The sequence below is a fragment of the Mauremys reevesii genome, linkage group 14 (genome assembly GCF_016161935.1).
Source record: "Mauremys reevesii isolate NIE-2019 linkage group 14, ASM1616193v1, whole genome shotgun sequence".
Taxonomy (NCBI): Eukaryota; Metazoa; Chordata; order Testudines; family Geoemydidae; genus Mauremys; species Mauremys reevesii.
In genome coordinates, this window is record NC_052636.1 from 32,201,805 (window position 1) to 32,273,030 (window position 71,226).

General features: G+C 51.2%; 1 protein-coding gene, 1 long non-coding RNA gene, 1 other non-coding gene and 1 pseudogene across 3 annotated transcripts; 2 read left to right on the top strand and 2 right to left on the bottom strand.

The window, feature by feature from the left end:
* Positions 1–19,140: 19,140 nt before the first annotated feature.
* On the top strand, positions 19,141–19,222 carry TRNAS-GCU. The gene has a single exon. It is a non-coding gene; the product is annotated as a tRNA-Ser (tRNA).
* Positions 19,223–32,011: 12,789 nt separating this feature from the next.
* Positions 32,012–32,962, bottom strand: LOC120381967 (zinc finger protein 420-like; the record flags this gene model as incomplete). Its single annotated transcript, XM_039500141.1, has 1 exon — positions 32,012–32,962. A coding segment is annotated over one exon (951 nt), but the record flags the coding sequence as incomplete, so codon positions are not given.
* Positions 32,963–33,222: 260 nt separating this feature from the next.
* LOC120381969 lies at positions 33,223–44,678 on the bottom strand. Its single transcript, XR_005588193.1, has 3 exons — positions 44,637–44,678; positions 33,644–33,757; positions 33,223–33,282 (listed from the first exon to the last, which is right to left on the bottom strand). It is a non-coding gene; the product is annotated as an uncharacterized LOC120381969 (long non-coding RNA).
* Positions 44,679–69,469: 24,791 nt separating this feature from the next.
* Positions 69,470–71,226, top strand: part of LOC120381592 — a 153,435-nt pseudogene continuing 151,678 nt past the window's right edge.

A 71,226-nucleotide genomic window follows, 5' to 3' on the forward strand; every position in this document is an offset into this window, starting at 1 on the left:
GCCCCTGCCCACAGCCGCCCCCTGCCCCGCCCCTGCCCACAGCCGCCCGCAGCCAGCCCCTGCCCACAGCCAGCCCCTGCCCACAGCCGCCCCTGCCCCGCCCCTGCCCACAGCCACCCGCAGCCCCCCCCTGCCCACAGCCGCCCCCTGCCCCGCCCCCCGCCCACAGCCACCCGCAGCCAGCCCCCCACAGCCGCCCTCTGCCCGCAGCCAGCCCCTGCCCACAGCCGCCTCTGCCCGCAGCCAGCCCCTGCCCTCAGCCTGCCTCTGCCCACAGCCAGCCCTTGCCACAGCCACCCTCTGCCTGCAGCCCCTGCCACAGCCACCCCCTGCCTGCAGCCACCCCCTGTCCACAGCCGCCCGCAGCCACCCCCTGCCCACAGCCACCCGCAGCCCGCCCGTCTGCATCACCTGCCCACAGCCAGCCCGTGTCACTCCCTGCCTCCAGCTAGCCCTGCCCCACGCCCCTATCTGCAGCCAGCCCCACATCCACTGGTGCCCTGCAGTTCCCAGGGCAGTAACCCTGCACACCTGCTTCAATGAGGGGGGGGCAGGGAGCAGCTGGGACCCACACATGTGCACACCCTAGAGTGACCAGACAGCAAGTGTGAAAAATCGGGATGGGGGTGAGGGGTAATAGGAGCCTATATAAGAAAAAGACCCAAAAATTGAGACTGTCCCTGATCACCACCCACACATGTGAAACGGAACTCATTTCTAGTTCAGCCCCATCTTTTTAAAAAAGACTCCATCCCAGAGCGCAACCTCTCAACCATCCTACACTCCCTGTGAGGAGGGGCTCTCGTTAGCTGCTCTCCCCAGAGAGATAAGGAGGGAAGCTGCTCAAACGCTCTGTCCCTCTCTGCTCAGGAGATTGGGGTTCAGCTTCCTGGGTCAGAGGCTGCAGCCTCCATTGTGATCTGGGAGACCAGGCTTAGCAGCTGCTGCTCCCCCAGTGGGGTTCTGTGCTGGGAAGTGACCTTAATTAAAGCTGCTTCTCTGCCTGGCCCAGGGGATGACTTTCTCCAGCTGGTCCTAGCCCCCTAGGGCAGCCCTGGGCCCTGTTAATACTAAATTCTGAGCCAGAGTCTCCAGGTAACTGACAGACCTCAGGGAAAGTGCTGGGGTCTGGCAAGAAAGTGACTCTGCACAAACAGCCCCTCCTCATTTCTCCTCCCAGTAGCAATTGCCAGGAGAAAATCCAGCCCTGGGAGAGCAAAGCCCCTAGGAATGGGACTGTCCCGGCCAGAGGAGCAGGGAGAGAGGATGGGAAGGAGAGAGTGAAATGGGCAGTGGGAGAAATGAGCGGGGAGAGATTTCCAGCTCTCTAGTCCACCCAGACACATGTATTGCTGCATCCCTGGGCAGAACCACTTTCCAGTGAATAAAACAAGGATCAGAGAGAGGAAAAGCCAGTTCCTGACTCCATATTCCCTTGCTGGGGTGTGGCTGCCATGGGTCAGTGTCCCTGGGAATCCCCACAGTGACTCCTTTGGTTCTGCTCTTTTCTAGCCTTGTGTTCAGAGACTTTGTTACAGGATGGGGGGAGGAGAAGGGAGGTTAAAATGTCTCTGTGCTCTTAGCCTGGCAGGAGGGGCCAGGTCTACACTGTAATAACATGCTTGATCTCTTTCCCAGGATGGCAGAATCTAGGATGTCTGCCTGCAGGGAAAGGGCCTGGGGGAATTCTGATGTGAAATTAACTAAAGCCTGTTCTGAAACCCCCACAATTGCCCTTCTCCCCCAGACAGGCTGCAGAATGGCTTCCATGTTTTGCTCCAGCTCATCCCAGCCTGGCGTGGGACAGGGAAGAGAAATGGGTGCAGAGGAGCCTCTTCAGGTAGGGATTATCGGGAGGTTGCTGGTGGGTTCCTGCACCGGGGAGAGGGACAGCAAATACACCAGAGATGGGAAGATTTGCACAGTCTGGTTTGGAGGTTGGAGCTGGGCAGGAAATGCACAGGGTGGGGAAGGGAGGAGGCCAGGGTGTGGCAAACCTGCTGGGAGTTGTTTAATAAGTGGCTTAGATTCTAGGAACAGATCCAGGAGATTAGGTGGTGGAAATACCCTAATTTGTGAAACCGAAAATAGCCCACCTACATGGAGCTAGTCAAACTGACCAGACTGCTGGTGCTGGAGCCTGACCTGACTGACCAGCGGCTGCTGTGAGATATGAAGTGGGCACCCATCAGTGAGGTTTAGGGGAGCTGCCCCGCCCTTCATATCCAGCTCCTGACAATGAGGAGGTTATTGGGCTTCCTACCAGGAGCTCTCCTGGACCCTGCTAGGGGCTCCATCTCCTGTATCAGTTGGTGGCTAGTAGGTGTGTGATGGATCTGCTGGGAGAGACAAGGGGCTCTCTTGGTCCCCTTAACCTGATGTTTCCAGGATGCTCTGTGCAGGGGGGGGGTGGGACTCTGTGGACTGCGATCCACCCAGAGCTTCCATTTGATTGGCTCCTTTCCCCATGAATAGTGGGGCATTGGGTACAGAGTGTTGGACTCTTGTTCTTTCAGGGGCCGGTGACCTTCGAGGAGGTGGCTGTGTATTTCACCAGGGGAGAGGGGGCTCTGCTGGACCCCACTCAGAGAGCCCTCTACTGGGATGTCATGCAGCAGAACTATGAGAATGTGACCTCACTGGGTAAGGATTCCCGTCCTCTTGGTTCAAGGAATAAGAAATGAAGAGATAAGGTTCACGCCAGCCCCACAATGCCACCTCTACTCTGTCCTGTTTCAGCATCACCCCAATATGCCAGTGACACACACACACTACCAGAGACCCTCCCCTGCTGCAGAACACTTTGGGAACAGAGCACAGGAGCAGTATCGCAGTGTCAAATAGCTCCTGTTTGCTCAAGTAAACTTCTTTGAGATGGGGCGACCACATCTGCACGGAGTATTCGAGATGTGGGCGTCCCAAGGATTTGTGTAGAGGCAATATGATATTTTATGTCTTATTATCTATCCCTTTCTTAATGATTCCCAACATTCTGTTCATTTTTTTCACTGCTGCTGCACACTGAGTGGATGTTTTCAGAGAACTATCCACAGTGACTTCAAGATCTCTCTCTTGAGTGGAAACAGCTAATTTAGACCTCATCATTTTGTATGTATAGCTGGGATTATGTTTTCCAATGGGCTGCAATATGTGTTATCCTGACATCGAGTACTGCTGAGATCCTGCATTCAATAATATCCCTGCCCTTCCTGTTCCCGTTCTCCACTGAACCCCACCAGCCCATGCTTCCTGTTCCCAGCTTCCCCAGGACTCTCTTATTGTCTCTGGACCTCTCTGTCAGCCAGAAGCAGTGCCAGGGAGACTTGCCCTCTCTCTGGAGTCTTTGATTTCTGGGACAGAGATGTACTTTGTGTTTTAGGAGACTCTTTGAAATTGAGTGTCTGTGATATTAACTACAGAGCAACCTGGACTGTTGAACAGCTGTGTGACTCAGTTCCCCAGGCTGGGGTGCCTTTTACACTGCTTTACTGTGAGAGCAGCCACTCCTGGGCAGGTAACACACAGTCTCCAGCGTGTAACTCGCTCCCAGCTACACAGTATTGAGTGCTGCTAGTCAGTGACTCACAAGTTACAGTGCAGCACAGGAGAACCCCAGAAAATCCTCTGCTCCCAGACTTCCCCCAGAAATGTACATCTTGCCCTGTCCAGCACACTCCTGAACAACGCAAGCTCATATGAAATCTGTTGTTTCATCAGTGGAAAATGACATGTGCCAGCCTTGTTATCCCAGATGGAGTTTCCAATACACTTTAATCCAACCACACTGGTTAGATAAAGAATAAAACAAGATAGTTAACAATCAAAAAAAATATTTTAAGATACAGATAATGAGGCATAAAGCTCAGAATTGTTTACAAAAGAAATGCAAAGATAAAACACAAACTAATGTCTAAGTTAACAAGCTGAAACAAGGCAAATGTTTCTCTCGCCATGTGCTGAGACAGGCTGGTTTTCCTTTCAGCCAGGACTCGACCTAACCCAACCCTTCCTCCCACGTTCAGCTCTTCAGGAGTTGTCATGAGCAGAGGGAAAGGAGAGCGAGAGAGAGAGTCTGAAGCATTTTCCTCACCTCTTTTTATAATTCAGTCCTTTGTACTAGAAACAACTTCATTTCTCAGCTGAGTCATGGTGCCAGGCTGTCTGTCGGAGATATGAGAATTGGGAGGGAAAGTCTACAGAAAGAGCTTTGGAGCTTTGGTCAAGCTAGTAGGCCTAAAGTATTAGCTGAGCTTGCTTCTCTGTGTAAAGGGCATAGAAAGGCAGAGTGGAATGGAAAATCCCCCAGACTGGGGAACAAGTGAAGCCAGGGGGCTGGACTCGATGATCTTTCAAGGTCCCTTCCAGTTCTAGGAGATTGGTATATCTCCAATTATTTATTTTAATTTAAATCCCCCAACTTGGGGAACAATGGCTTTGTGTGCAGAAGGGGCCTAAGTAGGTGAAGTGGAAAGTCCCCAAACACACTGATTTGCAGTAACTGAGCTTGTGAAACATAACCACAGTGGAAGTGTTAGAAAAGTCAAACCACAAACTAGACTAGGAATAACAATAACAGGAAAGGCTGAATATGGAAAACTGATTGATTGTTCAGCTTGCTTTTGACCTGCATCATATTTTGCAATATATTCCAAATAAGGAAATTAACGTGCAATGTATGTGCCATTGATTGTGGTTTTAAGCTTTAAAAGGCTTGTGTGATTTTTAGCTCAGGGGGACAGTATTCCAATAGCTGTCGCCCCCTGCGCACTTTTAACCAAGAAAAGAGCCTCAGGCTGAGCTGGTTCAAAATCAATCGTGTGGTCGTTTTCCACAACAACTTCAAGAGGTCCCTGTGATGGAATGTAAATGTCTTCTTCACACCTTCCCCCTGCAGGAGAATGGCTGTTTGACCAGCTGTTTGCCTTGCTGTCTCTAAGGAACTGCTCTGTGGGTGTTCCCCAGAATTGTAACTTTTTCCGTAATCTCATACTGTAAAATCTCATAACTTTACATACAGTGTTACTACACATTTTAACAGGAGGATAATATTCAGTAGATTATGCATTTTCAAATGATACCTCACAAGCCATATTGTGTACAAAATTGATCATAATTTTCTAGAAGAGTGAACATAGGGGTGTAGACTGACACAGTGTCTGTGTGTGTGTTCCCAGCAGATATGTGGGTATTTCAATCCCTCATAAGCATAGTGTTCGGCATCTTCATGGTCCTGGGGAACTGGTCCTGGGAATTCACTGGTTTACCAAGTGTGACACTGTATGGAATTGTGAGACACTTTGGTATTAATAATGAAATAATATAATCTGATAAGATTGCAATGAATCATGCTAGATATGCCATGTAAGGTGTCAGGGGAAATGTTATGATTTTCCAAGTATGATCATTTTGTTTCTATGTTTGTATCACCTTTGTATTGTGAGTTATAGATATGTAGGGTATATCTGTATTTCCAGACTTGGGCAGTGTTTCTGGGTGACACCCCTAGACATATTGGCATCAACACTGCCTAGCCTGTTTGATGGCCCATTGAGGGTCATCAGCTGTACAATGAGCCCATGGAAAGGACCAAGAGGATACACCTATTGCGTCAGCAAGACATGCCAGGGTATGCCTGTGTAATGAGAACTCCAAGGCTTTTCCATGCCACGTCCTGTGACAACAGGAAGTACAAGCCACATAGCAAAAGGAATATAAAGGGCAGCTGCATCATCTCCATTTTGTCTTCAATCCCCTTGCCTGCCTCTGGAGCAACTTCTCTACAAACTGAACCCTGGAACAAAGGACTGAATGACCCATCCAAGCTATGGATGTGTTCCAGACGGACTTCCAAGCCAGCAACTCACCAATACTGCTAAGAACCTGATATATCCATTTTGGAATGTATCTGACTGCTTTTCCATTTAACTTCTTTCTGCTTTTCTTTTGTTTAAACCTTTAGTTTAGATGCTAAGGATTGGCTGGCAGTGTGGTATTTTGGGTAAGATCCAAACCTATACTGGCCTGGTGATGTGGCTGACCTTTGGGGTCAGAAGATCATTTTGTTTATGTCAGCAGAGTTTTGAAATAACCTCTCACTGTACTGGGCCTAAGTGCTGATTAGGAGTCAGAGAACTGGGATGCAATAAAGGGGGCTGTGTGATTTCTTTTTTCAGCTTCTCGATAACCCGAGTGGGTGATCCCTTTTTCAGCCTGCCCTGATCTTGACATTTTCAGTGAGAACTGCCTCTGGCCCACCAGGTCACACTAAGCACTGAAGTTAAATTAATAGAATGTTTTTTATGACAGTCTTATGAAATCAACTGAATTCCTTTGTTTTCTTTCATCTGAGCAGGGTTTCCTGTTACCCAGCCTGATGTGATCTCCCAGCTGGAACAAGGGGAAGACCCATGGGTCCCAGACCTCCAGGGTTCAGAGGAAAGAGAGATCCTGAGAGCTCCCTGCACAGGTGAGGAAACATTAAACCACCCAGAATCTGTAAGTGCCTGAAGGAAACATCTGGGATGCCCAACAAAGCCCTTGGGGAGGTCTCTCAGTTCATTGTTGTCCCTAGCAGGGGTCGTATCCTCAGGGTAAATATAGCTCATGGCTTCCTATAGATCCTGGCAGACACCAGGCAGTAGCTTCCTCCCTTCCCTCTGCGTATTTGGATGGGATGTGAAGGCTGAATTCATCCCCCTCCTCTCTCCTATTTGGGGGAAGAGGTTGGGGGAGTTCAGCTCCTGATTTTTATTTGACCTGTCTTCAGCACTTGTTTTTGTTTGGTCTTCCCCTTTCCATCCCTGTTTGAGGTTTCTGTCTCTGTCACAGCAGGTGATGCAATGGCATGTGAGAAAGAGGAGCAGAATTTTCAGCCTGAAAATGTTGAGCCAGTGGGTAAAAACAGAGCATTATCGCAAAGATCGAAAAGGAATGTGTCCAGGAGTCATGAGCAGGGAAGATCCTGGGAGATTCAGCACAGACCAGAAACAGATCAAGGAAACCAGCCAGGGAAGAAAGTGGGTAAATTTATTTCCTGTTGGGGAACTCGGAAGGTCCTCATGGAAACCACAACACAACAGGAAATCCTCAGGCGAAAAAGAAAAAATACATGCCCTGAGTGTGGGAAAAACTTCATTCACGGATCAAACCTTTCTGTTCATCTGAGAATCCACACAGGGGAGAGACCCTACAAATGCCGTGAGTGTGGGAAAACCTTCAATCGCAGATCAGGCTTTTCTAGACATCAGAGAATCCACACAGGGGAGAGGCCCTACGAATGCAGTGAGTGTGGGAAAACGCTTCACTAGCAGCTCAAACCTTTCTCAACATCAGAGGATCCACACAGCGGAGAGGCCCTATGAATGCCGTGAGTGTTGTAAAACCTTCAATCGCAGCTCGCACCTTATTAGTCATCAAACAATCCACACAGATGAGAGGCCCTATGTATGCAGTGCGCGTGGGAAAACCTTTAGTCACAGATCAGCCCTTTCTGTTCATCAGAGAAGCCACACAGATGAGAGGCCCTATGAATGCCGTGAGTGTGGGAAAACCTTCACTCACAGATCAGCCCTTTCTGTTCATCAGAGGATCCACAGAGGGGAAAGACCCTACGAATGCAGTGAGTGTGGGAAAACCTTCACTCAAATATCAGCCCTTTCTGTTCATCAGAGAATCCACACAGGGGAGAGGCCCTATGAATGCCGTGAGTGCGGAAAATGCTTCACTAAGAGTTCAGCCCTTTCTGAACATCAGAGAATCCACACAGGGGAGAGGCCCTATGAGTGCCATGAGTGTGGGAAAACCTTCTCGTGGCACTCAGCCCATGTTAGGCATCAGAGAATCTGCAAGAGAGATCAACATTGTAAAAATCTCTAGGGCTATCAATACTTTGTTTTTAAATACTTTTCCTGATTCCCACATAGTAACTTTTAAAGCTCTTTGAACTGTTTGCAGCACCGTTATCCTCAGCTTGTCCAGATGAGTGGCCCATTTTTGCCTTTTGCAGTTCGCCCTCTTTTGAGATGGACCTATTTGTCCTTTCTATTGTCCCACAAGTAATTGGAGTGGCCCTTCCTATGAGGAACCAGGGAGCGTCACGTTTATACCATTCCTCCTATTGCAAAGTTATTGTTAGAGTCACCAGTGATACAGATTGTATCCTTGCCAGTTGTTCTCACGTTGCTCTGGGTTGTGCTGAAGAGCAGTTATGTTGGGAATTTTTCAAATTATATGTAAATGAAGAGGAGCAGGGGCAGGAAAACAGTATAATTTCAGCTTCTGTGGCACTGGAAGGAGATGAGGTGACTCAAAGATTCCCTCCTTCCCCTTCACTGCAGAACTGTTACATTTTGCCTGAGCCAGGCAGAGTTTATCTTCATCACATTCTATCCATCCACTTCATAAGTGTCATGTGATGAAGCATTCTCCGTTGTCTGTGCTTACAGATGATGTTTTGACTTCTTTAATCCTATATCAGAGTCGCTATGACTGGAGATGAAAGTGTCAAAGTCCTGGGAGGGGAATTCAAATGGATCCCAAATACAGTGTTATTACTTGGAGTTTAAATTCCAGTTTCCATCTATCGTAAAGCCACTTCTGGCAAGAGGGCTGTTTTTCCCTCATTATGGGGATGCTACGATACTAAAAAATTTGTAAATAACATAACTGACTATTGAGACAGGGATGAGGGAAGCAGGTTTGAATGGATCAGAGGAGAATGTGATGGGAGACTCTCTTGTCCCGATTCTGAATAATTAGATGTAACGTGCTCTGGAATTTCACTTCACACTTTCTTTGTCATGTATTGTCTCTCTGTGATGTGGGTTTCTATCTTTCCTGAAGGCTGTTTGGTCACCCAATTGGATATTAGTTCAGTTTGATAGGATGTAGCTCAGATTTATTGAAGAATTTAAGACAATGACCCTTTGCTAAACTCCTCAATTATGATTTCAGCTTTGCTTTTTCCCCATCCCTCCATGATGACATGGAGAAAGCTGAAGTGCAGTTCTATCAACAGGAGAGAACTCTCTAATTTACTGGACAGGCTAACAAAGAAACAGCAGTGATTTAAAATCTCCACTGAGAAATGGTGAACAACAGCAGAACCCCAACTAACTGAAGGAAGTGCATCTGATCACAGTGTATTTCAGTTGTTTAAGGCAATATTCTCTCCGATGATCTGGGAAGAGAATTCCATGGTAAGTGATTTTGAACTAGGCAAAATGCCCATGTGTTTGGTTCCCAAAGAATTTGTAACCCAGGCCCTACAGAAGATCTCTCCTAGCTAATCCTATGGTATGGGAAATGCAGCATTTCATGACACAGATGTTGAGGAAATAGAAGTGGAGTTTTGTCAAATTTATCCTTTGTATGTGCTAAAGATGTGTATAAAATGAAACCAGTGTTGAAAATGTTAACACTGCTGAGATTTTAAGTGGTTTTGTAAAGGATTCTACTTCAGAGAACTGTAACTTTACCCTATCCAAGACCAAGGATTTGGAAAGAGCTGAGGTTGAAAGAGTCCACACCCAGTTCTTGGTTTCCACCCCAGTAAAGGAAGCTATGGTGACCCAAGGAAAATGGTTTGTACAACTCCACTTCCTAGTTCAGTGTCACTGATTACACTTCCAAAGTATGCCGGGGTTAGATTGAGAACAGTCATCCTTCACTGTTTGGATGCAAAGAGAGAGTGCTTCATAGGACAGTCCTTCCCTGTGATCCCCAACTGGCTTCCTGATTGGATAACAAGGACTTTCAGGTTGTAGAAATGATGGTAACCAATGAGGCAACAGATGTCAGCCTCCAATTTCAGACTTCCGGATACACTCATGTTGAGTCCTGAGACTATGGTTTTGTGTCTGATGCTGTGGCTACACAATTAAGCTGATGTTGTCACAGCTGCACCAATGTAGCTGCACTGCTGTAGCACTGCTATAACAGATGCTATAAGCCCGTTGGAGAGATCTCCAAGCAGTTGATCTGGGTTTGATTCCCAGCCAATGCAATAATGGCTTTTCTCTTCTGTTGTTTCCTCATCTGGAAGTGGTTTAATTTCAGTCACATTGTGTTACAATCACATTATCTATAGAATGGGACAATAAATGTGTCGAAGTCCAGCAGGTCATACAGGATGGAGGCACACAAGGGGCTGGAATATGTCATCTGAGAAAGACAGAACACTTGGAAACCTGCATCTCCCATCCCCTGGCCTTGCGTGTTATGATTCCAGCTGCGTGAGCTGTTTGTAGGATGTTCCGGCACTGTGGGGAAATGAAGTTTTGAGTCAGTTTTTGCTCCTGCAGGTTCCTTTGCTGTTACAATTATAATGACATGAACAAAAGGGAGGCACAATAAACATAAACCCCAAATTGCAATACAGGTGTGGAAAGGGACGATCACGGTTAAGCCAAACACGTCAAAATAAAAATTAATACTAAAAAGGGGAGGGGGGAAGAGATCAGGTATGTGGAGATCCCCTTGATATTTCAACGCACATTGTTAGAATCAAAGTTCAGACTTGACACTGGAAAACCCGCAACTACCTGTCTCTCTGAACACCTGTGATGAGCAAGATGGAGTTGGGACATCTGTTCTGCTTCAATCATTTATTGTCTCTCTGTTCTCTCCCTCTTCTCCCCCCAATTCCTCGTCTCCAATGTCTCTGCCTTTCTCCTCTTGCTCCCTCTCCCCTGCCCTTTCCAGGAACTCTCAGTCTGCAGCATTTAGGACAAGCCAGAGCTCCCATGTTCTGCACATGAGCCTGTGTCAGAGGATGTGTGACCCAGGTCAGAACCAGTCACCAGATCAATATGACCTTTAATAGCGACTTCTCTGCCTACTCTGCAATTTACATCTCCCCGCCCCCCCACCCCTGCAAACAGGGTGGGGTACAGCTCTGACTGAGAGGCCTAACAGGAGAAATTTCAGCCCAAAGACAAATTTGTGTGAAATGTTGAGAAATGAAGAGCCCCCCAAATCCCCAGAACTCGTGTCACCCCCATTGCACCAGCACAGGGAACCCAGTGAGATGGGGTTACAGAATACAAGGGGGGAGGCAGCAGGGAGAGAGGTGACAGGGAATCTCTCTTTTTCCATCTCTCGTCACTTTCTGTTCTTCTCTTTCCTTCCAGGAACTGCAGTCACAGCAGGGAGGGGTTTGTCTCCGTGTCTGTCATGGAGGTGGTGGAAGTGATGGATTCTCTGACTTCCTGCAACCTCTGTGACTTCTGCAGTGGCCACAGTGGCTGACTCCAGGGCCGCTCAATCAACTGGCTCCGGGGAACGCCTACATTTGACTCCTTCTGCCTATCTTCCTTCGCCCTCAGTGTCTTTCCTTCCCCATTGGGGACATGCAGAGATGAACCCCAGTCAGTCTGTGTCACAGAGAGTCTGTATCTCCTAAGGAATGTGGGTGAAGGATTCCAGCTGAGAACTGAATTAACTCTGCTCACCTGGGTTAGAAACTTGTTTCTTTTGAGCAGATAGTGGGAAATGGGACATTAATTCAGACCCAAGAGGCAAGGCAGAGGCTTCATGATCTTGATCTCCAGGAAGGGAGAGAGGATCCCCAGGAAGGAAGAGCGCTTCCTTTAGTCTCAAGCTGGGTCTCCTGGAAGCTGGAAAAGACCCTTGATCACTGAGGATCTCATGGGATCTTGCTGCTCCAGAGGCTCCAGAGTCCTGGGTGCGGGGAGGGTGTCACTGCACAGTCTGAAATGGAAGGGAGGACCCTGGAAGGGACGGGGAGGAACAGAAAATGGAGAGGAATGAAACAGAGCAAACCCCTCTTCTCTCTCCCCTCCCCGACCCAGGAAGAACTGTTATCAGTGGGGAAACTCCCCACCACGAACGGCAGAGAGCACAGAGCCATTCGCCTCACACTGAGCAGTAGGGTGACCAGACATCAAGTGTGAAAAATCAGGGGGCGGGTGGGGGGTAATTGGTGCCTATAGAAAGAGCCCCAAATATCAGGACTGTGCCTACAAAGTAAGGACATCTGGTCGCTCTACTGAGCAGTGATAGACTTGTTGTCTTCTATCCCAGTGAGAGCAAAGAGCTGCCAGAGCTGGAGCTATGGGCTGCTGCGCTTTCCCTCCCAGAGGCTGGAATAATTTGCAGCCCAGAGACCTGGCTCGGGGCTGATCAGGTGGAAGATCTGCCTACCTCTGTGGGGGGTGGGTTCTCGGGGGAGAGTCCGAGCCAGGGCAGGGCCTGGGGGCAGAGCACAGGCGGGGCCATGGGCTGGGTACTGGTGGCTTCCCCCACTGCTCGGGAGGGTCTGTCGGTGGCACTCTGAAGGCGGCAGGCTGCAGCCCAGCCCCCCCTCCAAAGGGGGGTGCATCACATCCAGCATTTCTTGCCCCCTCAGCCTCGCCGAGCCCCTTATACCCACCACCCACGTGCAGCGTCACTGGGAAATACGGTCAGAGGAGACTCGGGGGGGCTGGGGTGTGAAATACCTGCATGAAACTGGCTGCCTGAGCCCAGCCCTCAGTGAGTAAATCCTCAGACATCTCACCCCTGGGTTTGTCATGTCAGGATCCAGGAAACAAGTCCCTCTGTGTGCGGGGAGGGGCCATGCAATAGACCCGGGAGGGGAGGCAGCTCCGTGCTCTGCCCCTACCCCAGGCAGCGCATGGAGCCCTCTGCTCCCCTCCCCCCACAACGGGTGTGCAGAGATGTGCCAGCAGCACTAAGGTGACTCCCTGCCCACTCTGCCTCCGTCCCTCCGTGCCGCTCCCAGAAGTGGCTGGCATGTCCCAGCGTCCCCTGGGGCGGGGGAGTGTCTCTATGCGCTGCCCCACCCTGAGTACCAACTCTGCAGCTCCCATTGGCCAGGAACTGCAGCCAATGGGAGCTCAGGGGACAGCGCCTGCAGGCAGCGGCACACAGAGACCCCCTGACCTGCCCACCTAGGAGCTACTGCCGGAGGGTTGTGTGTACCGGTCACTTTGGGAGCTGCAGTGCCTGGGGTAAGCACCACCCCTCCTGCACCACAACCCCCTACCCCAGCGCAGAGCCAGCACCCCACACCCAAATCTCCTCCCAGAGCTTTGCTTGTCGTCCTTTCACCATAATCATCCTTCCTCTCCTGGGCTGCAAGTAGCCACCCCTGGGAAGCCAAGAGGCAGGCACAGGATTCTGTCTCCCAGCAGCCAACCGCACCTCCCCAGGCTTTGCAGAATGAATGGTGATGCTCTACTAACCCCATTTAGCCGCAATGATGTGCTTACTTTCTGCCCTGCCTTTCTCAGCTCGACTTTCCTCTTTTGCCCCATTCCTGCCTCACTTCCTCCTTTGGCAAGTCATGCAGAGGAGGCCAGCAGGAAGAGCCGGCCTCCACCGGCCAACCTCCAACAGCAGAGGAGGCCGAGCCACAAGGCTGTAAAAGGTGACTGGCCCAGATCCTCTAGCTTTCCCCTGCTGAGGCCAAGGCTCTTTCTCAGCTCATTTCACCACCCTCTGTCCTGCAGGGGTTGGGGTTATCGCAGGTGTTACCCGAAATAGGGCCAGCTAGTCAGCGTAGGGAGGACTAATGACCCACCAGAGTTTGGCAGAAAGCAGCACGTTTGTTATACTGACAGCTAAGCTCAAAAGAAGGCGGGGGTCACACTCACACTCATGCTCCCAGGACTGGCTCGGCACTGGAGATGTCAGGATTCTGCCAGGTAAGTGTCCCACAGCGCCGCGATGGACGGTGCGATGAAGGTAAGTCTTCCCGAGGCGCGATGGAATGTAATGAAGCGAACCACTGGCCAGGCGGTCGGGGCGAAGGGCATTCACTGGAGGTACAAGCTTGTGAGAGCACAGCTGAGCACAGGGCCCCTTCCCCTTTTAAGGTCCTGAACCTCATGGCCTGTGACTAGAGATGACTTGGCTGCATCCGGTGGGTCACACTCCACCTCAGCCAGTGTCCATGCAGTGTCCATGCTCTGGGTGTGCGAGTGCTGCCTAATTAGAGTCCCAGACACCTTGTCTACCTGGAAGCTCTTCTGATCTTCAACCAGCTCCTTCATCCCACAAGCATTGCAGGAGGGAGCGGGAGGAGGAGGGGGAAAGCCACTTCACAGGCATTCAGAGAGGGAGAGGAGACAAAAGCGAGGGGGAGGGGAAGTATAACAGACCTTTTAAGCATAGAAATCACTGCTGCTACTACAACAGTAGGGACAGGCCACTAGGAGCTGAGAAAAGGAAGCCATCATATTTCTTCCTGGCTTTGAACCAGGGTCCTTTTGCATGTTAGGCAAACATGATAATCACTACACTACAGAAACTCTATCACAAGGCTCTGCCCCTCCCTTCATAAGAATGGCAATACTGGGTCAGACCAAAGGTCCATCCAACCCCATATCCTATCTGCCAACAGTGCCCAATGCCAGGTGCCCCAGAGGGAGTGAACCTAACCGGTAATGATCAAGTGATCTCTCTCCTGCCATCCATCTCCACTCTCTGACAAACAGAGGCTAGGGACACCGTTCCTTACCCATCCTGGCTAATATCCATTAATGGACTTAACCTCCATTAATTTATCTGCAAGGAGAACATGTGGCACCTTAGAGACTAACAAATGTATTTGAGCATAAGCTTTTGTGGGCTAAAACCCACTTCATCAGATGCATGCAGTTAAAAATACAGTAGGAAGATATATATACACACAGAGAACGTGAAAAAAATGGGTGTTGCCATACACACTATAACGAGAGTGAGCAGTTAACGTGAGCTGTTATAAGCAGGAGAAAAAAACCTGATGTTGGGAGGGGAACAGGAGAAAGGAAAAAGGAAGCAAGAAATGAAGAGAAAGGAGGGAGGCAGGGATAGATGGAGGAAGAGGTGAAACAAAAAGGACAAACCCTAATAGGGGGAGAGGGATAGCTTAGTGGTTTGAACATTGGTCTACTAAACCCAGGGTTGTGAATTCAACCCTTAAGGGAGCTATTTGGGGATTGGTCCTGCTTTGATCAGGGGGTTGGACTAAATAATCTCCTGAGGTCCCTTCCAACCCTGATAATCTATGATTAATGTCCCCAGTGATTCTAAGGGACAAAATCCCAGGTGCAGAATAAAATTCTGCCTCCTTAAGCTTGTCTTTTCCATGCCTAGAATTCAACTGTCATCAGATGGATTGGACTGAACAGGTTTCAAACCTCCAGGAGGCTCTTACCTTCTAAACAGGGATGGCTGTTTTCCAGTAAAATCACTACAAGGGAAGGAGAAAACTCGAAAGAGGTTCCTCCTGGCGCTCACGTCCGTGAACCCGAATACTCCCTCAGTCCTCAGAGAGAGACCTGGAGGAGGAGACTTGCTGAAGCAAAGCCACAGGGGTCTCTGAGGTTTCCCTGGCCCCTCGCCCCTGTCCTGCCTGGCTGATGTCAGCATCTCTCTGTGAGGTCACCACCTCCCCACCGCCTTTGACCAATAGTCTGAGGTCCTGCAAAAGGCCTTTGTGATGTCACTGCCACACCCCTCCCTTGCTGGGCTAATGTCCTGCCCCTGGCCAGGCCCTTTGCAGGTTTGAGCTACTCCCTGTGGATCACCCCACTCAAGGAGCGTTCATTCTAGGCAGCAAGCCGGCTAGACAGGGAAACATCAGACACTGCTCCCAGTGCTACACTCAGTTTTTCAGAAATTAGTCGACTTTACGGCCAGAAGAGACCATTAGAGCATCTAATCTGACCCCCTGCATATCACAGGCTTCCTGTAGGACACAAGAGCTACTTTTGGGGCAAACACATTCCAGAAAGGCATCTAGTCTTCATTAAATGACATCAGGAGATGGAGAATCCACCACTTTCCTTGGTAGCTTGTTCCTGTGGTGAATCATCCTCGCTGTTGAACATTTGTGCCTTATTTGTAATATGAATTTGTCTCTTTTCACCTTCCAGCCATGGGGTCTTGTTAGGCCTTTCTCTGCTCGATTCAAGAGCCCTTTAATACCCAATCTTTTCTCTCCCTGAAGGTCCTTCAACACTTCAATGAAGTCACCTTTCAATCTTCTTTTGATAAGCTAATCAGGTTGAGCTCTTTCCATAGCTCACTAGAAGGCATTTTCTCCATCCCTCAGAACATTTGGTGGCTCTTTGCTGCCCCAGCAGAGCAGTTTGCAGGGACCACTGGAGTGGTTCATGGAACGGCTGGTGGAGTGGAGCGGCTCAGACTCCCTGCTTGCGAGAGGGGAAATATTGCCTCCTAGAGGCGCCTGGGGAGGTGGTATGTAATTGTCCCAGGTCACTGGGTGGGGGCTTGAGCCAGTTTTGCATTTTGTTATTGAAACAGAACCCCTAGATACTGAACCCGGCCCTTGTTGCTGCCAACTCAGAGGGGCAGAAGGGTTACAGGAATTTATCACACACCCCTCCCTGCTCCCCAGAGCCCCACGGGGAGAAGCTAGGGAAGGGGGAGTCATTCCTCCCCTGCGCTCCCAGAAGAGCTGCTAGGGCTCCTTCCTGCCAGCTACTCACCCCTGGATCCATCCTCAGCTCCTGGGATCTTCCTGCTCCAAAGGCTCCAGAGGCCTGGGGTGGGGAGGGCGTCACTGCACCGTCTGACACACAAGGGAGGTTTCTGGAATTGAAGGAAGGAGCAGAAAATGGCGAGGAAAGAAACAGAGAGAAAACGCCTCGTCTCTCCCCTCCCCCTCCCAGCAAGAAATGTTACCAAGGACCCGCGTTAGGGGAAACGGTGCCCTGGGCAAAACTTGTACTTTGGCACTTCCCCATCGCCCCTGGACGATCCCCCTCCCCCTTTACCCCCAGCTCCTGCACTCCCGACCCTTGCACCTCCCCCACCCCTAACTCTGCCCCCTCCTGTGCCCTAACCCCTACGCTGTGTCCCCTCTGCCCTTAACTCCTGCACTCCCATCCTGTGCCCCCAGCCACTGCCCTCTCCTGCACCCCTTCACCCCAACCCTGCACCCTCCAACACACACACACCCAGCCACTGCCCCTCTCCTGCACCCCTTCACCCCAATCCCTGCGCCCTTCCTGTGCCCCCAGCCACTGCCCCTCTCCTGCACCCCCTTCACCCCCACCCCGGCACCCGCGCCTGTGCCACCAGCCACTGCTGCTCTCCTGCATCCCCCTTCACCCCAGCCCCTGCACCCCCTCCTGTGCCCCCAGCCACTGCCCCTCTCCTGCACCCCTTCACCCTAATCCCTGCGTCCCCTCCTGTGCCACCAGCCACTGCCCCTCTCATGCACCCCTTCACCCCAACCCTGCACCCCATCCTGTGCCACCAGCCACTGCCTCTCTTCTGCACCCACTTCACCCCTAACCCCTGCACCCTCCTGTGCCCCCAGCCACTGCCCCTCTCCTGCACCCCTTCACCCCTAACCCCTGCGCCCTCCTGCACCCCTCACCCCTAACCCCTGCACCCCTCCTGTGCCATCAGCCACTGCCCTCTCCTGCCCCTGCACCCCTAACCCCTGCACCCCCTCCTGTGCCACCAGCCAGTGCCCCTCTCCTGCACCCCCTTCACCCTAACCCCTGCGCCCCCTCCTGTGCCACCAGCCACTGCCCCTCTCCTGCACCCCCTTCACCCCTAACCCATGTGGGGACACTGACCTGTGTGCATAGAGCAGCTGGCATTGCTCCTCCGGGCACCAGTAGGGGCTGTGGGGGAGTGGGAGGTGGGCGAGAAGTGACATCATCCGCGCTCCCTGCATCCAGGTCACTTTCCTCAGCCGGGCTGCGTCAGGGGAGGGCAGAGAGCAGCAGCTTCTGATGCTCCCCTCACAGCCCAGCCCAGGTGGGGAAAGTGACCAGGACACAGGGAGGACATAGTGTTGCTCCTCGCTCCCCCCACCCTCTATGGGGCCACGGAGGAGCATTGGGGCAGGGGAGAGCAGTGAGCAGCTTTGCACGGCCACATGGTGCCCTTTGACCCCCTAGAGCCCTGGGCGGCTGCCGGGGGCCCCACCCCTAAGGCCGGCCGGGCTCCCCAGCACAAACAGCAGAGACACAGGGAGACTGGCCACCCATTGAGCAGAGGTAGCCTGGGCGGCTCGTAATGGAGGCTCGGGGGGGGCTCAGCCTCCCCAAACCTTGCGTTGCCAAGGGGACAGTGGGGCCCATGACTAGGGGCCCTGGCCAAATTAGGCCCCCCTGGAAAAGTCTCCCCCATGTCAGCCCCAGGGCTGGAGGAGCTCCCACTCCCTGCTACGGCCCGGGGGCTGCAGCAGGGCACAGAGCTTCTCTGGTCTCGGGGCCGCAGCGGGGCCGGGGTAAAGGAGTGACAGGGTGGGGCCAGTGGGGGAAGGGGTGGAGCAGAGGTGACAGTGGGTGGGGCCGTGGGTGGAAGGTGTGGAAGGGGGCGGAGCCACACACAGAAGTGTGGGGGGGGGCAGGGTTCCGGTGCTGGGGCCCCGGCACTTGTTCTCCCTTTCCCTGGGCTTTGGCATCACTAGCCCCTGCTGAGCGAGTAGGGGTCAGTGGTCCCCAAAATATGGGGCATGACTTCTAGGGGGACACAGAGGAAGATTGATGGGGGCACCTCAGGGCCTGAGCCAGCCCCCATGGAGGGCAGGGAGGGAGCCCCATTCAGCCCCACTCTGTCCCAGCTCTTCCCCAACCCCACCCTCAGCCTGGGCCCCTGGCTCCCAGCCCGGCCTCGACCCCCTTACCCCTGTCCGCACCCCTCTCCCCAGCAAGCACCGGCCCCACTCCCAGCCCCGGTTCTCGACCGCGGCTTCCGAGGGGCCACAGCCATGGATACGAGGGCGCAGTGTGAAATGTTTGGGGCCCACTGGGTTAGGGTGACGTCCTCAATCACTTCTCTGCAGTCCAATGAAAGCGATTCCTCCCCCCCCCACCCCTCCGTCAGGACGGCCTAGGTACGTTCTGCTGCCCTTCACTCGTACAGGGAGGAGAATAACATTTCATTCCACTCAATCCTAAAGTGATTTGTAACCCACCACCATCCCAAACTCGTCATTTTGGGGAAGCGGCCCCACCATGCTGCATAGCTAGGCAGAGTAGGGGTGTCTATGCAAACACGGCCTGTTCCTGAAGTCTTTCCCCAGCTCCTCACTAGATGTGAGGGGGGAGCTCATTCAGACCCTGCTTACGCTTAGTATTTAGAAACTCATTAGTGTCCCTATCTCTGCCGGCCTTAGATTTCTCCTCCTGTCCCTGTCTTAGCTGCTCAGATGAGGTAGCTGAGTGGTTAAGGTGATGGACTGCTAACCTATTGTGCTCTGCACGCATGGGTTCAAACCCCATCCTCATCAGCTGCATTTACTCTTCACTCTCCTTTATAGACAACCATCTCCCCCCTTGGTACAATGACAGATCAAACAAAACCTTTCTCAGAATCTCAGCTGCCTCCCCCTGTTGCTTCAAATAAAATGTCTAAATCCCAGATTTCTAAAAAATTCTCTAGTCCTGCATTTCTTAGTTTTTATCTCAAAGGAACAGCCTCTTAATCTCCCCCAAACACCCTGGGACCTCCCCAAATAATTAAAATACCCCCAACCTGAGCAAGGCCACAACAGTGAACCAGAGCTAGTGTCTAGGCCAAGCTGTTCTGAAGAAGACAACTCAACCATTTTCCCTCTGCTTCCCTTGGCAAAGTCTGACTGAGAAAACAAAATTCCCCAAACTGAAAATTTTCTGCTGAAAAACAACTACTAGTGTGTTTGGGGACTTTGGTTTGAATGTACTATTATTATTCTCTTCTGATTTCTGAATTATTTCAGTTCAGTGTTTGTCCTCCAGATGTGTTTACAGGTGTTGAGTTGTGGGGGAGAGAGGGCAACTCATGATGTCTCTACCCCCCCTTTCATAGTTTCTTCCAACGTGCTAGGAAGTCCCTTTGCTAGGATGTGAGTCAAGCAGTGCCCATTGTCGCTGTGCTATCTCGGAGAAGTCTGCATTGTACACGGTTCCTGGGATAGTCTTTGGGAGTGTGGATCCCTTTAATGGGCCAGCAGCGGGTCTGGCTCCTCTATTGTCACACCTGAAAGGCTGGTGGGGGGCATTTCCCAACCTCATCTCAGTAACACACACAGAGCAAAACTTCCCAGCCAATGCTACACACACAATCCAACACAATAGTAATGTTCAACAGACCAAGACTTTTGAAATGACACCTCACCAGGCAGACTTTGTACAAACCGTATCATCATTATATGAGACTGGTGAATATGGGGCTTCCAGGGTGCTGCTTTGAGCACAGCGAGCCACCCCTGGGCTGACATTGCAATGGAGACGTACCCTTAGAGTCCATCTCTCCTGGGATAAAGATGGCAGCATGGCTGGCCTGGACCATCTGACGTGGGCTCATGAAGCTAAAGCTGAGAGGCTAAGAACTGTGGGGCAGATATTTGTGTTCACACTGAAGCCTGGGTTCGGAAACCCTCACCCCTCGTGGGGTCTCAGAGGTTGGGCTCAAACCCATCTGTCTGCCCTGTAATTTTATAGTCTTGCAGCTCAAGCCCCTTAACTCTGAGTCAGCTGACCCGGGCTTTGCGACAGGTGCCCTGGGTGTGTTAATCGCAGTGCAGACATAACATTAGGCTACGTCTCCAGTGCAATGAAACACCCACGACTGGCCCGTGTCACGTTAATCAGGGTCATGCGGCTTGGGCTGTAAAGTTGCAGTGTCCGTGTCTCGGCTCAGGCTCAGTCCCCTGCTCCAGGAGCCCAGAAGGTTGGGAGGGGGTTTAGCAAGTGGAAATGGTAAAACCGCAGGGGAGTATTACCCTGGACTCATGGCATTTCTCCATCGGTCTGTCTGCTCTGGGGCGGGGACAATGACACGTCCTGCTGCATTCGTCATTTCAAAGGGTGGTTTAGGATTTTCATTCTCAGACACGGTGCACAAAACAGGACTCAACCCTCAGCATAAACTAAACAAGCTGCCCACAGATTCTGGCAGCCACAATGAGCATTTGGAGAGAGAGCTCAGACCTCCCCTGCCCCTGTCCCAGAGGGAGGGGCTTGTCTGTGAGGGGACTGGACCACTGACCTATCAGCTCCTAACTCCCAAACTTTCAGTAACTCTATCCTCAGTGCCTGTGAGTGTAATTTAAAACATAAGAAAAACCGCACTAGGCTAGACCAAAGGTCCATCCAGCTCTGAATCTTGTCTTCTGACAGTAGCCAGTACCAGGTGCCCCAAAAGCAACTCAGTAAGGTACCACTGGAACTTGAACCCAGGATCTCCTGTATACAAAACACTGGTTTTAGCCAGCTAAGCCATGGTGCCTACAGCTGCTGAAGAGATCATGTCTGCACACACCTGACTCTCTGCCAACCTCCATCTGGGCCTGACAAGCTTTGCTGGTGTTTGGATTCAGTAAAGCAGAGGAGCAGGTGAAGTTTTACTTCCAAGGTTCTTTGGACAGGTCTACACTACAAAATTAGATCGGTGTAACTACATTACTCAGGGGTGTAAAAAATTTACCTCCCTAAGCAATGCAGTTATATCAGCCTAACCCCGGTGCAGATAGCGCTGTGCCAACAGGAGGGCTTCTTCCATCAACATAGCTTGGGGAGGGGCTTGGTTAGTGAAGATGAAGAGAATAGGTGGCCCATGGCTCTTGCATTTGGGGAGGCTGGGTGTGAGCGCTGGAAGCTCCCTGGAAGTGGGGGGCCCATTGGTGCCCAGACCATGGCACTGCCCCCCACCCTTCTCCTCTCTCTGTGGCTCCACCTGTGCTCCCCCCTTGCTCCTGTTTGGCCACTTCCCACCCCCCGCTCTTCCTCTTTGGCTGAGGACGGCTGAGCCACCTCTCGCTCGCTCGTCCTCTCCCCCAAGGCCTTCCTGTCTGCTGCTTGTGCCTCTCCACCCCCTACCACAAGGTCTGCCCACCAGCCGCCACCACTCTGACCCATCCCTGCAACCCACCCTGCCCACCACCCACACCTCTCTGCCTCTCCCTTGAGACCTGCCCTGCCCACTGCCCCCACCTCCGAGACCTGCTCTGCCCACCGCTCAAAACTCTCTGCCCCTCCCGAGACCCACCCTGTCCACATCTTTCTTCGGTCGTCTGTTGTTATTCCATGAAGTATCAAGAATGGAATAAAAAGCTGAGTTTACTCCAGGGTGAGGAAAGAAAGGAGCCACCAACCCCCCGGCATTGCTGCTTTAGTTAAAATGTTTTAACTAAACAGCTATTGAACGTCCTCCCTATGCCCCTTGTGTCCCCAGAGCACATCCATGCTAGCAGTTCTTGAATGGCAACAGAAAGCAATGCACTGTGGGTAACTATCCCACTGTGCAACTGGCTGCAGGGTGTTTTGGGAAGGGTTTGCAATGCCTCACGGGCTGGTACAGCATCACATGATGCAGGTTTCTCTATCCCACCATTCCACGGGCATCTTACTAGATTACCAGCTGCTTTTCAACTGCAGTGTGCGTGGCGGGATAGAGACTGTTTGTATGTGGGGAGAGACAGTGTGTGTGTCTTGGGGAAGAGTGAGTGTGTTGAGCTAGGTAGGAGCAGATCATTATTATCCCTACTCGAAAGAGAGAGAAGCTGAGGCTGAGAAAGGAGAATTGAGTTGTCTGAGGTCACACAGCCAATCAGTGGCAGAGTTGGGAATAGGACCCAAGAGCCCTGATTTTCAATCTAACCATCGGATCTTGAATTTCAGACATTGAATGACCTGAATAATGTGCTCTCAGATGAGCTCCAGACCAACAGTGCACAGTAATTATTCTGCAAGTATCTGAGGAGAACTGCAATGTCAGAGAGAATCATGAACTGCCCAGAGACCATTAATGCAGAGAAGCAGCAAAATTCATCAAACCTAGAACTGGTTCTGACTTATTTCCTTGGTCTTAAAAGAGACCAACAAGGACCTGAGTCTCCTCCTTGTCGATAACCCCCTGCTCAGCCAATCAGGGTAGAGACTGAGGACAGGCGGCTGAGGGTTCTCACCAGAGAGCCCAAAGGATGGCCCAGGTCACTGGTGGGGATCACTGCCCGAGCACTAGTTCAGCCTGGATAGGAGCAGATTCACCCCTGCGGCACCTCCTGCTGCTGACTTCCAGGAATTAGCTCTCCCAGCTCTGGAGCACACTCTGCAGGCTGATGATACACTTGTGCTTTTCACCCCTATGTCTCTCCCAAGACCCGGTGCCCCTTTATCTGAAATGCTGCCTCCTGGCAGTCACCCCTTTCTCTCAGGGTCTCCCCTTGCCAGGGGAACCCCCAACCACTATCCCCACCTCATCTCAGTACCAGGCTACTGCCAGTCATTGTCTAGCCCTGCACCCTGGGGCAGACTGCAGTATCAGCCACGCATCACTGGCAAGGAGGGTTTGGACCTGCTGCCTTGGCCTACCCCTGGGCTGCCCTCTGCAACCCCCAGGACCTATTAGCCTTTTGCTAGGCTGCAGCCTGGGGCTTTCCAGGCTGGAGCTCCCCAGCTCCTCTGCCTTTCCCCAGCCCTGCTTCACTCAAGTACCCTCTGTCCAGCCCCCTGCAGCCAGGTCCTTCTCTCGCTACAAGCAGAAGGAGACTGACTGGGCTCCTGGCTCACAGCCTCTTATAGGGGCCAGCTGGGCCTGATTGGGGTTTGGCCCCCGCTGAGCCTGCTTCCCCCAATCAGCCCAGGCTCCTTGCCCCAGCCCCAGCCCTCTCCTGGCCTGTTTTAAGCCCCAAAGGGCAGGAGCAGGTAACCACCCCCCCCCCAACACAGCCCCTATACTGGCTCCTCTCCAATTTCCTGTTGCGTTTCTGGCTGTGATTTTCCCCTCACCTCCTTCTCCACGCACTCCCTATCCGTGGCCCCACAAAGTCGTGAGACCTCCTGGTCAACCTCCTCCTCGCCCTGGCAAAAATGGCCATCTACGTGACCAGGGAGAGGCAGTTGGCCAATGGGGACTCCTGCGACTGTGGGGCTTGTTTCCGATCCTTAGTCCGTTCCCGTCTCCGGGCGGAGTTCCTCTGGGCGGCATCCGCTGGCTCCCTTGATGCCTTCGAGGGGCTGTGGGCGCTGTCCGGGGTTCTCTGCTCGGTGTCCCCGTCAGGATCCCTTCTTATGACCCTTTGACCACACTCCTGTCCCTGTTCTTTTATTAGTTGTCCCCCCAATTAGTGGGTTTCTGATGCCCTGTTGAACCTCCCCTTAGGCTGGGGGGGGGGATCCGTTAGCATGGGGCGGGCTTCCGCCCGCCCCGTTTCCCGGAAACCCAATAGATACAGAGCTGCAGAGCCCTCCCCCACAACACACACACACACACATACCTACCGGTGTTGGGAGGGGAACAGGAGAAAGTACAAAAGAAGCAAGAGACGAAGAGAAAGGAGGGAGGGAGGAAAAGGTGAAACAAAAAGGACAAACCCCAATGTCCCCAGTGATTCTAAGGGACAAAATCCCAGGTGTGCAATAAAATTCTGCCTCCTTAAGCTCGTGTTTTCCATGCCTAGAATTCAACTGTCACCAGATGGATCAGACTGAACAGGTTTCAAACCTCCAGGAGGCTCTTACCTTCTAAACAGGGACGGCTGTTTTCTAGTAAAATCACTAAAAGGGAAGGAGAAAACTCGAAAGAGGTTCCTCCTGGCGCTCACGTCCGTGAACCCAAATACTCTCTCAGTCCTCAAAGAGAGACCTGGAGAAGGAGACTTGCTGGCGCAAAGCCACAGGGGTCTCTGAGGTTTCCCTGGCCCCTCGCCCCGGTCCTGCCTGGCTGATGTCAGCATCTCTCTGTGAGGTCACCACCTCCCCACCACCTTGGACCAATAGGCTGAGGTCCTGCAAAAGGCCTTTGTGATGTCACTGCCACACCCCTCCCTCGCTGGGCTAATGTCCTGCCCCTGGCCAGTGACGCTGGGCCCAGGCTCAATGGCAGGTGTCAGAGCCGCGGCATCAGGAGATGTAGAACCTTCGGTGGGCCCCCCGCCCGGGAAGGAACATGGTCCCCCCGCACCAACGAGGGACACCCCTGGTAGCTCGGGTCCCAGCCACAAAGCACCGGCTGTCGCCTCGACAGGTTCGGCGGCCATCAGCAGGGTGCCGTCCACAGCTGGGCAGGTTGAGGATTCCAAGGGACCCTTGGAGGCGGGAGCGGGCGCAGCAGGAGGGACACTGGAGCTCGGGGAAGGGGAGCTGGGGTGAGGTCGGCCAGGTCGAGGCCTGCTGGCAGGATGTCGTCCTCCCCCAGGGTGACCGGGGTCAGACCCAGGGCCTCAATCTCCTCAAAGATAGAAGGGAGCTCACCCCCCACCACCCCAGGGTCCTCCCCCACTCGCGCCCGAGGCAGCGCTCACATCGGGCGTTGCAGGGGGCACAGGCGGCAAGGGAACAGGGGGGCCTCATTGGAGGCCTCCGCAGGGAGGGACTGCGGAGGAGGGATGGTGGTACCTTCCTGTGCTGCCACATCTTCCCCAGCCGGCACTGGCAGATGGGCCGACCCCGTGGGCAAGGTGGAAGGCTTGGTGTCTGCAGCCCCCTTTCTGGTCTTGCGGGGGGCTTCCGTGTCCGGTGGCACGAGCGGAGCCCGAGCCTGCCGCTTGCCCCGCTTACCCTGTACTCGGGTCCAGCCCTCCATGGCATCGCCTGCGGGTTGGTCGACAGGGGTTGGGTCAGGGGGCAGGGATGATGGTTTGGGGGCTCGGAGAGGCACAGGTGGGACAGCAGGAGGGTGGGAAGAGTCCCCCTGGGGAAAGCCCCCTCCCACACCCGGCAGTACCCCTGCCGCACCCTCCTCCACAGGCCCCGCCAGAGTGCAGGCAGCAGACGCAGGAGCAGTGGTGGGCTGAGGAGGAGGAGGGGTGGCTCTGGGCACAGGGCGGGCAGGGGGTGCCGGCGATGACGGGGCCGGCACCCTGCCGGAGCTCAGGGGTCCTGGGTGCTCCTCCGTGCCGGGCCAAAGGGCAGTCCCTCCAAACGTGCCCCGTCGCCTGGCAGAGGTAACACCGGGCCTCCCCCGTGGAGTAATGCACCCGGTAATGGGCCCCCTGATAGGGGACCAGGAAAGACCCCTCGAGTGCCTCTCTGCCACGCACCGCCGGCGGCAGTTGAAGCTGCACCTGCCGGCGGAACGAGAGGACGTGACGGAGGGCGGGGTCTTTGCAGCCCAAGGGGAGAGGGCTCATAACAGAAAGGGGCTTCCCCAGGGTAGAGAGGGCAGGTAACAGGGTGGCATTGGGCAGGAAGGGAGGGATGGAGGTCAGGACCACAAGGACACCCAGGTCCTCCAGCTGTTCTAGGGGGATGAACACGCCCCCCCCACTGCCACGACCTTCTCCATCGCCTCCTGGGCGGCGGCCTTCGAGGCAAGGAAGACGACCACCTTGCCGTACATTTTGGAGGCCGCCACGATGGCCGTGGGCCCCACCACCCTCGCCAATGCCCGCACGTAGGTCTCCACGTGGGGCGAGGCGGGCACCAGGAGGCAGCGGACGCCGTGCTTCCGGGTCAAGGTGGGGAAGGGGCTCCGGCCGCTGTAGATGGTACCGGAGTCGGCGGTCGAGGGAGATGACGTAGCGGCAGGCGGGGGGCCGCCGCCACCTGGGCGTATGCTCTGGGGGCAAGGGGAAGGGCACCCACAGAGCTGGTGGAGGGGACAGCGGGGAGGGGCGCCGCGGCCGGTGGCGGGGCTGCGGCAGCGGGGGCAGGCTCCGCCATGGAGGGCTTAGTCTTCCTAGCGGGGCCCTTTGCCTTCTTTTTGCCCTGGCCCTTTCCGCCGGCTGGGGGGGGCTCCCCCAGAGGCAGAAGGGGCGAGGGATGTGGCAGCAGCAGAGGGCACCCCGTCGCCTGCTGCTGGCGGCGCCTCAGCGGGAGTGGTGGCAGGTGGTCCGGCAGCGGCAGTTGAGGTCGAGACTAGGGTTTTTTTGGGGGGGAGCAGGTGGGGGAGGGGGGACAGGCATTGTTCCAGGGGTCCCACCCGCTGCGTCTCCCGCCATGCTGCGTAGGGAGGGAGAGAGGGAGGGGGAAGGGGAAACAGGTCACCACTCCTCCCTGCTAGGCTGTGGGCAGGGGAGGAGGGTGCCAAGATGGGAGGGGCAGATAGGGGAACTATCAAGGACTGGGCGGAGGGGGGGTCAGTCACCAATACAGGATCGAAATCCGGCTCCTCTAGCTGCACTAGGGGAGGGGGAGGGAAGCAAGAGCAATGGGGGGTGCAGTGCTAGGGGCCAAACTCAAACCGGGAGCAGCTGGGGTGCACGTGGGGAGGGGCTAATCAGGGTGAGGGGCCGCGGAGGGAGGGGAGCAACCAGGCTGGGAGTGGGGCAGAGGGACCAAGGGGCTGGCTTCAGGGCTGGGGCGGGACAAACAAAGCTGCAAAGGGAGACGGGTGGGGCAGACCAACAAACTGAAGCTGGGTGTGGGGGAGGCTACGAGGGGCGAACGGGCAGGCAACAAGGGGCAAAGCCAGGGGCCAGTTGCAGAGGAAGGGGTCAGTCCGGGGCGGTATGTGAACCCACGAGCACTCGTGCAAAGTCAATTGGGGGCGGGCTGCTGCTGGAGGTCCAAACGGTGGCAATAGGGCGTGGCAGGCCAGGCGAGCAGCTGAGTCCCAGAGGCCGATGGTAAGTGGCCTGCGGAGGTGGTGGAGGGGGCAGCGGTGGTGGTGGGGCTGGGGGGGGACACAGATGGACCAGGGGGCAGGCTCCACGCCACACCCCCTGTGTGCCCCACAAGCACAGTCTGAACCCCACCACTAGAGCACAGTTAGAGAGTTACTTAGTCTGCGATGGCCCCCTCCACAGTGGTCTCCAGAGTCCTGTGCGCTCCCCAGCAGCCAGTGGTCCTCGTAGTCCTCTTCCTCCTCCAGGCTCCAGCAGCTCCCCAGGGCAAACACAGCTCCAGCAGCAGCAGCTCCTCCGCCAGCAGCCCCGATGGCCAGGCAGGAATGACCCCCCCAGGTGTTAGCTGCAGTGGTGGAGGGGTCCTGGCTTCTCCTCCAGCGGTGGGGGAGGGGGGGGGCAGGCCAGCAAGGCCCCCACCACCCCTCGCTCAGCAGCAGCGGCAGCAGCAGCCCAAGAAGGAGCAGTCCAGCCAGCAGCAGCAGCCCAGGGAGAGGGAGCTCCAGCCAGCAGGGCAGCCAGAGAAGGGGGGAGCACCCAGCCAGCAGGGCAGCCCAGGGACACAGAGTACTCCCGGCAGTGGGGTGCTTACCCTGCTCCTGCCCTGCGGGGCTTGAAGCAGCCCAGGAGAGGGCTGGGGCTAGGAGCCTGGGCTGATTGGGGGAAGCAGGCTCAGCTGTGGCCATGCCCCAGTCAGGCCCAGCTGGCCCCTATAAGAGGCTGTGAGCCAGGAGCCCAGTCAGTCTCCTTCTGCTTGTAGCGAGAGAAGGGCCTGGCTGCAGGGACCCAAGCAAGACACCTAGAGTGGGAGCAGGGATGGGGAAGGGCCAGAGGAGCTGGGAGCTCTGGCCTGGAAAGCCCCAGGCTGCAGGCCTGACTATAGGCTGAATAGGTGCAGGGCTGCAATGGGGCAGCCCAGGGGGAAGCAGAGGCAGCAGGTCCAAACCCCTTTGCCTGTGATGAGTGGCTCATACTGCAGTCTGCCCCAGTGAATGGGGGCTGGATGGAGACTGGGCAGTAGCCGAGACTGAGGTGACATGGGGATAGTGGGTGGGGGAGACCCAGACCTGGGGGGGTACTGCCAGGGGGTACTGCCAGGGTAAAAGGGGCACCAGGGTCCTGGGAGGGACAGGGGCCAGCTGCGGTAAGGCAGATCACCGGCCTGCAGAGGGTGCTCTGACGGCTGGAGAGCTAATTCCCAAGAAGACCAGCAGGAGGTGCCGTCAGGTGAGTCTGCCCCCGCTTACATTGGGGAATTGATTCTATGACAAGAGGAGGCGTAACCTATCAAAAAATGATCTCCCTCCTTCAGTTCAGTGACAGCCTGAAACGTTACTTATCCCGGCAGAGCCGGAGGATTGAAAGCAGCTACATCAAATCCCTGTGTAGCTAGCAGGAATGAACACAAATACTCCCTGCTATCTGAAGAGATGTTTAGTTTTACCCTTGGTAAACTAGAAGTCTAAAGGGAAGGAAGGTGGTGCCATATATAAAGAGTGAAACACAAAACAATTATCATAGTTATGCCCATAGTGACTGCAAAATATTTCTATATTCTTCTTATCCTCAGTGTATTATTTTCTCTGGCGTCCATACATGGACTATACCTTGACCAAGAAATTTGAATCTCGATAAAATAATATACAGACAAGCAATAGGAAAGTGGAAACTACAGTGATAGAACAACAAAGAAATGAGGATTTCAGACCCCAGCTATTGATAAGTGATAAAATAATATACAGACAAGCAATAGGAAAGTGGAAACTACAGTGATAGAACAAAGAAATGAGGATTTCAGACCCCAGCTATTGATAAGTGAGTTGTTGCCAGACAGGATGCTATCATGGTAGAGGTTGCTTAACTGTCTGGCCCCCAGGGCAGGATTTTGAGGGCCTCAGAATGCCAGCACCCATCTTTTGTTCGCTTAAAACGCGAGCAGGGAGATTCCAACACCGCAGAACTCATGGAACTCCAGGAAACGTGTAACTTTAGGTCCGGGTGAGTGTGCCTAAAAATCAGCTGTGCTGGAGAAGGTCTCTAGGAGTTGAAAGAGATGTGCCATCTTGGCCTCCCTAAAGAGTGTCATCAAATATTAATGAAAACTAGGGTTGATAAGTCACATTCTTTGTAGCGTTAGGATTGTGGACTGGTCCAAAGTGCCAGTTTTAAGACTCTTTTTTCCTCTCTCTTGGGTGTTCTGGTTTCTGCATAGAGACGTGGTTTCAAATCCCACTCCTGACATGACCATTTTCTTTTACCTGGAGAAAATGGCCTCATTTCAGTATTCTTTGCAACAATAGAGCACCATTTGTTTAGCTTTTCTATTCCAGTAGTTGTGAGAGAAGTTCCAAACTAGGGGGAAACAGGGCCTTTTCTCTCAACCGATCAATTTTTGTCTTCCTTCATTCCAAGCCATTTTCTCAGATACAGCCGTATTTCCCACACTTTTTTGTTCAGCGTTCTTTGCTTTTATGAAATTTTAGGGTCATCATTTAATTGCCACACAACTGTACTTATGAAGTGAAACACAATATTTTTTGGATATTCTTGCAGGAGAGTTTTGCTTTCTGACCTGGAATTGAACAGGGGCTACCCAAGGGGGACAATGCTACTCCCTTTTCTTGCCTCATCCAAAAAAACATACATTCCTGATGCCCTTTGTTTCCTTGCCCTTTTTAGGGTGAATTTACACTTCTCAGAAGTAGAATCCTTTACAAAACCACTCAAAATCTCAGCAGTGTCGTAAGCAATGGCTTCCGGAAACGTGCCCAGCTTTTCTTTAATTTGGTGACACACGTCCAGGCAAGGGACTGGATACAGGCCTGGATCAGAATCTTCGTTACCAGAGCTAGAATTTCTATTTAAAAAGAGCTATTTTTCTACAGCTATTAGATTTCCAACATCGATTTCATTTTATACACATTTTGAGCATCTATTAAGGATAAATTGAACAAAAATACCACTTCTCTTTCCTCAACATCTGCATCATGAAGGGGAGCATTCCGAATAGGAAAGATCTTCTGTGGGGCATGGGTTACAAAAATGCTTCGGGAACCAAATACATGGGCATTTTGCCAAGTTAAAAATCACTTAATGTGGAATTCTCTCCCCAAATCATCTGAGAAAATACTGATGTAAATAATTGAACTACACTGTGGTCATATGCACTTCCTTCAGTTAGTTGAGGTTCTGCTGTTGTTCACCATTTCCGAATGGAGATTTTAAATCACTGCTGTTTCTTTGTTAGCCTGTGCAGTAAATTGGAGAGTTCTCCACTGTTGACAGAACTGCACTTGAACTTTCTCCGTGTCATCATGGAGGGGTGGGGAAAAAGCAAAGCTGAAGTGACAAATGAGGACTTTAGGAAATGGTCATTTGTCTTCAATTCTCCAATAAATCTGAGCTACGTCCCATCGAACTGAACTAATATCCAATTGGGTGAGCAAACAGCCTTCAGGAAGAGAGAAACCCACATCACAGAGAGACAGAATACATGACAATGAAAGTATGAAGAGAAATTCCAGAGCAGGTTACATCTGATTATTTAGAATCAGGACAAGAGATTCTCCCATCACATTCTCCTCAGGTCCATTCAAAGCAGCTTCACTCAGCACTCTCTCAATAGTCAGTTATGTTATTTACAAAATTGTAAGTATCCCAGAATCCCATAATGGGGGACAAAATAGTCCTCTTGCCAGAAGTGGCTTTACCAATAGATGAAACCGCCCAATAATCACACTATGTTTAAGATCCATTTAAATTCCCCTTCCAGGTTTTTGACACTTTCAGCTCCAGTCATAGCGACTCTGATATAGGAGGAAAGAAATCAAAGCATCATCTCCAAGCACAGACAGCTGAGAACTCTTCCTCACATGACATTTTGAGAAGTGGAGGGATAGAATGTGATGAAAAGAAACTCTGCACAGAGAAGCCAAAATGTAACAGTTCTGGAGTGATGGGGAAGGAGGGAATCTCTGAACCACCCCATCTCCTTCCAGTGTAACAGAGGCTGAAATGACACTTTTTTCCCCTGCTCCTCTTTATTTAACTATAACATGAAAAATTCCCAATGTAACTGCTCTTCAGCACAACCCAGAGCAACGTGAGAACAACTGGCAAGGATACAATCTGTATCACTGGCGACTCTAACAATAACTTTGCAATAGCAGCAATGGTATAAATGTGACGCTCCCTGGTTCCTCATAGGAAGGGCACACTCCAGTTACTTGTGGGATAATTGAGTTGATAGAAAGGACAAATGGGCCCACCTCAAAAGAAGGCAAACTACAAAACGCATAAATGGGCCACTCATCTGGCCAAGCTGAGGGATAACGGTGCTGCAAACAGTTCAAACAGATTTAAAAAGTTATTATGTGGGAATCAGGAAAAGTTGTAAAGAAAAAAAATTGATAGCCCTAGAGGTTTTTATGGTATTCACTGCCCTTGCAGATTCTCTGATGGCGAATATTGGCTGAGTGCCAAGAGAAGGTTTTCCCACATTCTCTGCATTCATAGGGCCTTTCCCCTGGTGTGGATTCTCTGATGTTTAGAAAGGGCTGAGCTGCTAGTGAAGTTTTTCCCACACTCACGGCATTCGTAGGGCCTCTCCCCTGTGTGGATTCTCTGATGTCTAGAAAGGGTTGATCTTTGAGTGAAGTTTTTCCCACACTCACGGCATTCATAGGGCCTCTCCCCTGTGTGGATTCTCTGATGAACAGAAAGGGCTGCTCTTTGAGTGAAGGTTTTCCCACACTCACTGCATTCATAGGGCCTCTTCTCTGTGTGGATTCTCTGATGAACAGAAAGGGCTGAGCTGCTAGTGAAGGTTTTCCCACACTCACTGCATTTGTAGGGCCTGTCCCCTGTGTGGATTCTCTGATGTTCAGAAAGGTTTGAGCTGCGATTGAAGGTTTTCCCACACTCATGGCATTCGTAGGGCCTTTCCCCCATGTGGATTCTCTGATGAACAGAAAGGGCTGCTCTTTGAATGAAGGTTTTCCCACACTCACTGCATTTGTAGGGCATTTCCCCCGTGTGGATTCTCTGATGAACAGAAAGGGCTGCTCTTTGAGTGAAGCTTTTCCCACACTCACAGCATTCGTAGGGCCTTTCCCCCGTGTGGATTCTCTGATGAACAGAAAGGGCTGATCTTTGAGTGAAGGTTTTCCCACACTCACAGCATTCATAGGGCCTGTGTCTGTCACCTGTGTGGATTCTCTGATGTTCAGAAAGGTTTGAGCTGCGATTGAAGGTTTTCCCACACTCACTGCATTTGTAGGGCCTGTCCCCTGTGTGGATTCGCTGATGAACAGAAAGGGCTGATCTGTGAGTGAAGCTTTTCCCACACTCACAGCATTCGTAGGGCCTTTCCCCCGTGTGGATTCTCTGATGAACAGAAAGGGCTGATCTTTGAGTGAAGGTTTTCCCACACTCACAGCATTCATAGGGCCTCTCCCCTGTGTGGATTCTCTGATGATCAAGAAGGGCTGAGTAGTCACATAAGTTTTTTCCACACTCTGTGCATGTATTTTTTCTCTTTCCAATGATGATTTCCTGCTTTGTTGTGGTTTCCTTGAGGTCCTTCTGAGTTCCCTGAGAGGAAATACGTTTACCCATTTTCACCCCCGGCTGGTTTCCTTGTTCTCTTTCTGGTCTGTGCTGAATCTCACAGGATTTTTCCTCCTCATGACTCCTGGACACATTGCTTTTTGATCTTTGCAATAATGCTCTCTGTTTATCCACTTGCTGAACATTTTTCTGCTGAGAATTCTGCTCCTCTTTCTCACATGCCATTGCATCACCTGCTGTGAAAAAGACAGAAACATCAAACAGGGATGAAAAGTGAAAAGCCAAAACAAACTAAGTGCTGGAGGGAGGTCAAATAAAAATCACAAACTGAACTGCCCCATACTCTTCCCCAAAACAGGAGTGAGGAGGGGATCAATCTGGCTTTCAAATGCCATCCAAATACGCAGGGGGAAGGGAGGAAGCTACTGCCTGGTGTCTGCTAGAATCTATGGGAAGCCATGAGCTATAGTTACCCTGAGGATATGACCCCTGCCGGCAACAATAATGAACTGAGAAACCTCTCAAGGGCTTTGTAGGGAATCCCAGATGTTTCCTTCAGGCATTTTCACACTCAGAGTTGGTTTAATGTTTCCTCACCTCTGCAGAGAGAACTCATGGTCTGTTTTCCTTCTGAACCCTGCAGGTCTGAGACCCATGGCTCTTCCCCTTGTTCCAGCTGGGAGATCACATCAGGTTTGGAAAATGGAAACCCTGCTCAGATGAAAGAAAACAAAGGAGTTCCGTTGATTTCATAAAACTTTGTCATAAAAAAACATTCTATTAATTTAACTTTAATATTTAGTGTGACCCGGTGTGCCTGGGCTAGTCCTCACTGAAAATGCCAAGACCAGGGCAGGCTGAAAAAGGGAGAGCAGAGGCTCCCCAAACTGGTGGTTAACACAGAAGTTAAACTCACCGACCAGTCACCAACTGTGCTTCTGATCCCCCACACTGGTTATCGAGAAACTGAAAAAAGAAATCACACGGCCCCCTTTTATTGCATGCCAGTTCTCTGACTCTCAATCAGCACCTAGGTCCAGCACAGTGAGAGGTTATTTAAAAACCCAGCTCACATAAACAAAGTGTTCTTCTGAGCCCAGAGTCAGCCACATTACCAGGTCAGTATAGGTTTGGATCTTACTCAAAATACTACGATGCCAGTCAATCATTGGCATCTAAACTAAAAGTTGATAAGCAAGAAAGCATCTAAACTAAAGGTTTATTATAAAAGAAAGAAAGAAAAAGGGAGTTGTTAAATGGGAAAGCAGTCAGACACATTCAGAAATCTATACATCTGGTTCTTAGCAGTATTGGTGAGTTTCTGGCTTGAAAGGCTCTCTGGTACACATCCACATTATTCAGTCCTTTGTTCAAGCCTTCAGTTTGTAGAGAAGTTGCTCCAGAGGTAGGAAGAGGAATTGAAGACAAAATGGAGATGATGCAGCTGCCCTTTATATTCCTTTTGCCAAGTGGCTTCTAATTCCTGTGTCCCAAACACAAGCTTCACAGCACATGGCACGGAAAAGCCTTGGCATTCTCAGTACACAGTGTGATACAGCGTGGCCAGAGGGCAGCAGGAGAGGGTTAGAAGGGAGCCTTATTCCCTGCAGAGGGAAGAAAGTTTGCTATAGATGAACTAGAGCACCTGAAGCCAATTAGAGCCCCAGCAGTCAGTCACCTGATAAAGACCCTTGCTCCAATCAGACAGGGAAGGAGTTGGAGCAGAAGGATTGGTGTTGGAGCAGAGAACAGTTTGAAGGGAAGCAGAGGAAAGTTTGGAGAAGTGCTGCAGTGGGCTAAGAAGTCCAAGACCCTAGGTAAGGGGCACCGGGCTTGTACAGAGGGAGGGCAGGAAGCCCCCACAAGCTGAAGGGCAGGAGAGGGAAGTAGCCCAGGGGAAGGAACCATCAGTTCAAGTGGTTCACCACTATCCTCAGGGCCCCTGGGTTGGGACCTGGAGTAGAGGGTGGGCCCAGGTCCCTCCCTCTCCACTCCCCTCCTCTAGGACACTAGTGGGGCAGTTAATATTCCAATTCAGGGGCAAGAAATGGTGCCCTGAACACTCCCCCCCACACACAAAGAAGAGAAATCATGAGACCCATCATAATAGTGCCGGCAATTTGCCACAACAGGCATAACCCTGAATGTCTTGCTGACTCAATAAGTGTATCCCCTTAATCCTTTCCATGGGTTCATTGTATGGCTGATGACCCTGGCTGGGCCATCGAACAGGCTGGGCAGCGCTGATGCCAATATATCTGGGGGTGTCACTCAGAAACACTGCACAAGTCTGGAATACAGATATGCCCTACATATCTGTAACTCACAATACAAAGATAGAAACAAGATTATCATACTTGGAAACTCATAACATTTTCACTGACTCCTTACATGGCATATATAGCACGATTCATTGCAATTTCATCATATTGGTATTGTGATACAGCATGGCCAGAGGGCAGCAGGAGAGTGTTAGCAGGGAGCCTTATTCCCTGCAAGGGGAGGAAGGTTTGCTACAGATTAACTAGAGCACCTGAAGTTATTAGAGCCCCAGCAGTCAGTCAGGTGATAAAAACCCCTGCTTCAGTCAGACAGTTTGGGAGTTGGAGCAGGAAGGTTTGGTTGGAGCAGAGAAGAGTTTTGAAGAGAGACAAAAGGAAAGTTTGGAGGAGTGCTGCGGTGGGCTGAGAAATCCAAAAACCCTAGGTAAGGGGCACCTGGCTTGTGTAGAAGGAGGGCAAGAAGCCCCTCCACAAGCTGAAGGGCAGGAGAGGGAAGTAGCCCAGGGGAAGGAACCGCCAGTTCAAGTGGTTCACCACTAACCTCAGGGCCCCTGGGTTGGGACCTGGAGAAGAGGGCGGGCCCAGGTCCCTCCCTCTCCACTCCCCTCCTCAAGGACACTAGTGGGGTAATTAAAATACCGATTCAGAGGCAAGCAATGGTGCCCTGAACCTTCCCCAAAGAAGAGAGAGCGCGAGACCCAGCATAACCGTACCGGCAATTTGCCACAGTATTTATAATAAAATAATAATAATATAAAGTGTCTCTCAATTCCATACAGTGTCACTTAATAAACCAGTGAATTCCCAGAACCGGTTCCTCAGGTGTTTGAAGATGCCGAACACCTTGCTTGTGAGGGACTAGAATACCCACATATATGTTGGGAACACACAGACACTGTGCTAGTCTGTTCCCCTATGTTCACTCTTCTAGAAAATTATGATCAATTTTGTTCATAGTATGTGTCAGGGCTGAATCCCCACTCTGTCACTCCGAGTGCAGAAAGTGGGGGCCCGACAGGATTCTACAAATTAATTTGTGCCACTCTAGGCTTGTATTAAACCCCCAAAGTTACAGCTTTTCTCTGACCTTGGCTTGGTAAATGCTGCCACCACCCAAATGCAAAAAAACCCCGAAACCCTTGGACCCAGGAAGGAGCACTTGAGAATTCTTCCCTCTGGGGCACCCTCAAGCCCTTTCACCTCCCCTCCGGGAAAGAGCTGAGAAAGAAAACAAAGGAAATTAGCTGTGGCTACCAACTAATCAAACTTGCATCCGAAGAAGTGGGTATTCACCCATGAAAGCTCATGCTGCAAAACATCTGTTAGTCTATAAGGTGCCACAGGATTCTTTGCAGCTAATCAAACAACACACACAAACCTCTTAGGACACCAAAAATCCAATCCTGTTCTTAAAAGAAGTAAATTTTATTAAAATTGAAAAGAAAAACAATACATCTGGAACTTAGGCTTTTGCTAGATCTTAAAAGAAAATTTTTGTAAGCACCAAAAATAGCTTTCTTGGGGGTTCAGCTTAAAGCTTACAAGCAAACAAAAGCATCTGGGACAGCACCGAGGAGATCCAAAAGCCAAAATAAAAAATAAACCTGATTGTGTCTGTCTAAATATTCCCTGTCCAAATCATTTCTTCTAGGTATGGAAGATGAATTTTCATACCTGCTTCAAGCCATACACAGCATTGCTACTCCGTGTCGCCTTCTCCGGAGAACAAGAGACAAAGGGAAAGTTACTTTCCCATTTAAAAAAGTTCTAGCCTTTCCATTGGTCAGGTGCCCAATACTTTTTTTTTTTTTAAACCCTGTTGGCTTGTTAACCCTTTAGAGGTAAAGCAAGCAGAGAACTTGCACCAACAGGGATTTTACTGCCAACTGGCTGGCTGGGTGTTTATAAAAGGGGGATCCGTCCCCTCCCCTTCATCTATCACTGTAGGGCTTGTGAGGTACCATTTGAAAAGACATAATCTACTGAATATCCTCCTGTTAAACTGTGTAGCAACATTGTATGGAAAGTGATGAGATTTTACGCTATGATATTACTGAAAAAGCTGCAACCCTAACCCTAAGTTCCTCAGAGACAGCAAGGGAAACAGCTGGTCAAATAGCCATTCTCCACCAGGGGGAAGGTGTGAAGATGACATTTACATTCCATCACAGAGACACTTGAAGCTCGTATCTATGACAGCCTGTCACCATGACTCAGCTGAGAACTGAAGTGGTTTCTAGTACAAAGGACTGAATTATAAAAAGAGGTGAGGAAAATGCATAAGACTCTCTCTCTCTCTCTATCCCCCCTTTCCCTCTGCTCATGACAACTCCTGAAGAACTGAATGTGGGCAGCAGGGGCAGGTTAGGGGGAGTCCTGGCTGAAAGGAAAACCAGCCTGTCTCAGCAGATGGTGAGAGAAACATTTGTTTTAAATCCCTTTTAGCTTGTTAAGTTAAACATTAGTTTGTGTTTTATCTTTGCATTTCTTTTGGAAACAATTCTGACTTTTATGCCTCATTACTTGTAGTCACTTCAAATCTTTTTTTTCAGTAGTTAATAATTTTGTTTCCTTTTTGTAATCAAACCAGTGTGTTTGGATTAAAGTGTGTTGGAAACTCCATCTGGAATAACAAGGCTGGTGCATGTCATTTTCCACTGATGAAACAACAGATTTCATATGAGCTCCCATTGTTCAGGAGTGTGCTCGACAGTGCAAGATGCACATTTCTGGGGGAAATCTGGGAGCAGAGAATTTTCTGGGGTTCTCCTGTGGGGCACTGTAATTTGTGAGTCACTAACTAGCAGCACTCAATACTGTGTAGCTGGAAGCGAGTTACATGCTGGAGACTGCGTGTGAACTGCCCAGGAGTGGCTGCTCTCACAGTAGAGCAGTGTAAAAGGCACCCCAGCCTGGGAAACTGAGGGGTCACAGCTGTTAACAGTCCAGATTGTACTGTGCTTAATGTCACAGACACTCAATTTCAAAGAGTCTCCTAAAACATACAGAAAGTAAATCCACGTCCCAAAAATCGAAGTCTCCCTGGCACTGCTTCTTGCTGACAGATGGGTCCAGAGACAAAGACACAGTCCTGGGGAAGCTGGAAACATAAGCGTGGGGCTCAGTGGAGAACGGGAACAGGAAGGGCAGGGATATTATTGAATGCAGGATCTCAGCAGTACTAGATGTCAGGATAACACATATTGCAGCCCATTGGCAAACATAATCCTAAATATACATATAAAATGACAGGGTCTAAATTAGTTATTTCCATTGATTTATATAAGGGCAATAAGATTCTCTGTATTACTGTCTATCCCTTTTTAAATAATTCCTAACATCCTGTTTGCTTTTTTGACTTCCGCTGCACACGGCTGGATGTCTTCAGAGAACTAGCCACAATGACAAAAAGATCTTTTTCCTGATTAGCCTAATTTTGCCCCCATCATATTGTATGTATAGTTGGGGTTATTTTTTCCAATTTGCATCATTTGACATTTATACACATTTTCCATTTTGTTGCCCAGTCACTTAGTTTTGTGAGATCTTTTTGAAGTTCTTCACAGTTTGCTTTGGTCTGAACTATCTTGAGCAGTTTAGTATTGTGACGTTATTGATATAATCTGGGACCATATAGAATATGGTTGCAACCAAGGTCCTGTAGTGGCACCAAATCTTATGTAAAGGGGGTCATATAAGGTGTCCAAGACCAGGTTATGGGTTGCTGGTTATAATTATGGTGTCTATATGTATGTATCATTTTGTAGTTGAAGTTATGAGTATTGGCTCTATCCTGTCTGTATTTCGAACTTATGCTGTGCTTCTGGGAGACATCCCAGACAAGCTGGTGTTAGCTCTGCCTAGCCTGCTTGATGGCTCATTAAGGACCATCAGCTATTCAACTGACCCATTGAGAGAAGGCAGATACGCCTTGTAACTCAGCAAAGTATGCAGGGACTGGCCCATGTGACTCCAGACTCCATTTTGCTGTAATTTTCCACAGTAAGAACAAAGAAGTGTTCTTACACCTGGAAAAGCCTATAAAAGGCTGATGCCTCATCTCCATCTTGTTTTCAATCCTGCTTACCACCTCTGGAGGAACTTTGCTACAAACTGAAGCTCTGAACAAAGGACTGACTGACCCATCCCAGAGGAGGATGTACTCCAGAGACTTGATTTGAACCTGCAGTTTACTCCATCACTGCTACAAGCCTGAACTAAGAACTTTGCCATTACTGCATGTAATTGATTCCATTTAACCAGTTCTAGCTCTCATCTCTATCTTTTTCCTTTTATGAATAAACCTTTAGATTTTAGATTCTAAAGGATTGGCAACAGCATGACTTGTGGGTAAGATCTGATGTGTATATTGACCTGGGTCTGGGGCTTGATTCTTTGGGATCGAGAGAACCTTTTTCTTTTATTGGGGAGTTCGTTTTCATAACCATTCATCCCCAGGACGAGTGCACTGGTGGTGATACTGGAAGACTGGAGTGTCTAAAGGAATTGCTTGTGTGACGTGGTTAACCAGTGGGGTGAAACCAAAGTCCTCTTTGTCTGGCTGGTTTGCCTTGCCTTAGAGGTGGAAAAACCCCAGCCTTGGGCTGTAACTGCCCTGTTTTAAGCGATTTGTCACTCTCAGTTGGGTCCCACCAGAACCGCATCATCCCAAGTATCATCTGCAAACTTTGCCACCTCACTGTTTACCCCTTTCTCCAGATCATTTATGAATACGTTGAATAGGATTGGTCCTAGGACTGGCCCCTGGGGAACACCACTAGTTACTCCTCTCCATTCTGAAAATTTACCATTTATTCCTACCCTTTGTTCCCTGTCTTTTAACCAGTTCTCTATCCATGAAAAGATCTTCCCTCTTATCCCATGATAACATAATTTATGTAAGAGCCTTTGGTGAGGGACCTTGTCAAAGGCTTTCTGGAAATCTAAGTACACTATGTCCACTGGATCCCCCTTGTCCACATGTTTGTTGACACTTTCAAAGAACTCTAATAGATTAGTAAGACATGATTTCCCTTTACAGAAACCATATTGACTTTTGCTCAACAATTTTTGTTCTATGTGCCTGACAATTTTATTCCTTTACTATTGTTTCAACTAATTTGCCTGGTACAGATGTTAGACTTACCAGTCTGCAACTGCCAGGATCGCCTTTAGAGCCCTTTTTAAATATTGGCGTTACATTAGCAATCTTCCAGTCATTGGGTACAGAAGCCGATTTAAAGACAGGTTACAAACCATAGCTAATAGTTCCCCAATTTCACATTTGAGTTCCTTCAGAACCCTTGGTAAATACCATCTGGTCCCAGTGACTTGTTACAGTTAAGTTTATCAAGTAGTTCCAAAACCTGCTCTAGTGACACTTCAATCTGTGGCAGTTCCTCAGATTTGTCACCCACAAAAGGTTTGGGAATCTCACCAACATCTTCAGCCATGAAGACTGAAGCAAAGAATCCATTTAGTTTCTCTGCAATGACTTTATCGTCTTTAAGGGCTCCTTTTGTATCTCAATCCTCCAGTGGCCCCACTGGTTGTTTAGCAGGCTTCCTGCTTTTGATGTACTTAAAAAACATTTTATTACCTTTTGAGTTTTTGGCTAGCCTCTTCTTCAAACTCCTCTTTGGCTTTTCTTATTACATTTTTACACTTAATTTGGTAGCGTTTATGCTCCTTTCTATGTACCTCACTAGGATTTGACTTCCACTTTTTAAAAGATGCCTTTTTAATCTCTCACTGCTTCTTTTACATAGTCGTTAAGCCACGGTGGCTCTTTTTTAGTTCTTTTGCTGTGTTTTAATTTGGGGTAAATATTTAAGTTGGGCCTCTCATATTGTGTTTTTGAAAAGTGTCCATGCAGCTTGCAGGGGTTTCACTCTAGTCACTGTACCTTTTAATTTCTGTTTAACTAACCCCCTCATTTTTGCATAGTTCCCCTTCCTGAAATTAAATGCCAGTGTTGAGCTGTTCTTCCCACCACAGGAATGTTAAATGTTGTTATATTATGGTCACTATTTCCAAGCGGTCCTGTTACAGTTAGCCCTTGGACTAGATCCTGCGCTCCACTCAGGACTAAATCGAGAGTTGCTTCTCCCATTAGGGTTCTTGTACCAGCTGCTCCAAGAAACAGTCATTTAAAGTATCCAGAAATTTTGTCTCTGCATTTTGTCCTGAGGTGACATGTACCCAGTCAATATGGGGATAATTGAAATCTCCCATTATTATGGATTTCTTTATTTTGATAGCCTCTCTAATCTTCCTTCGCATTTCATCCTCACTAGCACTGTCTTTGACAGGTGGTCGATAACAGAGCCCTATTGTTATATTCTTATTAGAGCATGGAATTACTATCCATAGAGATTCTATGGAACATGTGGTTTCATTTAAGATTTTTACTTCATTTGAGTTTACATTTTCTTTAACATACAGTGCCACTCCCCTCCCCACCCTCCGAGTATGACCTGTTCTGTCCTTCCGATATATTTTGTACCCTGGAATGATTGTGTCCCATTAATAGGCATCACAGAAACTTGGTGGAGTGAGGACAATCATGTCAATATTCTCTTAACACGAGGCCCTCTAATTCACCCATCTTATTATTTAGACTTCTGGCATTTGTGTACAAGCACTTTAAAAACTTGTGTGTGTGAATGCTTCTCGTCTGATCTGGCCCCTACTTTATCCTCTTCCAGCCTCTCTTCCTGACTAGAACTAGAAAATCTCTATCACTAGACTCTCCTCTAAGACAAGTCTCTGTCCGATCCACGAGCTCCTCTGCAGCCATTGGCTTTCCGCCATCTCTTAGTTTAAAAACTGCTCTGCAACCTTTTTAATGTTAAGTGCCAGCAGCCTGGTTACACTTTGGTTTAGGTGGAGCCCATCCTTCCTGTATAGGCTCCCCCATCCCCAAAGTTTCCCCAGTTCCTAATCAATCTAAACGCCTCCTCTCTACACCATCATCTCATCCACGCAGTGAGACTCTGAAGCTCTGCCTGCCTACCTGGCCCTGTGCGTGGAACTGGAAGCATTTCTGAGAATGCCACTATGGAGGTCCCAGATTTCAGTCTCTTTCCTCACAGACTAAATTTGGCCTCCAGGACGTCTCACCTACTGTTCCTTATGTCATTGGTGCCTACATGTACCACGACCACCGGCTCCTCCCCAGCACTACACATAAATCTATCTAGATGCCTCGGGAAATCAGCAACCTTTGCACCAGGTAGACAAGTCACCATACGGTTCTCCCAGTCATCACAAACCCAGCTATCCTTGTTTCTAATGATCAAATCTCCCATTACTAACAGCTGCCTTTTCTTAATGCCTGGGGTTCCCTCCCCGGAGAGGTAACCTCAGTGCAAGAGGTTACCCCAACACCGTCTGGGAGGAGGGTCCCAACTATGGGAAGGTTTCCCTCTGCTCCCATTGACAGCTCTCCTTCCCTGGGCCTTTCATCCTCCTCAACAGCGCAGTGGCTGTCTGACCAGAGGTGGGAGAAATCTACAGTGTCCCGGAAAAGCCTCATCAACATACTTCTCTGCCTCCCTTAGCGACTCCAGTTCCACCACCCTGGCCTCCAAAGCCTCCACGTGGTCTCTGAGGGCCAGGAGCTCCTTGCACCGAATGCACACGTAAGCCCCCCGCCCACAGGGCAGGTAATCATACATGCTACATTGAGAGCAATAAACAGGATAGCCCTCACCGTGCTGCTGGGCTTCTGCCTGCATTCTCTCTTACAGCCACCTAGGCTAACAACAGGGGTTTTGTTTCAATCAAGAAGTTTGTATTATAGCTTAAGTGTTTTAAAGAATGGCAAGAGTACCTCGCCCCCTTCCCACTCCCCTTCCAAACTCCCTCACAAAACTCCCCGTTAGCAGCCCTGTTTGAAAAGCTCCCTGGTCTCTTGCTCACTGCTTTACAAAGCACTCCCCTATCACATACCCCCCAGCCCCTGCTTGAGCCACTCAGGGTAGGGGGCTGGGAGCACCCCCAGTACCCCAGCCCACCCTCCCAGCCCCCAGACCTGACTCCTGCATCCCCTCCCACATAACGAGCCCTCACACCCCATGCTGACTCCTGCACCCCCCCCACATCCTCACCCGCACCCTGAGCACCAAATGGGAGCTGCCCCAGGTAAGCACTTCACACCCCAACCCTGAGCCCCTCCTGCATCCTAAAATCTGGCCCGACCCTGCACCCCAATCTCCCGCTGCTCCTGCACCCCCAGCCCTGACTCCTGCACCCTGACCACCCTGCCCTCCCTGACCCTTGCACCCCCTCACACCCCCAGTCCTTACTTCTTCACCCCTCTCAAACACACCCGTTCCCTGCCCTCCCTGATTCCTGCAACCACCCATAACCACTTATCCCCCACCCCCTGCCCATCTCACACCCCCAGCCCTGACTCCTGCACCCCTCCCAGAAGCCTCCTGCCCCCCCACATCCCCACCTGCATTGCTCGCATGAAACAGGAGCTGCTCCTGGTAACTGCTCCACACCCTAACTCCTGGCCAGACCCTGCACTCCAACATTTTTATTTATTTAGTTTGTAATAAAGGGCTCTTATCCAAAATGCTTTATAACAGTTAGCTAACGGTACAAACAATATTTGGAAAGATCATTAGGTGGTGCACTGAGACGCTCAGCGATTTTCAAGTGGTCTGTGGAAAACTCAGACAACAAAAACAATCAAGGTACCTCGCTTTATCCTCATTTACTTCCTAGTACTTTTAGGAGGTGGAGGAAGAAAAAAAGAATGAAAAATGGGGGTGGGAGGGAAATGAGAGAATGTTCTTTTTCTTGCCTGAGTCCCAAGGAGAGACCCCTAAAATGAAGCTGAGCACAGGGCCCCACTAACGCTAAATCCGCCACTGAGCTTCCTTCTCTGGATACCCCCAGCCAGCAGTCAAGGACGCACGGACTGTCTGTGTGATAAGTAACCCTGGGCCAGCAGCTCTGACTCCAGCAGCTCGTTACACCCCAAGCATTATTGTGGTCTGGGTGGAGAAGGCTCAGGGTTTGAGAGGTCAGGGGTAGGAAGCTTCTGCTGATCATGCCGCACCGAACCCTCAGTTTTACTTGAGGAAACAGGAGCTATTTGACACTGTGCGAGACGTCTCCTGTGCTCTGTTCCCAAAGCGTTCTGCAGCAGGGGGGGCTCTGTGGCAGTGTGTGTGTGTCACTGGCATATCGGGGTGATGCTGCAACAGGGCAGAGTAGAGGTGGCATTGTGGTGCTGGCATGAACCATCTCTCTCCTTTTCCCCTTCCAAGAACAGAGGGGAGAGTAACCCTTACCCAGTGAGGTCACATTCTCATGGTTCTCCTGCATGACATCCCTGTAGAGGGCTCTCTGAGTGGGGTCCAGCAGAGCCCACTCTTCCCTGGTGAAATACACAGCCACCTCCTCGAAGGTCACCGGCCCCTGAAAGAGCGAGAGTCCAACACTCAGTACCTGCTGCCCCACTCACAGCCCCCCTATACATGGGGGACAGGAGCCAAACAGAAACTCTGGGTGGATTGCAGTCAGAGTCCCACCCCCACCCTGCTCAGAGCATCCAGGAAACACCAGGGGGAGGGGACGAAGCGAGAGCCCCTCCTCTCCCCCAGCAGAGCCATCACACATCTACTAGCCACTGACTGATTCAGGAGATGGAGCCCCTAGCAGGGTCCAGGGACAGCTCCCTGGTAGGAAGCCCAATAACCTCCCCATTCTGAAGAGCTGGATGTGAAGGGAGGGGAATCTCCCCTAAGCCTCACTGGTGGGTGCCCCCTTCATATCTCACAGCAGCCGCTGGTTAGTCAGGTCAGGCTCCAGCACTATGAGTCTGGTCAGTTTTCCCAGCCCCATGCAGCGGGGTTATTTTCTGCTCCACAAACTAGAGCATTTCCACCGCCGAACCTCCTGGGTCTGTTCCTAGAATCTAGGCCACATATTAAATAACTCCCAGCAGGTTTAGCACACCCCTGTCCTCCTCCCTTTCTCCACCCTGTGCATTTCCTGCAAACCAGACTGCAACCTCCAAACCAGCCTGTGCAAACCTTCCCATCTCCCACGTATTGGCTGTCCCTCTCCCGCCCTGGAGGAGCCCACCAGCAACCCCCTGATAATACCTACCTGAACTGGCTCCTCTGCAGCCATTTCTCTCCCCTGTCCAACGAGAGGATGGGATGAACTGGAGCGAAACATGGACATTATTCCGCTGCCTGGCAGGGCGAGAAGGGCAGTTGTGAAGGTTTCAGAACAGGCTCCAATTCATTTCACAGCATGATTCCCCCAGGCCCTTTCCCTGCAGACAGGCACCCTAGAGTCTGCCATGCTGAGAAAGGCTTCATCTCTTTGTACAGTGTAGACCTGGCCTCTCTTGCCAGGCTAAGCCCACAGTGACATTTTTAACCTCCCTTCTCCCTCCCCTCACCCCGTAACAAAGTCTCTGAACACAAGGCTAGAAAAAAGCAGAACCAAAGGAGTCACTGTGGGGGATCCCCTCAGACACTGACCGCATGGCAGCCACACCCCAGCAGGAGGGATATGGAGTCAGGAACTGGATTTTCCTCTGTCTGATTCTCATCTTTTCCACAGGAAAGTGACTCTACCCAGGGTGCAGTAATACATCTGTCTGGGCAGATTAGAGATCTGGAAATCTCTCTCCAAACTCTTCTCTCCCACAGCCCCTTTCAGTCTCTCTTTCTCCTTCTAGCTCCTTTTCCCCTCTCCCTGCCCATCTGGTAGGAAAGTCCCATTCCTGGGTAGTTTGCTCCCCCATGGCTGGATTTGCTCCTGCAATTGTTAATTGGACGAGAAATGAGGGGGGTCTGTTTGTGTAGAGTCATTTTAAGGCCAGACCCCAGCATTTTCCCTCCGTTTCTTTCAGTTACCTGGAGACTCTGACTCAGAATTTAGTATTAACAGGGCCCAGGGCTGCCCTAGGGGCTAGGACCAGCTGGAGAAAGTCATCCCCTGGGCCAGGCAGAGAAGCAGCTTTAATTCAGGTCACTTCCCAGCACAGAACCCCGCTGGGGGAGCAGCAGCTGCTAAGCCTGGTCTCCCAGATCACAATGGAGGCTGCAGCCTCTGACCCAGGAAGCTGAACCCCAGTATCCTGAGCAGAGAGGGACAGAGCGTTTGAGCAGCTTCCCTCCTTTAGCTCTCTGGGGAGAGCAGCTAATGAGAGCCCCTACTCACAGGGAGAATTGCTGATCTCATTCGCCCCACTGTCCATCCGGAGTCACTCCTTGTCCTTCCATACAGTGACTCTGGATTAACAATGGTCTCAATGAAACTAGAGTTCAGAAAGAATGAGTCCAGAACACTGTGGAAGAGACCATCGTGCGGCAGTGCTGACCCCCTTCCCACCTCCCTCACCCCCAGATCCATGACAAGGACTGGGGGGCACAATTTTCCAAATGGAACTGAAAGTTCCTGCAGTTTTCAAAACAGGAGAAAAGCAAAATCTGTGATTTCACACTAACAGTGACTGATAAGTGGATAGAAAGTTATCACAGTGACAGGGCCTGTGACTGGGGAATGCCAGGCAGTGCTTGGAGCCAGGACTCTGGCACAAGTTGATCAGAGAGAAGGATCATGGTTAGTAGCAGCCCCCAGACATTCCCCAGTACCCAGAGCCCAGACCCCACAGCCAGGGGCAACAGACACCCCCTAGCCAGGGTCCCACCAGATATTCCCTGGGACACAGCTCCCAGAATCCCTGGCCAGGGACCCCAGATACCCCTCAAAGCCCCACTGGCCAGGGAAGCCCCACCAGACCCTGATTGCCAGGTTGGGAATCCCAAAGTGCTCCCCCCACCAAATTCCCCCAGCAGACCGGGACACCCAACCAGGAACGCAGTCCATCACTGCCTGCCTAGGACACCACCCTGATTTCCAGCAGGATCTGCCATGTCGTTTGTCTGGGACCCTTCTCTGCCCTGATGCTTTCAGTGGGACCCTTCACTTTGCTTGCCTGGCATCCCCTGAGCTAGTGCCAGAGCTCCGCTCCCTCCCCCACCCCAGTGCACTGGGCAGGGCAGCGATCCCAGGAGTCTGCGGGGGAAGCCCAGACAGAGCCCCTGGCACAGCACCAGGCTCCCTCCAACCCCCTGCCCCACCCTCAAGAGATGCCCAACCCCACTGTTCTGCAGCCAACAGCGACACCCACCTCCAGGACCCAAAACCTCAGGGCTGGGCACATCAGAACCAACCCCCCCAAACCTCCAGAACCCACCAATTTGATTAGGGTCCCACCTGCCCAGTCACCTAAACAACTCCCACTACCACAACACCCCTTCAGCTCCAGCTGAAATCTCCCCACACAGACACCCCTTCCCCCAGTGCAACACTGTTACCTCACAGTGCCTGAGAAGTGGATAGAAAGTGACCACCACCCCCTGCTGGCCAGTCACACAGGCAGAGGGAGCCCTGGGGGATGTCTCTTGAACAGGAGAATGGAAGGTCTGGAGGGACAAAATAGGTAAGAAATGTCCATGGCCTGTCACTACCAAATAATGGCCACCCTGGATCCACCCCAGAGGTGGCTACATCTTAGCACTGTGGGAATCAACCTCTCACAGAGACCATTTGTCATGGGGTTTGGGATACTTCTGGACCCACACTGCACTCAGAGTGACCTCCTCATCCCGTGCCAGCTGGAGAAAAGAAAAGGGTCCAGCCAACTCTCCCGTTACCAGCTGGGGACCACTGATCCCGAAACAGGGGGAGGCCTCGAGCTTTGATGGGTATTAAAGATGTGGCTGGTCTCTTTCTTCGGCAAACATTTTAACACAGATAAAGGGGGGGGGGGAGAAATGGTTCTCAAAGGAGAGGAAAGATCAACACTGGGAAATTTAACCCCCTGCAGCCTCCAGGATGGAGAATGATTCAGGGCAACAGGTTTCCTCCAAGAAAAGAGAAGTTGCTGGGATTGAGAGACATGGGGAACAGCCCCAAACATGAAAGGATTTTTAATTGATATTTGATAATAACGTAGAAGTGAAAGAGAAAGGGGGAAATCTGAGAGATTTTGGCTCTACTTTTGCAAATAATAGAGAGGAAAGTGGAAAATCAAAGGGATTTTATATCAGTTTATATCTGATGTGCAGTAAAATGTCAGTGTTTCACATCAGTATTTGTTAAATGAATAGAGAGGAAATGGGCAACATTTGCAAACATTTTATATCTATGTTCAAGAAGCTGAGAAAAGGGGCAAATCGGAGATTTTCTTGGTATTTTATAATTAGAGAGACAGGGGGAAATCTCAGGGCAAACGTTTAGGGTATTTTATATCAACCTTTGAGATGTGCAGAGAAAACGTGTCACGACCTGCAACTGGAGGTGGAGAATCAGACTCCTGGAGAGACCAGGGGGAAATGGGGGAGACGGGAGAGCGGCTCATTGGCGGGGAAAGGGGCGAATCTCCCCGGATTTTACAGCCCGGGTGAGACACTGAGCGAGAAAAGGGGCAGAACTGGAGAGAATTTGTATCGGGGCGAGAGGCAAGTGGCACCAACAGGGACAGGATCCAATTAACCCCCCCCCCCCCGGGAACTTCCTGGCTGCCCAGAGACAGTTCAACCCCCCCCGACAGCCCCCACACACCCAGGTCCTCCCCGCCGGGCCCCGGCCCCCCCATCCCAGCGGCTCAGCCCGGGCCCGGCTCACGCGGAGGCGGCAGCAGCAGCTTTGTTCTCCCGCCCCCAGCGGGGCTCGCACGGAGCATGCGCGATTTTACCTGCTGAAACCTTCCCTTACCTGGGCCGGAGAGAGCGGAAGCGGCCCCGGGGCAGGCTGGGAGATGTAGTTCCTGACTCTCCCTGGACCGGAAGTGACGTTGGGAGGAGAGACCGAGCCGAGCTGCAAACGCGCGCGGGGCCGTTGGAGCCTCTCTGCCCGCCCCAGCCCCGGTGAGTGAGAAACCCCGGGCGGGGGGCGGGAACGTGACTCTGCCCCGGGGAACCCGGGAGAAGCCTCGGAGCCGCCTCGGCCCCAGCGGAGCCGCAACAGGATCCGCCCCCCCCCCCCGCTGGGATGGGGGGGAGCCCGGCGGGGGGGCCCTGGGGAGGGGGTGGGAGAAGCCGGAGTTGCGGGGAAGGTCGGTGGGACGCGGGGGTTGAACTGTCTCTGTGCAGCCAGGAAATTCCCGGGGGGAGGGGGGTTAATTGGCTCCTGTCCCTGTTTGTGCCACTTGCCTCTCGCCCCCGATACAAATTCTCTCCAGTTCTGCCCCTTTTCTCGCTCAGTGTCTCACCCGGGCTGTAAAATCCGGGGAGATTCGCCCCTTTCCCCGCCAATGAGCCGCTCTCCCGTCTCCCCCATTTCCCCCTGGTCTCTCCAGGAGTCTGATTCTCCACCTCCAGTTGCAGGTCGTGACACGTTTTCTCTGCACATCTCCAAGGTTGATATAAAATACCCTAAACGTTTGCCCTGAGATTCCCCGTCTCTCTAATTATAAAATAACAAGAATATCTCAGATTTACCCCTTTTCTCAGCTTCTTGACCATAGATATAAAATGTTTGCAAATGTTGCCCATTTCCTCTCTATTCATTTAACAAATACTGATGTGAAACACTGACATTTTACTGCACATCAGATATAAACTGATATAAAATCCCTTTGATTTTCCACTTTCATCTCTATTATTTGCAAAAATAGAGCCAAAATCTCTCAGATTTCCCCCCTTTCTCTTTCACTTCTACGTTATCATCAAATGTCAATTAAAATTCCTTTCATGTTTGGGGCTGTTCCCCGTGTCTTTCAATCCCAGCAACTTCGCCTTTCTTGGAGGAAACCTGTTGCCCTGAATCACTGTCCATCCTGGAGGTTGCAGGGGGTTAAATTTCCCAGTGTTGATCTTTCCCCTCTCCTTTGAGAACCATTTCTCCCCCCCCCCCTTTATCTGTGTTAAAATGTTTCCTGATGAAAGAGACCAGCCACATCTTTAATACACATCAAAGCTCGAGGCCTCCCCCTGTTTGGGGCTCAGTGGTTCCCAGCTGGTAACAGGAGAGTTGGCTGGACCCTTTTTTTTTTTCTCCAGCTGGCACGGGATGAGGAGGTCACTCTGAGTGCAGTGTGGGTCCAGAAGTATCCCAAATCCCATAGCAAATGGCCTCTGTGAGGGGTTGATTCCCCCTGTGCTATGATGCAGCCACTTCTGGGGTGGATCCATGGTGACCATTATTTGCTAGTGACAGGCATGGACATTTCTTACCTGTTTTGTCCCCCAGGCCTTCCATACTCCAGTTCAAGAGACATCCCCCAGGGCTCCCTCTGCCTGTGTGACTGGCCAGCAGAGGGCGGTGATAACTCTCTATCCACTTAGCAGACACTGTGAGGTAACAGTGTTGCTGGGTGGGGGTGGGGCTGTGGGGGGAGATAGCAGCTGAAGGGGGATTGTGGTAGAGGGAGGCCTCTGGGTGGCTGGGCAGAGGGTACCCTAGTGAGGTTGGTGGGTTCTGGAGATTTGGGGTTTCAGGGGGTGGTTGTGATGTGCCCAGCCCTGAGGCTCTGGGTCCTGGAGGTGGGTATCGCTGGGGGCCGTTGGCTGCAGAACAGCAGGGGTGGGCGTCTCTTGGGGAGGCGGGACAGGGGTCAGAGGAGCCTGGTGCTGTGCCGGGCTCCGCCTGGGCTTCCCGGCTGGCTCCTGGCATCGCTGCCGTGCCCAGTGCGCAGAGCTGGGAGGGATCCTGGCACTAGGTCAGGGATGCCAGTGAAGCAGAGTGAGGGGTCCCACTGAAAAGCATCGGGGGTCCCGCTGGGTGGAGGAGGGGGTCCCAGACAAATGGCAGGGCAGATCCTGCTGGTGGTGGTGTGCGGGGCGGGTCCTAGGTAGGCAGTGAGGAACTGAGTTCCCAGTAGGCGAATCTCTGGCTGCTGGGGGCTCTTGGTGGGGGGAACCCTTTGGGATTCCCAACATGACAGTCATGGTCTGGTGGGGCTTCCCTGGCCGGTGGGGCTTTGAGGGGTATCTGGGGTCCCTGGCCAGGGACTCTGGGGGCTGCATCCCAGGGAATATCTGGTGGGCCCCTGGCTGTGGGAACTTCTACTAACCATGATCCTTCTCTCTGATCAACTCGTGCCAGAGTCCTGGCTCCAAGCACTGCCGGGCATTCCCCAGTCACCGGCCCTGTCACTGTGGTAACTTTCTGTCCACTTATCAGACACTGTGAGTGTGAAATCACAGATTTTGCTTTTCTCCTCTTTTGAAAACTGCAGGAACTTTTGGTTCAGTTTAGAAAATTTGTGCCCCCAGTCCTGAGAGCAGCTAGGGGGCATCACGGTGAGAGAACAAAGAGGGACCCCTTGTCTCTGCCAGCAGATCCATCACACACCTACTAGCCAGAGGCTGATACAACCCCATAGTGGGGAACCCAACACCCCCCCCCCCGACTGCCAGCAGCTGGATGTGAGGGGCTGGGACATCTTCCCTACACCTCCCTGCTGGGTGCCCCCTTTCCATGTCATACCAGCCTCTGACTAGCAGGCTGAGGATTCAGCACTGGAAGTCTGGTCAGTTTTCCTAGCCCTGCCCAGGGGGTTGGTTTCTCTATCTCCTGTTTCACAAATTAGGGAATTTTCTCCCCCAACACCCAAATGTTTGTTCTGAGGATCTAGGCCCACGTTAAACAAGTCCCAGCAGGTTTGTCACACACTGTCCCACTCCCTTTCCTCACCCAGGGTATTCCCTGCCCCCCTCCAGCCCTAACTCCCCAGAAGTTGCCACCTCTTCAGTACTTCCTGCCCCTCCCCCTCCAGCAGGAACCCACCAGCAACCCCCCCAATAACCCCTACCTGAGCTGGTGCCACTGCAGCCGGAGAAGCCCCCCCCCACCCGGCCGGGCCCGGAGGGGTTAATGCCTTCCTGTGCCCTGCAATCCTCCCCCCACCCCCGCTCCCAGCCGCTCCAGACCCTCTCTGTGCCCCGCAACCCCCGCCCCCCCAGGCTGCAGCGCTCGCCAGGGCGGGCTGCAGCAGCTGGGATCCAGCTGACACCCAATGCAGGGGCTGGGGGGGGGAGCTGCTACACCAGCCCCGCCCCCGCTTTTCCCCTGGGGAGCCCCGGCCCCCTCCTGCCCCCTCCGGGCTGATGCGGGTCCCCACGTGTCCCACCCCCTGCGTGGGGCCTGGGGGCGGGGCCAGGCCTGGGGAGGAGCCGCCCCTTCCCGCCCCCCCCCCGGCCCTGCCCCTGCCCCTGCCCCTGCCCCTGCCCCTTGTGTGGCAGCGGGACCATGGCTGGGGCCGGACGCGCAGCACGGGGGCTCCGGCAGCCCGCGGGGCCCCGCGGGGGGGCCGGGGCAGCGGGGCGGACAGGGCCGGGGACACGTGTGGGGCGGACACGCTCCTGCCGTGGCCGGGGTCAGGGCTGGGGGTTGGGCGGGGTGCGGTTATTACGTGGGGGTCACAAGCCCCCCCAGCTCTGCCGCTCCCCGGGAAAAGGGGGGGGCGGGGTCTGAGAGGCACCGGCTGGGAGAGGGGGCGGCGCAGGGGGAAATGAATGAGCGCTGGGGGGAGGATTAGGCTGCCCCCGGGGGACCTCCCTTACCTGGGCTGGAGAGGGCGGAAGCGCCCCGGGGCAGGCTGGGAGATGTAGTTCCTGACTCTCCCTGGACCGGAAGTGACGTTGGGGGAGAGACCAAGCCGAGTTGCAAACGCGCGCGGGCCCCTGCGGCTCTGCCTGGCTCGCGCGGGGCCGTTGGAGGGTTGGTGCCGTTGGAGCTCTGGGCATGCGCAGATCGCGGCGGGAGAGCCCTTCATTAACACCCCCTCCCGTGCCCGGCCCGGGCCCTGCCCCGCTGGAGCCGCCCCGGGCTCCGCCCGCCCCGCTGCGGAGCTGCAGCCTCCAGGCCCCGGAGCGAGCCCGGGGCCGGGCCGGGCGGTGACTCTGCCCCAGGGTCCGGGGACCCGGCATTCGCAGCGCCGGGATCTGCTCCCGGGGACAGCGCCGCGGGGGCTCGGAGCTGCTGCCCCCGCAGGAGCCCAGCGCCCCCCGGGCCCGGCCAGGCTCTGCCCTGGGGCTCCGCGGGGGCTGCCGGGGGGAGGGACCCAGCCCCACTGGGGTCCCTGCGTGGGGCTGGGGGGGGCGATGGGGATGTGGGTGGGGGGAAGGGGCGGGCGGGAAATGTCGGTGCAGCCCGGATATGGCCGGGGGGGGCAGGTGACCCCCGAGGAGCGGGGAGAGAAAGGTGGAGGCTGAGATCCCCTCGGATTTACCGCTGCCCCCTCCCGTGGGGACCCCCCTCCTCTCCCGTCCTGCCCCCTTTCTCCCTAGAGAGCCACGAGCAGCGCCCAGGGTGACCCCCCTCCCCCAACCCCTGAGAAGTTCCTGTCCCCGATTGTGCCCCTTTTTCTCTCCCCTTCGCCAGTGGCCAGTTCAGGTCTCAGGTTTGGGGGTTTCCCCCATTTCCACCTGCAGGGATTTGTCCTTGTGCGGGTGGGAAATGGTTCCCCCGAGGGATTCCTGAGCTGGGCAGAGGGTGAATGGGCAGAGGCTGGGGGGGCCCTGAGACAGGGACACCTCTGGGCTGGGCTGGGGTGGGCCACTCTCTGCTGGCAACGGGGCCTGGGAAGGGCCAGGGAGGGGAGGGAGGAGCAAGTGTCCCCCATGGAGACGGCCCAGCCCCAGGTTTCCCAGTCCAGTTACTCCCCAGCACCTGCTGGCCCTGTGAGTGTGAGGCAAGAAGAATCCATCTCATTCTGTTGTTGATTGAATATCCCTGTATAATCCCCTCCAATTTCCCCTCCTTTCTCTTGAACTGTTAAATGCTGACGTAAAATCTCCCAGATGTTGGTGCTTCTGTCTCACATTAGCAAATATTTAGTTTGTGCCCCATTTTCTCCTCAGTTCTGAAATACTGATATCGAATTCTCAAAAATCTTCCCGCTTTTCTCTCCAGGTGTGTGACTGAGATCAGGTCTCTTATCGTACTGAGCGTGGCCCTGTTCTGCCAGGTGCTGCAGAGACCCCAACTGAGATCTGGGCCCTGTTCTGCCAGGCACTGAAGAGACCCCAGGTGAGATCAGACCCCACTGTTGTGCCAGGTAAAACTGAGACCTGGACCGAGATCACGGCCCCCCTTGTGCCAGGCAGCGCATGACTGTGACCCAAACTGCTGCCTCCATTGTGCTGGGCACTTCAGAGACCTCGACTGAGATCTGTGTCCCCGTTGGGTCTGGCACTGCACTGACCCCGACCCAGATCACGCCCCACCACTGTACTGGGCACTGCACAGACCCTGACAGAGATCCTGGCCCCACGTTTTGCCAGATGCTGCAGGGGCCCTAAACAAAATCCGGGATCCTGTAATGCTGGGAGTTGCAGAGTCCCCGACTGAGGTCAGGCCCCTGTTGTGCAGGGCTCTGCACAGACACTGACCAAGATCAGGGTCCCCATTGTGACAGGTGCTGAACAGACACCAAGGGTATCTCTACCCTGCCACTAAAACCCACAGCTGGCCCATGCCAGGTGACTCAGGCTCAGGGGGCTCAGGCGAAGGGGCTGTTTAATTGCAGTGTAGATGTCTGGGCTCGGGCTGGGGCCAGGCTGTAGGACCCTGCGAGGTGGGAGGGGGCCAGACCTTGGGCTGCAGCCCCAGCTGGAACATGGACACCACAATTAAACAGCCCCACAGCCTGAGCCGTGTGAGCCCAAGTCAGTGGGCACGGGCCAGCCGCCGGTGTCTGACTGCAGTGTGGACATGCCCACAGGGACAGGCCTTGCCACAAAAAGCTCAAAGGCTAAATAGGCAATTATTCACAGCAATAAGATTTACAGATCCATTTGTGCACCAAAGTCCAGATAGCAGCATGTGTATGTGTGTAGTTTGGTTGGGGCTGGTGTAATTGTGCCCCCAGAAATATGTACATTTCCAGCAAAACCCCTCCTACACAGTACACCCAATTGTCCACCCCTTGCCATAGGCCATTGATCCTGCTCCTGCATAGTCATAGGAGAGGGGCACGGCCAAACATTTCCTTTGATGTGCACCATTTTTCACACCCCTCCATTGATTCCCAATGAGCTCCTCCCCTTCTCATTATTCCCATAGGGCTTGTAGGGCCCACCTTAGTTGCCGTTCTATTTCCAGGCACCATAGTAGCCATTACCCAGGTGCTGGCCTCCCAGTTGAGCATTTTGCATTCCCACACACCTCTTCCTCTCCCCCCAGGTCAGCCTTTTGAAGCCATCCCCCACCCACCTCATGCTAGCAGCAAGACCAACACCACAGACAAACATCACAAAACATAGATCTATTGTATTCTGGGTTATTCTTCCGCTGGCACCAGCATGGTTGTAGAGTGTCTGAAAAACGAAAGAAACAATTTCCACCCCCCTGGTGGGATCAGATTATTTCTTAATAATAATACCAATTCCTTTTACAAATTTCCGTGCTAATTGCAGGAAAAACAGAAGAATTACCTTCAGGCTGTCCTTATTTTGTTCTATAGTCAGGCTAGTGAATTACCCCACTCACTGACCATTTATGAAATTTATGAGGTGGCGTGCCTCAGTTTCCCACAGCTTCAGATTTCTGCTCTGTACACACACACACGCTCCTTAGGGTTAACCTGTCCCCTTATTTTCAGGCTTGACTTGTTTTTTCACCGCCCTTTTCTGGAGGGCCATAATCTGAGTCTTCTAGTAGCTTGTTTGCTGACCAGATGCATTCATTATTCTCAGGTTCTTTGTGCTGCAAATGGCAGTTTCCTCCTTCCTCCATCAGCTGGGTATTGCATCCGCACAGAGTCTTTCTTGGCTGGCCTCTGGATTCAAAGCTATCAGCAGCTCAGAGACTGTTTCAAAAGGGACACATTTCACTTCCACCAGGGTTCTTATTACTGTTCACTTTCATCTTCTGCTCCAAAACACTGCTCAAAAGATCTGAAAAAGAAGCACAATCTACTATGCTCCTTTTGGAGCCCTAACAGGATTTTAATTAAGTACCATGTTTTGTTTGCATTTCTTTTACTCCTTTTCCAATATACACTGCACCCCCCACCACTTGCTAGTCACATTCCCAGACCCCACTGCCAAGCCCTCCCCACTGATAGTGACTTTCTCACTCCAGCCCCACTCCTTTCCTCTGTGAAAAGACATCACCCAGGGATCCCTGCTGGCCATGTGAGTGTGGGGCAAGAAGAATCCATCCCATTCTCTTATTGATTCAGTATCCTTGTATAATCCCCTCAAATTTCCCATCTTTTCTCTTGAGTCTTTAAACGGTGACACAAAATCTCCCAGATGTTGGTGCTTCTCTCTTATATTGGCAAATATTTAGTTTGTGCCCCAATTTCTCCTCAGTTCTGAAATACTGAGGTCTAATGCTCAAAAATCTTCCCGCTTTTCTCCCCAGGTGTGTGACTGAGATCAGGGCTCTTATCATACTGAGCGTGGCCCTGTTCTGCCAGGTGCTGCAGAGACCCCAACTGAGATCTGGGCCCTGTTCTGCCAGGCACTGAAGAGACCCCAGGTGAGATCAGACCCCACTGTTGTGCCAGGTAAAACTGAGACCTGGACCGAGATCACAGCCCCCCTTGTCGCAGGCAGCGCACGACTGCGACCCAAACCACTGCCTCCATTGTGCTGGGCACTTCAGAGACCTCGACTGAGATCTGTGTCCCCGTTGGGTCTGGCACTGCACTGACCCCGACCCAGATCACATCGCACCACTGTACTGGCTGAAGGCCTTAGCCTGTCCCAGGAAGAGAAGCCATTCCACAGACAGTGATCTTTGATTCCTTCTTTTATACCTCTATAACTAGCTAAGTGATGAGAATACACCTACATTCTTAAAGTACAGGGCTTTGCAGACAGGCCTGAATATCTATATCCTAACACTTGGTTCTGCCTCAGCACAGGGGGCTGGAGTAGATGCCCTCTCCAGATCCCTTCCAGGCCTACACTGAAATAATTCTCTTTTGTGCTGTGTCCTGTTCTACGCTGAGCTGTTTTGCGTGGTGCCATTTGGAACTGTGATTGCCCCATGTTGTGTTGCATAGTTTTATGGTGCATTGTTTTGCCTCAACTTGTTTGGGGTCTGTGTTGTGTTGATTTGAGTTGACCTATTTTGCATTGTGTACTTTTGTCCTAAGGTGTGTTAGTTTGCATTGTGTTGCTTTCTTCTCCTTAGTATTGTGTCATTTTATGCTGTGCAATGTAGGTTTTTGTTTTATTATTGTTGTTTTTTGAATGGCCTGACATCATGTTGTCGTGCGGTTTTTCTCTGTATGTTGTTTTATATGTATATATTGCATCGTATCCTAGACATGTAGGGCTAGATAGGACCTCAAGATGTCATCAAGTCCAGCTCTCTCTGCCGAGGCAGGACCAAGTATCTGTAGATTATCTCTGACAGAGCTTTGTCCTACTTGTTCTTAAAAACTTCCAGGGACAGAGACTCCCCAGCCCGCCTTGTAAGACTATTCCAGAGCTGACCTGCCTTAGCTCTGGGGACACCCACACAGATTGTAGTGGTGAGCAGCTCTGCAGAGAGAGGAGACCCCAGTGAGTGGCAGCTGGGTAAAGGGACTGAAGTTGGGAGGAGAAACATTGACATGTCCAAGGTCACCCAGGCTGTCTGTGACCGAGCTAGAAATAGGTTCTAGTGCCACCGTACTGCTGTTTCTGAAGGTCTCTGCCACCCTGGTGTTTTAGGCACTGGTGCAAACCCTTAGTACAGACAGAATTTACACTAGTGCGCTCTGATTGGCACTGGTGCACCATGTCCCTGTTTGAAGGCTTGCGGGGGATAGGGGAGGGGGGAGCAGTGACCTTGCTGAGGCCTGGAGCTGGCTGAACAGTGCAGCTGGGAAGGGAGGGGCAGCAGTGAGTGCTGGAGGTATGAGCCAGGAGCACAGCCCCACAGGGCTGGACATTGACTTCTCCTGACCCAGGGGACATCCTTCTGCGAGGTGGTTTGTCCACGGATGCACAGGCTGTCTTGGCAGGGCAGCTCAGCTGCAGTCCCTGCACACCTCTTCCTGCAGCCTAATACAGTGTGCTCGGGGGCCTTCCCAAGCTGCGGGTGACGGGGCTCTGGAGCTAACAGGGTCTGTTCCTGGCTCTGTCACAGACCTGTTTAGTGACCGTGGGGAAGTCACAGCCCCTCTCTCTGTAACGCTGTCTTCAGTGTCTTGAGAGCACGAGCACCAGCCTCAGGCAGACTGGTGAGAAGCAGGGAACAAACCCCAAATTGGGTGTGAGGTCTGTATGGAGATTTCACCAACCAAGAATCCAGTGTAAACGCTTCAGGCTCTGTAACAGCATTAACATGGAATCACAGACAGTCCCCTTGGGTGATCCCATATAACTTTCTGAGCTCCCCCCCACACACACACGCTATAAAAACTCCACTGCCCATGTGGGCCACAATACTGGTTTTCTGCATATAAAATCCAGGGCTGGTATTAGGGGTAGCAAGCAGGGCAACTGACTAGGGCCCCATGCCACAGGGGCCCCCACAAAGCTACATTGCTCAGGCTTTGGCTTCAGCCCTGAGTGGTGGGGCTCAGGGACCCAGACTTCATCCCCATGCGCTGGGACTTCAGCTTTCTGCCCTGGGCCTCAGCGAGTCTAATGCTGGCCTTGCTTGGCAGCCCCCTGAAAGCTGCTCACGGCCCCCTAGACCCCTGGTTGAGAACCACTGCCTTACCCCACGAATCACAGCAATGTTCAGGTTACTGCCAGGCCCAAAGGACCAGTCACTTCCTTAGGTCAGTTGAATCTTAGATCTTCCAACAAAGACAACACTTGTAGCCAGTCCTGTCACAACCTGTATTAAGATTTATTTAAAAGGAAAGGAGAGTTGTTTACCAAGTTAAAGCAGGTAATCCTATAGATGCAGACGAGTTGCAATCTTAGATTTCAAAAGTAATAGAAGCTTCCATAATAAGCAAGCTCTGCATATTCTTTAGGACTAACCCCGGCTAAGCAGCTGGGGATCTCTTGCTTATGCCTAGAAACTTTGTCCCTCAGAGTCCAAGCAGCATACAGATAATCAGTTCCTTCTGTGTGGGGTTTTTCATCGCCTTCCTGCCACGTGCTCTGAGATGCCAGCTCAGCTAATGGGAAGTCAAGAGCACAACAACAGTGTTGTGTCGTCTTTAACGTCCCATAATAGTCTCTCTGGTGTGGATGGACCTTTCCTGCCAGGCAGGGTGTAATGCATTCGGTTGTCAATCAGCACTTCACCTAGGTAAAGTCTCTCTCCTGTCTGGTGATTTACAGAGCCACAGAGGCTCACAATGGAGCTAGTCAGATGTTAACCCAGGCAGCAACTCACAAGCATTCAATGAAGTCTAAACACATTCTTATGTTCACAGTCTGTAGGAGGAGTATCTACTCATTGGAACTCGCTGGGGAGCCATAGAAAGAAACAAGATGTGCTGAGGCAAGGAGGCCCCGTCTCAGAGCCCCCGGGGTCACGCTTCCCAAAAGCTAAAACCAGGCCCAGCCCATGAAGGTGGCACTGCCAGGAGAGACTGGATAAAGGCTGGAGCATCAAACGGCTTTGTAAACCTGAGAGAGCTGCCTTGGGGACAGTGACAGGGAGAATCCCCCAGAGTGACTCCTTTGATTCTGCTCGTCTCTGACCTTTGGTTCATAGAATCATAGAACTGGAAAGGACTTTGGGAGGTTGCTAGTCCAGTCCTCTGCACTCAAGGCAGGACTAAGTATTATCTAGACCATCCCTGACAGGTGTTTGTCCAGCCTCCTCTTAAACATCCCCCATGATGGAGATTCCACAACTTCCCTACGCTATTTGTTCTGGAGTTTAACCACTCTGACAGTTAGGAAGTTTTTTCCTAATCTCCATCCTAAATTCCCCTTGCTGCAATTTAAGGCCATTACTTCTTGTCCTATTCTCAGAGGTTAAGAACAATTTTTTCTTCCACATCCCTGTAACAACCTTTTATGTACTTGAAAACTATTATCATGTCCCCTCTACTCCAGACTAAACAAACCCAATTTTTCCAATCTTCCCTCATAGGTCATGTTTTCTAGATCTTTAATCATTTTTGTTGCTCTTCTCTGGACTTTCTCCGGTTTGTTCACATCTTTCCTCATATGTGGCACCCACAAATGGACATAGTACTCCAGTTGTGGCCTAATCCGCACAGAGTGGAGTGGAAGAATTACTACTTGTGCCTTGCTTACGGTACTCCCTCAAATACATCCCAGAATGATGTTTGCCCTTTTGCACTGTTGACTTATACTTAGCTTGTGATCCACTATGGCCCCCAGCTCCCTTTCCGCAGTGCTCCTTCCTGGGCAGGAATTTCCCATTTTGTACGTGTGCACCTGATTGTTCCTTCCTAAATGAAGCACTTTGCATTTGTCCTAATTGAATTTCATCCTATTTACTTCAAGCCTTTTCTCCACATCATTTTGAATTTTAATCATAGAATATCAGGGTTGGAAGGGACCACAGGAGGTATCTAGTCCAATCCCCTGCTCAAAGCAGGACAAATCCCCAGACAGATTTTTGCCCCAAATCCCTAAATGGCCCCCTCAAGGATTGAACTCACAGCCTTGGGTTTAGCAGGCCGATGCTCAAACCACTGAGCTCTCCATCCCTGGCCTATCCTCTAAAGCACTTGCAACCCCTCCCAGTTTGGTATTGTCTGCAAACTTGGTAAGTATAACAGAGGATGTTACTGGGAGGGTTTCACCATGTCTCAGAGGGTTACACCCTGGTGGGAGGGGGCTAGGCCTGTACTGGAATAAGGTCACTCTGTGCTTCACAGTGTGGCAGAACCTAGAGTGTCCATTAAAAGGGAAAAATCAGGGGGGGAATCAGCATGTGGAATGGACAAAAGCCCCCTCTGCATTCTCTCACATTGCCCTTCTCGTCCTGGCAGGCTGCAGATTAACGTCCACGTTTTGCTCCAGATCATTTCATCCTCCCAGAGGGAAGGAAATGGCTGCAATGGAGCTGGCTCAGGTAAGGGATTCTCAGGGAGCTGGTGGTGGGTTCTGCTTGGAGGGAGAGGAGCAGTACGTGCATAGGAGGGTAGGAGCTGCTGGAGGTGGTGGGAGGCAGGAAATATCTCGGGTGGAGAAAGGGAGGGGACAGGATGTGACAAACCTGCTGAGACTTGTGTAATTTAGGGTGTGATGGGTTGTCACCCTGGGGTGCAGTCTGGGAGGGCTTCTGGGAACCGCTGTGCCCTCTAACCCTCAAGCTGGGCTGGCCCTTCTCACACTGCTTTGCTGGAGATTCAGCCAGCCTCTCCAGGCCCTGTTATCACCCAACACGACAGCAGGTGGCGCCAGGCATCCAACTAAGCTACCTGAGTGCTTTACCTAAGCCACTCAAGGACAGATAGAGACAACAGCCAATTTCCCAGCTCCCCAGCCTTGCACATTTGCTGTAGTATAAATTCAGAATTATCCCATCTTATAGTGCACAGGGATCTCTGTAATGTCAGCTCATTAATATAGTTCGCCTTCCCCTCGATATGGGAAAGATGTGCACAACAAGCCTGTGCTAACCAAGCTCAGCTTTTCCCCAAACACTTCACTCAAAATGCACTGATTAAGATAAAGCATAAAACAAGTTTATTAATGGCAGAAAGGTAGATTTTAAGTAATTATTGTTAGAACAAAAAAGGAGCCGGTTGATCCAGAGGCGGATATGAATACAGGCTTCTTTATTGCGTTACTTGTTCCCCTTGACCCAACTATTGAGTAAGCACTGGATTAGTTACATCACATGCCTTTTATCTAAGTTTGTATGTAAACACCTACATCCGTTACAACACCCCAAAACCCCTTATTAAGTAGTAGAAACGCTCATACAATTAGTATACCCACCCCTATCCACTATCACAGTATTACACATATCATAGAGGCATTTTTACCTTGAAAATACCGTTCTTTGCAATAACGTGTTGCCACAAATTTCCCTAAACAGCAGTTCTCGGGGTATGGAGGAAGGGTCAATGAGCAGTTCTCGGGGCGGGAGGAAGGGGCCATAAGCCAGGGCTTGTTTATGTAGCTGGGAAAGGAAGGGAGGGGGAGATAACATTTCTTTTACTTTCTTTCACATAAAGGACATTCATTCCAGCAACTACATTTCTCATGCAGCTGCATCAATGTCAGTTCTTACAAGCAACAGAGAGAGGAAAATTATGGCAACTTATTTGTTAAGCAAAGAATTCCTGCCTGCTTATGCCTTTGTCCCCAATGCGTGTCAGCACATTAGCAGATTCCCAGCTGTTTTACTGAACCCTAATGTATCCCAACAATTCTAAGTGATAGCAAACAGATCAAAGCAGATTACTTAGCAGATAACCAAAAGCTCAAACTAAGCCTAACATACTAGATGGATAGAATTTGAATTAGCAATTTCTCACCCTGACTGATGATACAAGCAGTTCCCCTAGTTTCCATACACAAGCTAGAAATCCCTTTACCCTGTGACCAGCAGTTCCCCCGGTTCAGTCTTTGTTCCTCAGGTGTTTCCAGGAGTTCTCTTGTGTGGGGAATGAGGCCAGGAGATGATGTCACACCCCACCTTATGTAGCTTTTCCATATGGCGGGAACCATTTGTTCCAAACTAAGTTCCCAGTCCAGTTTGTGGGAAAATACAGGTACCAAAATGGAGTTCGTTGTCATGTGGTCTAGTCACATGTCCTAGCGTGTCCTGCTGAGTCATAGTAGCCATGACTCATAGGCTGGCTGAAACAATCACAGGAAGGCTAAGCTCTTCCACGGTCCATTGTCTTTGTTGATGAGCCATCAGCTCTGTCTGTCTTCTTCATTGTTGTACCTGAAAGGCTCGTTGTGGGTGATACCCAGAGTAAGCACATTTGAAATACAGATACAGAGTCAATATCCATAACTTCAAATACAAACATGATGCATGCACACAAATAGGATAATCATATTCAGCACATGACGCATCTTGCACAAAATGCATCATAATTATGTCCTAATCATATTATAACCATACCACTATGCTGAATATGGGGGTGTAGTGTCAGATAAGGCCTAATTTCAAGGCACGGGATTTGGGAATGGAACTTCCCCTCTTTGTGGAACAGGAAATAACCCTCCAGCCAGGGCTGGGACAACTTCCCAGACTCCCAGTGCTGGAGCCTGAATCTACTGGCACTTCATTAGTTACCACCACCCCCAATCTTTGTGGTAACTGCAAACTTTATCCATGATGATTTTATATTCTGTTCTAGGTCATTGATAAGAATGTTAAATAGCACACGGGGAAAAAGCAATCCTTGTGGGAACCCGCTAGAAATAAATCCACTCGACCATGGTTCCCCATTTACAATCCCAGTTTTTAATCTATTTAATGTATGTTGTGTTTATTTTGTATCATTCTAGTTTTTTATCAAAATATTGTGCTGAATCAAGTCATATGCCTTACAGAAGTCTAGACATATTACATCAATAATATTAGCTGCAACCAAACTTTTGATCTCATCTAATAAGGATATCCAGTTAGTTTGATAGGATCTATTTTCTCTAAACCTTTGTTAATAGATACTAATTATATTACCTTCCTTTAATTTTTTATTAACAAAATCCAGTATCGACAGCTCCGTTATTTTGCTCAGTATTGATATCAGACTGACACTCTTGTAATTAGCTGGATCATCTCTTTTACACTTTTTAGTATTGGCACAGCATTAGCTTAATTCCAGTCTTCTGGAATTTCCCCAGTGTTCCAAGTCCTAATTACAATCAACATTAATAGTCCACCACGCTCCTCCACCAGGTCTTTAAAAACTCTTGGATACAAGTTATCCGGACCTGCTGATTTAAACATGTCTAACTGTAATAGCTGCTGTTTAATGTCCTTGTGAGTTCTTGTTGGAATGGAAAGAGTGTCATCGTCAACATCTTATGATGCGAGTACAGCATCTGTTTTCTCCAAATCCAGGAGAGAACACTTATTGAACACTTTTACCTCTTCTGCATTATTTTTGATAATTCTGCCATTTCCGTCTAGTAATTTATCACTACCATTGTTAGGATTAATATACTTTTCAAACCTTCCTTCTTATTTTCATTGATTGGTCATTGATTTCCCTTACCAATTTTCTACAATTCTGACCTTCTAACTCAGGGTGAGCAACCTTTCAGAAGTCTTCATTTATTCACTCTAATTTAAGGTTTTGAGTGCGCCAGTAATACATTTAAACATTTGTAGAAGATCTTTCTCTGTCTATAATATATAACTAAACTATTGTTGTATGTAAAGTAAATAAGGCTTTTAAAATGTTTAAGAAACTTCATTTAAAATTAAATTAAAATGCAGAGCCCCCCGGACTGGTGGCCAGGACCCGGGCATTGTGAGTGCCACTGAAAATCAGCTTGTGTGCTGCCTTCAGCACCTGTGCCATAGGTTGCCTACCCCTGTGTGACGTTATTGATATAAACTGGGACCATATAGAACATGGTTTGCAACCAAGGTCCTGTAGTGGCACCAAATCTTAGGTAAAGGGGGTCATCTAAGGTGTCTAAGACCAGGTTATGGGTTGCTGGTTATGATTATGCTGTCTGTATGTATGTATCATTTTGTAGTTGAAGTTATAAGTATTAGCTTGATACTGTCTGTATTTTGTATTTGTGCTCTGCTTCTGGGTGACATCCCAGACAAGTTGGTGTTAGCTCTGCCTAGCCTGCTTGATGGCCCATTAAGGACCATCAGCTACACAATTGACCCATGGAGAGAAGGCAGACATGCCTTGTAACTCAGCAAAGTGCAGGGACTTGTCCATGTGACTCCAGACTCCATTTTGCTGTAATTTTCCACAGTAAGGACAAAGAGGTTCTTACACCTGGAAAAGCCTGTATAAGGCTGATGCCTCATCTCCATCTGGTCTTCAATCCTGCTTCTTACCTCTGGAGGGACTTTGCTACAAGCTGAAGCTCTGCACAAAGGACTAATGACCCATCCCAGGTGGGGATGTTCTCCAGAGACTTGATTTGACCCTCCGGTTTATGCCATCACTGCTACAAGCCTGAACTAAGAACTTTGCCATTACTGTATGTAATTGATTCCATCTAACCAATTCTAGCTCTCATCTCTACCTTTTTCCCTTTATGAATAAACCTTTAGATTTTAGATTCTAAAGGATTGGCAACAGCATGATTTGTGGGTAAGATCTGATGTGACCTGGGTCTGGGGCTTGATTCTTTGGGATCGAGAGAACCTTTTTCTTTTACTGGGGTGCTGGGTTTTTATAACCATTCATCCCCAGGACGAGTGGCACTGGTGGGGATACTGGGAGACTGGAGTGTTTAAGGAAATTGCTTGTGTGACTTGTGGTTAGCCAGTGGGGTGAAACCGAAGTCCTTCTTGTCTGGCTCCACACCTGGCTGCAGCGCTGGCTGTACACCTGGTCTGCTTGGGGTGTAGCGAATGCAGCGCTGGTGATCCAGCGCTGCTCATCAGGTGTGGACACACACCAGCGCTTTAATTGGCCTCCAGGAAATAAGGAGATGTCCCAGAATTCCTGTTCAGCCACTCTGCTCATCAGTTTGCACTCCACTGCTCTGGCCTCAGGTGACCCGCCCCTTTAAGTGCCCTGGGAATTTTAAAAATCCCCTTCCTGTTTGCTGCAGCCAGGTGTGGAGTGCAATCAGTTAATCTTTGCAGGTGACCATGCCTCCACGTGGCAAACGAGCCCCAGCATGGAGCACTAGCGAGTTGCTAGTCCTCATTAGTGTTTGGGGGCAGGAAGCTGTGCAGTCCCAGCTGCGCTCCAGCCGTAGGAATTATGATACCTTTGGGCAGGTATCAAGATCCATGCTGGGTAGGGGCCATGAGCGGGATGCGCTGCAATGCAGGGTTAAAGTGAAGGAGCTGCGGAGTGCCTATTACAAAGCCCGTGAGGTAAACCGACGCTCGGGCGCTGCCCCCACGACCTGCCGTTTTTACGGGGAGATGGATGCGATACTTGGGGGTGACCCCACTGCCAATCCGAGGACCACGATGGACACTTCTGATCAGGGTGGGGGACAGGAGCAGCAGCAGGAGGAGGAGGAGGAGGAAACAGCGAGTGAAGCTACTGGGATGGGGGAAGACACCCCAGAGTCCCAGGAGGCATGCAGCCAGGAGCTCTTCTCAAGCCAGGAGGAAGGTAGCCAATCCCAGCAGCCAGCAGTTGCTGAAGGACAATCAGAGGAGCGGGTTACCGGTAAGCTGCTTTTATTTTCAGGGTGGAAATGTTTCTGGAGAGGAGGTGGGGTTTGGGCTGCATGCAGGCATGCCTAGATGTGGAATAGCCCATTGATGTGGTCTATCACTTCGCGGTAATCGGCTGCAGTAATCTCCTGAAAAGTTTCAGCCAGAGCATGGGCAATATGCCTGCGCAGGTTTATAGGGAGAGCCACTGTGGTCTTTGTCCCAGTCAGGCTAACGCGTCCGTGCCACTCTGCCATGAGGGGTGGGGGGACCATTGCTGCACACAGGCAAGCTGCGTAGGGGCCAGGGCGGAATCCGCATTGCTGTAGAAGACACTCCCTTGCTTCCCTGGTGATCCGTAGCAGCGAGACATCTTCCAGGAGTAACTGCTGTGGAAAATGTTGGGAGACTCTTTAATGCAGATCCCCCCCTGTAGCTGTTTGCTGTCCCCAACGCACAGAAACCCCTGCACAGCCCTGAAGCAATCTCAGTACCCCTTACTCACCATTTCGTGGGTCCTGTTCTGCTGTGTGCTATTATTTGTTATGGGAAAAGTATGCTAAAGTGAAGACTGTAAACTCCTTCAGTGTGTGGGAATTACTGTCTGGATGAGATAATGAACAATGCTACCCTGTTAACTGTTGCCATTTTTGCCTTCCAAAAGTGACCTTTACTGCTGGACTGCCTAGCTCCAGCACTGCTCAGAGACTGCAAAATCTAAGGAAAAAGCCGCGCAAAACCAAAGAAGACATGCTGAAAGCAGTTATTGATCACTCTGCTAGAGAGAGTAGGACTCTGCAGGACTGGAGAGAAAGGGAAAGCAGGATCCGCCAGAGGGAAAGCAGGATCCGCCAGAGAAACGCAGTGGCCAAGAGGAAGAGCACAGAGCAGCTGCTAAGCATCCTGTCGCGCCAAGCGGACTCTATGGAATCACTCGTAGCCATGCAAGCAGAGCACTACCGTGCTACTCCCCCGCCCCCCCGTCCCAAAGCTTTTCCCCTTGTGCCCCAATGTCAGCTCAAACCCCCCTTCCCCAGCATCCAGGTTCTTACCACCACCAGCTGCCTCCAACACCTGTACGTTCACCAACCAGCCCTGAGAACTACAACCATTACCCTCTGTACTCAACCCCCATCACCATGCAGTATATGCACCCTGAAGTGCAGCAGTCATTGCACAGCACTCCAGACAGGACATATGCAAACTTGTGAATGTACAGTACACCAACCCACCACCCTGTCCTCTTATGTTCCTGAAATGTTGTGTGTCTGTCTGTCAAGGAAGTTTGTTTCTTTTCAATAAAAGAATTCTTGGCTTTGAAAACAGTCTTTATTATTGCAGATAGTGGAAAGATACCTTAGCCCGGTAAAGAAACAGGCACTGCAAATCATTTTAGGGAATAATAGAATCCTACCACTGTAACCACTGCACTTCACTCCCATGCAAGGCAACAAACATTACTGTTGGCTTTCAGCCTCAAATTCTTCCCTCAAGGCATCCCTAATCCTTGTAGCCCTGTGCTGGGCCTCTCTATTAGCCCTGCTCTCTGGCTGTGCATATTCAGCCTCCAGGACTTGAACCTCGGTGGTCCATGCCTGACTGAATGTTTCACTCTTCCCTTCACAAATATTATGGAGGGTACAGCACACGGATATAACCGCAGGGATGCTGCTTTCCCCCAAGTCTAGCTTCCCATACAGGGACCTCCATCTAGCTTTTAAACGCCCAAAAGCACACTCCACAGTCATTCGGCACCAGCTCAGCCTGTAGTTGAACCGGTCCTTGCTCCTGTCAAGCTTCCCTGTATAGTGTTTCATGAGCCAAGGCAGTAACGGGTAAGCGGGGTCTCCAAGGATCACAATGGGCATTTCGACGTCCCCTACTGTGATCTTCCTGTCTGGGAAAAAAGTCCCTGCCTGCATCTTCCTGAACAGGCCACTGTTCCGAAAGATGCGTACATCATGCACCTTTCCAGGCCAGCCTGCGTTAATGTCAAAGAAATGCCCACGGTGATCCACAAGCGCCTGGAGAACCATAGAGAAATACCCCTTCCGATTAACATACTCGGATGCTAGGTGGGGGGGTGCCAGAATAGGAATATGCGTCCCATCTATCGCCCCTCCACAGTTAGGGAAACCCATTTGTGCAAAGCCATCCACAATGTCCTGCACGTTCCCCAGAGTCACGGTTCTTCTTAGCAGAATGCGATTAATTGCACTGGAAACTTGCATCAACACAATTCCAGCGGTCGACTTTCCCACTCCAAACTGGTTCCCGACCAACCGGTAGCTGTCTGGAGTTGCCAGCTTCCAGATTGCAATAGCCACCCGCTTTTCCACCGTCAGGACAGCTCTCCATCTTGTGTCCTTGCGCCGCAGGGTGGGGGCGAGCTCAGCACACAGTCCCATGAAAGTGGCTTTTCTCATCCGAAAGTTCTGCAGCCACTGCTCGTCATCCCAGACTTCCATGACGATGTGATCCCACCACTCAGTGCTTGTTTCCTGAGCCCAAAAGCGGCGTTCAACTGTGCAGAGCATTTCCGTGAATGCCACAAGCAATGTAGTGTCACACGCGGCAGGCTACTCGATATCGTCGGACTCCTCACTGTCACTTTGGAGCTGAAGGAAGAGCTCAACTGCCAAATGACACTCATCAGCACAGTCCTCGGCAGCTCGGGCTCCATTTCCCACAGAAATTGTGATTAAAACACAGCAAGCGACTCACAAACGTGGCCGGAATAACTGTGACTGCTGGGATGTGAAGCGATGCACCACGGGGCGTTGGAACAGGAAGCAGAATGACCCGCACACTTCCTTCCCCTTCCCACAATACTCAGCGCCAAAATAGGACGAGGTGCTCTGTGGGATAGCTGCCCACAATGCACCTCTCAATACAGCGCTGGAAATGCTGTCAAGTGTGGCCACACTGCAGCGCTGTTAGCTGCAAGTGTGGCCACACACCAGCGCTGTCCCTACACGGGTGCATGGCCAGCGCTGTAACTCCCAGCGCTGCAATTTTCATGTGTAGCCAAGGCCTTAGAGGTGGAAAAACCCCAGGCTTGGGCTGTGACTGCCCTATTTGAGCAATTGGTCCTGAATTGGCACTCTCAGTTGGGTCCCACCAGAACCGCCTCGTCACACCCTGTTCTAACTAATATTCTTTACTACTGACTTCCCTTTTCTTCCTTATATTTTATTTGGAGAGTGTTTCCTACCAGGGAGCCATTAGTAGGGTCCAGAGCTAGCCCCATCTCCTATATCAAACTCTGGCTAGTAGGTATGTGATAAACGTGACGCCCCTGCCTGCATCTGTCATCTGGGAGACACAAAGTTTCTCTCTTTCTACCCTCTGATGCTGCCTGGCTGCTCTAAGCTAGGTGAGGTGGGACTCTGTTAACATGTGCCTCTCAGAGCTTCCATTTCCCTGATGCTGCTGTTCCGTGAATAGTGGGATTGTGAGTGGGGCAGCAGGTACTGAGTGTTGGACTCTTGCTCTTTCAGGGGCCGGTGACCTTCGAGGAGGTGGCTGTATATTTCACCAGGGAGGAATGGGCTCTGCTGGACCCTGTTCAGAGAGCCCTCTACAGGGATGTCATGCAGGAGAACTATGAGACGGTGACCTCGCTGGGTAAGGAGTCCTGTCCCCTGGGTTATTAGAACCTGTGGGGTCTCTGAAGAACCTGAGCAGTAATAACTTTATACCTTTATTCATCATACAAGTTTTGACAAGTTTCCTTGCCCCCCTTTTTTTGCCTTATCTCCCACCCACTAGTACCATTTTTGGACATGTGCCTTTTTGGTGCTGTCACACATTTTAAAATTGCATTGAATGTATCCTTATTGGCTACATTCATAACTACATTAATCACTGTCGCTTTCATGCCTTTTCCTCATTTTAAGAGGAAAATATGCTGCCTGTAGAATTCTAAATTGAGTAAATAGGTGTGTGACTCATGCATGGCTTGTGTGACAGTCAGATGAGCTCTTTTAGGAGAGCGTGTGATGTTGCCGTTCAGGATCCCATGGCTGAAGGGATAAGCGAGCCGTGGGAGGGACGGAGACGGGGGATAGTAGATATGCCAGGACATGGGGCGGGTGTGTGCAGGGTTAGAGCTAAGAAGCAGCAGGGAGGTAGGAGGCTGTGAGAGACGAGGCGAAAATACAAGAAGTTCTCAAGGTGCCGGGAGGTGGTGCTGGCTGAGAGTAATGGGAAGAAGGGGAGGGGAGTGTGGGGGAAGGGCACCCAGGAAGTGGGGTGGGTGGGTCAGTGGGAGGGAGGAGAGGTTTGGGGATTTGGAGCTGTGGGGGATCCCAGACCTTTAACCCCAAATCCCTACTGAAGCCTTATTGCTTTAGAGCCTCCACTCCAGTTTTATTTCTGTTCAGTTTCACTTTATTATACATGTTTTCCCCAAATATTATTATTTTAACTCTTGACCTCCCTCTCCCTCTCATTACCCCCCTCCCCATATAACCTCCCCATCTCCTATGCACAGCGACCCCGGCCACCGATCCTGAGTCCTTGCTGCATCCTCCCTCCCAGAGCAGGGCCCCTACCCAGGCACAAATGGGCACTTCGTTGATGATGTGTCAGGGTGGTATAGTCTGTACAATTTTTACACCTATAAGATTACATATTCCGAAGCCCTTCACACCAGTCGGGCTTATCTCTATACGCCAATACCGTCTGTTCCCCAGTGTTCCCTTCCCAGCTCTGATGCTGCAGAGCCTTGCCTGTGTC